The 72089-nt window shown below is 37.9% G+C and overlaps 3 protein-coding genes across 3 annotated transcripts; 1 reads left to right on the forward strand and 2 right to left on the reverse strand.

Moving 5' to 3' along the window:
• Positions 1-3123: 3123 nt before the first annotated feature.
• LOC122662106 (protein CHAPERONE-LIKE PROTEIN OF POR1, chloroplastic-like) lies at positions 3124-6828 on the reverse strand. The gene is made up of 3 exons (XM_043857664.1): positions 6396-6828; positions 4303-4663; positions 3124-3430 (listed from the first exon to the last, which is right to left on the reverse strand). Exons 1-3 carry the CDS (start codon positions 6753-6755, stop codon positions 3255-3257), a joined length of 897 nt encoding a protein of 298 aa, XP_043713599.1. The 5' UTR covers positions 6756-6828; the 3' UTR covers positions 3124-3254.
• Positions 6829-11887: 5059 nt separating this feature from the next.
• LOC122661562 (probable protein phosphatase 2C 60) lies at positions 11888-32274 on the reverse strand. Its single transcript, XM_043856998.1, has 5 exons — positions 31891-32274; positions 30951-31393; positions 30380-30747; positions 13834-14070; positions 11888-12521 (listed from the first exon to the last, which is right to left on the reverse strand). The coding sequence occupies exons 2-5, from the start codon at positions 31267-31269 to the stop codon at positions 12252-12254; spliced, it is 1194 nt and encodes a 397-aa protein (XP_043712933.1). The 5' UTR covers positions 31270-31393; positions 31891-32274; the 3' UTR covers positions 11888-12251.
• Positions 32275-64978: 32704 nt separating this feature from the next.
• On the forward strand, positions 64979-67642 carry LOC122662040 (CSC1-like protein At4g35870). Its single transcript, XM_043857592.1, has one exon. It carries the CDS (start codon positions 65011-65013, stop codon positions 67459-67461), a length of 2451 nt encoding a protein of 816 aa, XP_043713527.1. The 5' UTR covers positions 64979-65010; the 3' UTR covers positions 67462-67642.
• The last annotated feature ends 4447 nt before the right edge of the window (positions 67643-72089 follow it).

A 72089-nucleotide genomic window follows, 5' to 3' on the forward strand; every position in this document is an offset into this window, starting at 1 on the left:
AAGAATGACCAGCTTGGCAAGAGTTTAGAGCACCCATTTTCCCCTGCAACTGATGATTCACCGATATGGAAATTTTTGGGCCCAACATGTACAACACTCTGTCATCTATACCAGGTCCAGTAGCATCTACAGCAGACGAATCACCTCTAGCTACCGGACCAAGCCTCCTTTCTGGCACCGACAGCGGTAGGATTCCAATGCCTTGAGGCCTGCCATTTATCACTGGTAGAAATATTTGTTGGGGTTCCACGCGAGAGCAATAATCCCATACTGGAATTGAATAGCCCGATGTGGAGACTTATAGGTATTTGGGCACTGTCTCTTTAATGGCTAGCTTTTAAGGATGAGTTCTACCCAAGACCTAAACAAGTGGTATCAAAGATGGGGCGTGGTAACTCTGTTGTGCCTCAGAAGATGGAGAAAAATATCTCAGAAAAGATCACGTTTTTTATCGCAAAGGAAGGAGCGTGTATATCTATGGAATATCAAGGGACTCGGATAGTACTAGGACCTAGGATAGCTCCATCTTCTTGAGCTTGAGAGAATGATCCATGGTCTAACAATCAAGGGCTTGCTTAAAAGAGTCCATTCAGTCCATGGCCCATCCACTAGAACATTTAGTTTACCCTCTTCATTGATAAACTGGAAAACAAGGATACCACTATTCACCATCTTGATGTCCACATGCCCAGAAAGCTTCCACAAGCTGGGCAAGAAGGACTTTACGTACTCAAAGGACGGGCTGCATCCGACGAAGAAGCCAATGCTAGTGTAGACGATGGAGGGGCCTCAAACAAGGAAAACCACTCTCGGCTTTGAATCCAGCTCCTCCGGGAACATTTGTTTGAGTTGCAGGCAGGTCCACTCTCTCATCTCCACCCTTGGCAGGGATGGTTGCTGGAGTGTGTAGCATGGCAATCGGAGAATTTGTCTCACTTGTAATATTATTTTGTCTTCCTGGGACCTGGGTTATATTCTACGAGTTCTAATTTGATTGTGGATTTTACAGTAATTTACACTATAATCAATCTTCTTTCTGTTCAATGCCTGAAGAAGTTTCATTTGATTTCTTCTTCTTCTTCTTCTTTTTCTTTTTAATGAAGTTCCTTTGATTTCTTTGTTGGCTGGTGAATGCTTGCAAACATCAATGTTTGTTTATGGGTTCCCTCGAGTCAGTCACTCCAATAGGTTCCAAAGGAAATGCACATAAGAGACAGTTCTTGGTGGTAGAAGATATGGTGTTTTGGATTTCCTAACCCAACCCCACCCTGTCCCCCTCCCCCATAAAACCCTCCATAAACAGAAGTGCCCCAAAGTTCCTTGTAATAAGTATCATCAGCTGTGAATCAAAGAAACCAATGCATTTAAAAAAAAAAATTAACGGTTGTGCAAACATGTATAGAAAGACATCTCTTAGATGCAATTGTGCTTTATCTATCAGCTAAAATCACTGAATTTGGAGCTTCATTAGGTTTGTGTACATAGTATACACTAGATGGTGCTAGAGTAATTGGTATTAGAATTGGTAACCTTCAATGAAGCAGCAATTCCTGGGTTCAGGAGAAATTGATGCTTTGTAGAAACGCTCTATAGGAATTGCACTGGCCACATGTAATGTAATGATAAGTCACAGGGTATATATCTGTTACCTACTGTGAATATGTAATTTTCTCAAGTAATGCAAAGTTTCAGAAACTCTTAATAACAGAATAACAATAAATGAACTAAACATTATCATCTTCCTTTCTCTAATCAGAAACTAAGCATGCAGTGGAACTGGACAGACTTCTCCTCTTTCTTCAGTTCCTAAAGAGTAACTCTGGGTAAAGACAGACCCCATGATGATGACCTTTGAAGGAAGAAAGGATAAATCATGAAAAATACGAAAGGATAAATCATGAAGTTTTCGTCCTCTCATTGCGATGTATCCCTTCTCTCATCATAATCCTTGATGTTTTCCTTCTATTGTTAGTTTTTATCCTGGTTGCCGAATGCATATGCATTCATAAATATAACCTACATATTAATATATACAAATGCACTTAAAAAATAATTAGTTTATAGGGGTACAAATAAGATGGACTGCGGAACACAAGTTGGATTGTCAGAACAATACAACAACAACAAACTCAGCCTTATCCCAACTTAATGGGGTCAGCTACATGGATCCAAACAGACAAAGTAGGGAAAATGCGGTCTAAACAAAAGAGAGAAAAAAAAAAATGGAAAATGAGATGAAAAAAGAAAAAGGAAAACAACAAAAGGAAGATGGAAAATGAAAGAAAAATGAGAGGTGAAAGAATAAAATAAGAGGAAAGAGGCACCGCCCAGTCAGTCAGGAGAATCTCAGCTAGATGGGGTCTACAACATGGATCCTTGCCCTCCAATAGGCTCTATCCGAGGTCATACTTGGTACAAAGCCAAGACTATGCATGTCCTTCCTCACAACTTCTCCTATGGTCATTTTCGACCAGCCCCTAGCTCTTTTATCTCTTTCAATCGGGATCATATCACTCCTCCTTACTGGGGCGTCCTTAGGCCTTCGTTGCACATGACCATACCACCTTAAACGACTCTCTCTGAGCTTGTCATTGATCAGGGCAACTCCAAAGTCCCAAGTCCGCTCTAAAACATTTATTCCTTACTTTATCCTTCCTAGTTTTTCCGCACATCCATCTTAACATCCTCATCTCTGCTACACAAAGCTTCTCAATATGACATTTTTTAACTGCCCAACATTCTGCCCCATACATCATAGCAAGTCGAACAATAGTTCTATAGAACTTTCCTTTAAACTTTACAAGAATACGTCGATCGATTGTCCGAACAATATGAAACATAAAAGATTATGTCCATAAAATATCAACTGAGACATCTACTCTATTTGCTGAGACTTACCAATTAAAAGTTAATATGCATGGCAAACGAGGATCATTAAGAGGGGCAAATCCTCCAAGTCCCATCCAACAAGATTTTACCAAGTAAGCCTTAGCGGTAGTCATCTCAACTTACACTTCCAATCTTTTTCATTGCATTTATTGCAGTTCTTTATTGGTGGAACAACTAAAATGAATGAAATAGCATTACATCCATAGAAATGATTGATAATTTCATAACAAAATCATACAACATGATAATTTACTAATCCTAATGAAGCATGAATCTTGTAGAATTACGTAAAAGAATACATCACTGAGCAGTTACAATAATAATTACAACTATCACAGTAAGTTATAGTACATCATTTCCAAACCCTACCTTAGGTAGAGGGAGACTAAGAACTGAGAGAAGATTATGAATTCGCTTACAATAACAGCTGGAGAATGTATACCCAAAAATGGGACAATGTCAACCTGCAACCAGTTCTCAACTGCTGAGCCCACTGCTGCACCAACGACAAGGCCCCCAATAGTTATTACAGTAGCCTTCCCTGTGAAAGCATGCCAAACTCTCAAATTCCTCAACCAAATTTAAGTCCAGAGAAATGAAATCATGCCATGAGACACTGCTCTCTACTACAAAACACATCTTCTATGTTAGATGGTTATGGATCATAGGCAGCATTCTCCTTAAAGAATAACCTAATATGTCAAGAATATGCCTTGCTAAATAACTTTCCTCAAAGTGAAGCCTAGGTTAAAAAAAAAAGAAGGCGATAACACAACGTAACTAAATAAATGTACTTTTTTCCATAAAAAATAAATGTACTTTTATTTTGCCAGAGAAAGAGAGTAGAAAATGTTTGTCTCCTGCCAAATTCAGTAGACATTATACCAGACGAAAAAGATATCATATTTTTTTTTCAATGATAACCCCCATCTCACCATAAACGGGCAAGTATGACCTCTAAGTTAGCTTTCATCAGATCATTCTGCTAATGCTTAGTGAAGCTAGAAACTGAATCCATTGAAATATGAAATAACAAGAAATCTTCAATTATGCTTATCATCAGATTCTTCTGATAATGATTTGCAAAGATATAAACTGAATCCATTGAGATATGAAACAACAAGAAATCTACATTCCAATGATCCCCCCCATATTTGATCTATTGAAATAGAAAACAGGAGAAACATCTTGGAATTAAGATCATGTAGTGGAAGCATATTGACTTCAGCTGCATGGAGGTTTACACAGGAAGACATTTCAAATTTGCACTGCTATAATTGGAAATGCCAGCCTGAGGATGAGCAATCCATTTCCATTGGCTGGTTCTACTAAGAGTAACCATATCCAGAAAATTCAAGGAGACATTTAATTTCTTCAACCCTAGTGAAAGAGCATTAAACAATGTCTCCTTACCTAGGTTGATGTTCTTCTTGGTCAAGAAGTATAATGAAGCACCAAAACTAGTAGCTAAGATTAGACCAGGAACATTCGCCCCTGCATATATCTCTGCTGAAGATGTAGATGTTCCATTGGCAAATGTTAAGACCATTAGTGCTCCATATACCCCTGCTTGTAGGCCCAAGTTCCCAGTGGATGGTGCTTCAACTGAAACAGGTATATTTTTAACTGTGGCTTGTAGCCACTGAGGCATTGATCCCATTCTCAAGCCATTTAGAGGTTTCGTGTCGGCATAACGAATGCTGCTATTTACAACTTTTCCTGCCCGTCTCTGTGTTAAGCTTTGCATAAGCAACATGTCATATGCAGCCTCTACCTGAAACACAAGCAACCATGCAGCTTCCATGAAACAAGATGATGTGTAAGTCATCACATACCTACCCATCTACCAAAGGTATACTGATACAAGTAGTGGGATAGCATGGCTCAGAACCCCACCATTTGGTTTACCGTGAGAACTATATATAAAATCAACAAATCAAGCTGGTCTAGAAGAGTATCTTCTACTTGATGGATGGGAAGACATATTTGCGTAAATACATTTCTAATATTATTTTTCTAGGATTTTCTGTATAAAGAGTGATAGTGTAGTGGGGCATTTCCTCCCTCCTCTTAATAATACAATTCCTTTTGACTTGTCAAAAAGAATTTGCTTTTGAACGGATCAGGTATAGCTAAGTTCATGGAAATTTACAAGAGATTTTGCACAGTTACATAAAGCTCTGCTTACAACTGATTTGGCATCTAACGTTGTGGAATAGAGGTGAAAAACGGACTGCTACATATGATCATCCAGTAAATTGGAAATTATGTCTAAACTATAAGGTAGTTTGTCGCCCAGTGCAGGACTTGATCCATCAATTACAAGGCATCACATTGAACTCCATCTGCACTCCCACCACCCTTCCAATGACTTGGATAAAACTTTAACCCAACCTTCCCTGCACCCCAAAGGGGCTGATTGGTGGTGACAGATACAGTACCTGTAAGGTGGTAACAATGTCTTCCTACTCTACCATCTATGCTTCACAAGTGGAATGACAGTAAATGAAAATTATTAGGTTCTGGAAGACTACAAAATGAATATGCTCAAAGTTGTTAAGATGTGTTACTGAGTACAAGTGGTCAATATAAATGGAAATGGGAATGGTGGCAATTATACCCATTTACCTGCCTTATCCTACGCTAGTTTGGATGGTAAGCATAAGGATTTAATAACCTCTAATAGAACATGTAAAGGAAAGAGAGCATTACCCTCCCTTATTTTGTGCAAAATCATTAGTTTTTTCGCACACAAAGCAAACTTGTTTATTAGTTTGAGATAAATGGTCAAAACAATCCCTTTGCCAGCTTATCAGGAACAAAAAAAAAGCCCTTTGCCATGGATCGGAATAAAAGTAACACCAATCCCTTTAATTGCCTAACAAATACAACAGAATCGAGATCTTATCTCCTTTGTTCCTCTTCATCTGTAAGCTTTTCATCTGATTCCTCTCTTATGATATCATGCTTGCCACCCCTCTCTCCTCTCCTTCAGAGAAGAACAGCCAGAGCAACTGAGTTGTAATAGTGGCAAGCAGCAGCACAGGTTTGTTGTGGCAACAGATTGTATAGAAGTGATGGTACCAGGGCCCAGGCTACCGGCAGCAGTGCCAAGACAACAGATTAGAGAACCTTGAGAGAGTAAAAGCAGAGATAGACAATAGAACGAAGTGACTGAACTTGACACGGAATTCTTAACCTCGTTCTTTCCCACTGAGCTCAAATGCATTAAAGGTCACCAGTAGATGCAAACTTTAGCAACCCAGCTTAAACTTTTAGTTCAGCTACTGAGCCCAGAGCTCAAACGCCATATTGAGTCTTCCAATAAACAAACCCAGATCACAAAATTCGAAAACCCAATAGCAAACCCAATAACCCATTCATAAGAATTTAAAAATGGAAGTAACAAAAGGGAAACAAGATATTGATTCAGAAAAGGAACTACAAATTTAAAGTAATTCAGACAGAAGAAGGGAATCAAAAGTGGGGGGCAGAAGAAAACGAACCTGAGCGATGGTCTCTTGATCGTCTTTACAGGTTGCGAGGATAGAATTCTTTGCGCGAAGGATGTCGTCAAATGAAGCCCCTTCAGAGACGCCGAGAAGCTTGAGAGCATTCTCTACAGACATCTCAAAAGGAGCGGAGGAATCGTCTGCTCTAGACCCTGCTAGAACGGGTGTAGCTTTCCTGATTATCAATCCATGGCGAGAGAGGAGGAATACACCATATGAGCCGTTTCTCTTGGACATCCATAGCTGCGGAGTTGCCGTCCGGCGACCCAAGGGTCGAGTCCAGAGGATTGACCTGCAGGCGGGATTATGACGAACGATGACTCGATTGGCTCCAACGGAGAGAGCGGCAGCCATTTTTACTTTCTGGGCCAGTGCTTGCTTGCTTGCTTGTGCTCTCTGCAACAGCGTGACTGTGTTAAAAGTAAATGATGATTCTTCTATGCTATTCTTCTTCCACCTGAATTGTTATATCCAGTTTCTTCTCTGTCTGCTCTTCCTTCACTCTTATGTCTATTTCTTTAAAGCGACTGAATGGTTTGGCTTTTCTTAGTTTTATGAATTATTTATCTACGCAATAATATTTTAATGAATCGGAATTCGATACCCGATTCCAAATCAGTTGATTCTTGTGGTGTCCCTACAAAATCATAATTCATCAAAGCTATAACAAATTGAGAGTTACTCATAATTTTTGCGGTGTCCCTACAAAATCATAATTCATCCAGACTTTAAGGAAAATCATCCATTCTTGGAGAGAATTCAAATCTAACTACGGGGGGTATCCATAATTGGAATTGGAATTTGGGCAATGGCAAAGGTCTCGAGGGCTGAGAAGAGATTATTTAAAATGATGAAGTTCCATTCTCTAGATGGATTGTGGATTAGGACAAATACTAAAGAATAGGAAGGAGGGGGGGGGGGGGGACAACTAATAATGTGCCCTCCAGGGAAAGACGTAAGCCAAGCGTCACTAAAGGTATGCGTTGAAACTCCATTCTCAATCCTTCGTCTAAGGCTCCGGTTTAGAACATCTTGCCTGCATAGTAAACTGCACCACCCCAAGAACAACGTTGCCTAGGCTGGGCCTCAAGAAATAAAGTATAAGGAAAATACTTTCCTTTTAATACTTTAATCCAAAAGGCATCAGGGTTGTGAAGGATTCTCCAACCTTATCGAGCAAGAAGAGCACAGTTGAAATTACCCAACCCTCTAAAACCAAGGCCTCCAATTCGTTTACTAGTGCAAACCCGGTCTCATTTACACCGATAAACTCTTTTACCTTTAACATCCTTCCAGCAAAACCATCGAACCAATTTATTAAGAGTGGCAATTATGCTTGCAGGCAAAAGAAACATGGACATTGCATAAGTTGGTAAAGCCTGGACCACTGACTTAATTAAAATTTCCTTCCCTACAGTTGAGAAAAGGGATTCCTTCCAACCTGAAAGTTAGCCTCAAGACGTTCAACAATATATGCAAAAAGATTACGTTTTCAGCGGCCAAACTCAAATGGGAGGCCCAAGTAAGTGCCATGGTTTGTGACAACATAAAACCCAGATAGGCCAGCAATATTGGTTTGAAGGGCAGTGGGGTGGAAGGGCTAAAAAGGATGCTAGACTTACTAATATTGATCTCCTGCCCGGAAACAGAACAATAATCATCAAGTAAAGATTTTATTGTTTCCATCTCACGAGATCCTTCTTTAGAGAAGATCATTGAATCGTCCATAAACAAGAGGTGGGAGACAACAAAGCCTGATCTACTAATCTTATCACCACGAATGATACGGTTATGCTCAGCTTGAATAGAGTAGGATCAAATGAATAATATAGACAGGGTTGGGCCTTCCTTCCTAAATTAAGACTACATTCCTAAGCTTCCAAATGAAATAAAAGGTGATTACAAGAATCAAGTAAGGTTTGCTTATTTGTTTTCCGTATAGAGTGGTTGAAATGAAGGATTCAACCAAACTATAAATTGATGTCAAAGTGAAGCATTCAGTCCTTAAGCCCAACAACAAAAATCCATTTAGCAAAGTCATAGGAAAGGAAAAGATGCCAATCACCCTCGATTTCCTTCTTACACAACCAGCAATAAAGGTCCTAAGATAAGAAAGAATGTAATTTAATCTTGGTGCTTACAACTGCAACAAACACTTTCCAAATAAACACACAAAACTTTGGGTGGATCATTAAATACCAAACAAAATTCCATATCTCTTACTTGCCCATTTGATGTTGCATCAACATTAAATCATCTATTTTACTAAGTAGACAGATCCAACTGAAATTTCATTTTTCTTTATTTTCAATCTTTTATTTTTCATTTCTCATTCTGGCCAGTCTATTCAAAAGGGTCAGAATGAATGGAAAAAGCCATTATGAGGAAAGTATTTCCCTTTAGGATCTTAACCCATTCAAGTTGAGTCAAAATGTGCCAAGCTAATTTAAGAATCAGGGCTTTATTATAAATAGATAGTAACCTAAAACCAAACCCTCATAAAGATTTTGGTTTATATAAAGCATGTCATCCATTAGAGCTTCAATTTCATTTGCTATCTCCCTCCTCTCAAAAACTTGACATTAATAAAGTCTAACTTAGCACATAGTTTTGTAGGAACCATAATACAAGACTGTCACCAATCAGTGGGCATAGAACTAAGCACAAGTTTGATGAGAACAAACCTCCCAACTTGAGACAACTGAGATTTTCCAAACCCCAAGTTTCTTCTCCACCCTTTGAACCAAGTGTTTCCAATCCTAAGATCTATTCCTATAAAAAAAAAAAAAGAAAAAAAAAAAGGGGGTGATGTTCTCTGTGCCGCAGCACAGCCTGTGCCCAGGCACATGGGGGTGGGTGCAATGACCACCCTACCCCCCTACATAGGCTACCCATGTGCCGCAGCGCAGTCTGTGCCTGCAGCACAGAGAACATTCTCCAGAGAACATTCTCCCCAAAAAAAAACATAGGAGTGCCTAGATAGGATGTCATCTAGTATAGTGCTAATTTCAAGACTACAAGCTACAGCATTCTTAATGTTCTCACTCGCATGCTTACTACTATACATGACACCACTTTCTTAAAGTTTATCTATTACCCATAAATACCTTAAAACAAATTTAATATTGCATGCAGTGTTGATATATCAATCTCATTAGCTTGGCAAAAAAAATGAAGGTATCATCCGCAAAGAGTAAATGAGTAATCTCCATAAAACTCTTACCAATCTTGATCCCTCTAAATATATTTAAATCTCTATATTCTTTAAGGATACGTGAAAATCCTTTCATAGCTATAATAAAAAGATACAGACTCAAGGGACATCCCTGACGAATGCCATGAGAGAGTTCAGAAGAATAAAAACTACTATCTTCTAATTTTATAGAGTAAGAAACATAGACAAAATATATAACTTATCATATTACACCAAGTTTGGCTAAACTCTTAATGAGGAAGAGTTCTCTGTGGGGGAGCATGGACCTTGCACATACACGGGGCGCCAATGAGAGCGCATGCGGAAGCATCAACAAAGCAGGCATTTTCGCCTTTCATGGGGACAGGGCAGTCATTTCGCCCCCCTGTGTTTGGGCGTAGGGGCTACGCTCTTCCACAGTTTTTTTTCCCAATCTTGAAAAGTCAAAAATAGCTCTCAGATAGTTCCATTCCACCCTATCATAAGTTTTAAACATATCTACTTTGAAATTAAGCGGCCCAACCTCTTTAACCTTTATAGTGTTTAAGAAAATAAAAGATCTCATGAACCAATATTTCAAAAAATTTGTCTCTTTGATGAAAGCTGCTTGAAAAGGAGATACAAAACGATTTCAGAAAAATACCCAAGTTTATTAGCTAAAATCGTAGCAATAATTTAATAAAAAAATACATAAATTAATAGGCCTAAACTCATCTACTTGTAATCAACACATGGCTAATCCAAAAAGATAGACTAAGGCTATGTTTGGTATGCATTCTTGGAATGCATTTGAGATCAATTTCACATTCTTGAATGATAAACATAGTTGTTTTTATCGTCTGAGAATGCAAAATCGACCTGGAATGCATACCAAATGCAACTTAAGAGTATTAAAAAATGGAACGAGCCCTTGAATCAGATTGGATTGGATGGTCGCTTTGGGCCGATTCACTTCACTCCATGCTGAACACATGGCATCTTCTCATGAATTTTAGAAGCGTAAAAGAAAACAAGAAACTTCAAAAGAACCAAGGGAGAGGAGATAAAGGGGCAGGGAGCCGGAGAGAGGAAGGGGAAGCTAGAGAGGGAGGAGGGAAAGCAGGAGAGAAGGGAAAGTGAGTCTTGTGGAGAGAGAGAGAGAGAAAGAGAGAGGCAGGGTTACAGACCAAAAAAACTCCTGATCAATCTTTGAGTGCCTCACAAAACCAGAATCCCTTCAAATCCAAGGAGCTTGAGGTTGTGGATATCTATTAAGAGAGCATGTTGGAAAAATTCATCCAAACCATACATATCAACATATGTAAATAAGTAGGATAAATTACTTATCTTAATTGTAGACAAACCGAGATTAATGACAACAATCTCAAACACTATATAAAACGTCATGAATCTAAAGAAACTTGAAGAATCGGTGGGATTGAGTCACTAAATAGTCACAATCGCTTTGTTTTAGCTTTTCTCTCTCTATTATTTATATTCAATAGACTGTAGACGTCCTATAGTGCAAACAATATTCTTGTGAATCAACCTCTAAGATAAAACGACTTCCCAAATATGAGATTATATAGTAATGATGCACTTCACTTTTTTTTTTTGGGTTATCAATGATGCACTTCGCTTAAAGGGCCACTAAAGGCACTTCTCTCTCTCTCTCTCCCCCAAGGAAATTCTACTCATTAATGTTGAAAAGCTAAACAATCCATTGTTTTTTAAGGAACACTTCAGAACTCTCAGGCCCAGGGCACCATATTGTGCAATCAGACCCTTTGAATCAAACACAACATGGATGATACAAGGTTTGGTTCATTTGCAAAAACATAAACTGGAGAGGAGAGACTGTTCTAACCAGTATTCTAAGGTCGTATTCCATTGTAGTGCTTTATTGAAAGAAATATGCTTATCATCCAAACTTGGAACGGTAACCATACAATGATCAGTTATGATTTTCAATCACGGAAACCAGTTGCTGAGCAATTTTTGAATATCAAACGGACCTTCCCAGAAGGTAAATTTAATGCAACTGATTTTGAAGTGAGAACAAAAACCAAAAAGTTTGTTTATGACAAAAAAAGGTATTTAAATTTCACCCTCTGCATCAAGTCAATGAATCCCCCCCCCCCTCTCTCTCTCTCTCTCTTCCCCACACACACACACCACAGAAATTTGCTTGATGCAGCTTTCAGTCAGGTCTAATCATCAAAACCTCTGTAGTAATCATCTACAACTGATTTCCATTTGTGTTCATATCCACAACTTTAATTGAGAGAGAGAGAGAGAGAGAGAAAGTGAATAATAAACTATCTCAAAAGAGAAAGATATACTTTGGATGGCCGAGATGTTGTTTCACACAATTTACAAAAGCCTAAGTTCCCAGACAAACGAAGAAAGATGAGTAAGAAGAACTGCACTTCCCGAAATAATTCAATTTTGTCACCTTGAAGTCCTCATTCCTGCCCGCCCTAGTTTCTTTTGGTTTTTCCTGTTATATACCTTTAAGGTACTAAAACTAAATGTACCTGTCCTCAAGCTAAAAGTTACATTGTATATCAAAGAATTGAAGACCTGCTCATCTTTCTTAGATACTAACTGATAATCACAGATTCAAGTAAAGTCCAGTATTAGTACAACAAAGCAAACACAAGAGCCAGCTTCATCCATTAAGTCGGTCCAAGTTCGACAGGTGTGGCACAAGGGGCAAGAGAGTTGGCAGGAAGATTGATCTCACCCCCTCTTAAAGACAATACGGGACCCTTGACACAACTCGCCCTACTCACAAGGTTTGAGTCCAAAAACACAACTACAACTGTAATGTCATCATGGAAATGACGCCGTACACCACGGTCAATCTTCTTCAAGTCTGAGTATCTCATTTCTCTTTTCTTTGCTGCTTCTTGCAATGCCGTTTTCACCAGCCTCCTAGCACTTCCCTGCATCAACAAAAGCAAATAAAAATAATTTTTCCTTTTTTCATTGCAAGTGGTAGGATTTGGCAGCAGCTAAGACGCATAAATGTTTCACTAGAATGACAGGCTGTGACAAAAATTGCTTTTCACATCAGCAGCAATGAAATGAGCACCGGCCAACAGCAAAGTATGTTAAATAGATGCATGGTTACTGCCAACTGCCAAAGCTTGAAAGGGGTTGATGCAATTTCCAGAAGCAGCCCATCTACAGGGTGTAACTGGACTTGCCCTTGCCAATGAGTATATAGAGGTCGTTGAGGTCAGAAAGTAAATTTATAATACAAGTAATAAGAAGTAACAAACTAAAGTAATAGGCAAAATCAACTTCATAAAGACAAATAATCAAAGAATACAAATCATCACCAAGATGTAGCCTTAGGTACAATTTCCTTTGGAAAATTTCAGGCAATAACAGAACTTACAAGTGTCAATGTAAACTGACCTAGGGCTGGTAATGGTATGTGTGAAATGGTTTTGACTTTTCCTCCCCCACCCCCTCTTATATATTGGAGCTCATTAGAACAGATTTGGCTTTGACAATATGGTCCATCAGGTGGCTGTACCCCTTCCTTATTTATCAAAAAGACCATATATTGTACACTGTTTCTGACCTTTTCGACATCTTCACACCCCCACCCCCCAAAAAAAAAAAAAGAATTTTTGATGATAAGGGATAGTTTTCACAGAAAATGATCAAGAATCACCGAATGCCATCAAAACCCTAATGGAGCTTGGCTATTTCTTTTACGACTTTGACAGGATGGTCTTTTAACTCAAATACCATCCTTTGACCCTTGTCAGAATGACATTTTTTTGTGGTTGAAACAATAAGCCTTCTGATGACTCAAAACTGACATCACAGAAGAATTGCCTCCATAGTAAGCATACAAAAACCACCTAAATTAACTACCCCTATGCAGGCATCATTAGCCCCAGATAGAAAGAGGTAATCCATGCTACCCCAATTCAACTCACTTAGAAACATCAACCATCTCTAGGGTGTAAATGGGCTGGTGCCTGACTCAAATTAATACCCTCAGAAAGTTGCAACCGCAACTGCTAATTACAAATTATTATGAAAATTGAAGCCAGTTTTTTTATCCCCCAAAAAGATGGCTTCCAAGTTTTTTTTTTCACTCGAGTTGAAAAGGAAATGTTTCCTCACCAAAAAAAAATCACGGGAAGTTCAAGGGAGGGGAGAGGGCACACAAAAGAAAGAATAGGCATATATAACCGGAAATTTGAAACCAAGTTCTATACTGAGTAAATATCTTACACTGCGAGGATTATTTTGAACTATATCAACCGCTTCCTGGTTGCTTAGGTGCTCCCAAAGTCCATCAGATGCAAATATAAGAAATTGATCATTTTGCTGAAGTTGATGCACGGATATTGATGGTTCCGAGCTCAAAATAGGCCTTCTGAAAGGTTCGCGAAGGCGGAACTTGGCATACAAAGGCTCCCTATTAAATTCAGCCTTCTTTAAGTATACATCACCAATAGATCTAGAAATCTGCAGATCAAAGATTCTGACAATCAGAGAGCACATATTCAAATTTCATAATAAATACTGCCACTCAATAACCAAAAAGCACAAGTCCACATGTGCAGAAACAAATATTTCACGGGTGGATTTCCTTTCACAAGGCTTCAAAATAATTTTGTTAGTTAAGTTCATCTAAATGAAAGAAAGAAGGCCATGCATTCTAGCATCCTAACACCCACTGCCACTGGCCAGCTTACACAGATGTTGACGTTCCATTCTCCATCTCTCAAATCATACATATAGTTGTTAAAACTTAAAATACTTGATCTTTCAAAGTCTACCTGGCAGTGGAAGATCTAAGAACACAATGCAAACAGGATCTAGTGGACAAGTGCAACAAAGGTGGGGAGGGAGCAGGAGCAAGCACCATATATGGACATGGACAAGCATCTCAGTCAAATAAAGATTCCTGATACCAAGCCTTCATCAATTTCTATCCCTTTTTTTTTTTTTTTTTTTTTTTTTTTTGGGGTGGGGGCTTATGTTCTACATATATACAAATATCAAAAAGTGCGGCCCTTTCTACCTATATAATTAACCACCCTATCTACCATCCCCTGGAACGCATCTAAATGGTCCACAAACAAACAAAGGCGGTAAGAGTATGATATATTCACATATAAGGTTGCTACTATTGTCAGTCTAATCAAAAGGTTTTTAAGGTTAGACCTGTCCAATCCAGCCAGCCAAGACTCATGCATTAGCGGAATGACCAAATTAAACCACTCGTATAAGACAAATATGTACAGTGAAAATATATCTAATGATTCCACAGGAGTGCCAATTCACTCAAGACTTTACAACTTCATCTAATAGCTGTACTCCTAAAAATATTTGCACAGCCATCAGGGAACAGTCCCCACTAAATAATAACACCCCCCCCCAAAAAAAAAAAAAAAAAACAACACGGGCCCTTTTAGTCATATTATTGGCCAATCTATACAAAATACCAAAATGCAGAAAGATGATGACTGCGGAGCAGCTGTCAAGTTAATCAAGGTTTAAAGGTTGTCTGACCTAGCAAACACAAAAACTAAGGTAACCATGATATCTGGTACTTAGTCATCCATTTCATGAAGACATGAACTGATGATTCCACCAAGCAATATCAATCCCTCCATAACTCTTTATAACAGTCTGGAACATCTCATCTGAGTCATCTGACAAACTGATGTCCTACTAGTCTACAAAGGTTGAAAATGAATGCACCATGAACAACAATATTCTTATGCACATGCTAACAGACATAACATTTAGAGTTTTGAACCCCAGCAGGAAAGACGACACCAAGGAAATTGAATGAACACACTTAAAGAATTCATGGTTGAATTTAGGTAAACTAAATGTGTAAACGAGACATTTAGAATCTTAGACCACATCAACATGTGCTGTGGGGATCACCCCTGTATAATTAAAACCACACAGTTAATTATTTAAATCTTACAATCATATAAGGATAAATAAAAAAATATCACGACCTGCTCATGATGTTTTATTTTGGCACGATGTCATGTTTCCTTTCCACATGGCATACTTTGATGTGTGTCCATGTGCTAGAGGATGCCAGACCTATCCCAGTGGTCATATTTGAGCCTGAAATAAGAATGTAGTGGTTAAAAAGTGAGTCTAGTCCCATAAAATTACAAAAATGCCATTTCACAATCATGGTATTTTTGTAATTTTTTGTCACATTGGACTTGCTTTTAATGCACCTCCAGTAATTTTTTGTGCGGATCCTCTAATCGCATGGGTCCATCCATCTTTGGTAATGTGGCAAGTAACGACAGATTTCACTTGCCACAAACATAGTAGTTTTTAAAACCAGACCGGTGGCCCAAAAACACAGAACCACCCTCTTTTCCGGTTCGGACCAGGCAAAAAACCGCCTTCATAGAAAACTAGAATCAGAGTGAATTTCTGAAGACCATCCGGTTTCTAAAAAACCGCTGGATTTTTTTATTTTTATTTTTGGGTTCAGGCACACATGCCTGCTCATAAGGGTTAACCAAACTTTCAAAGTTTCAAGCCACGGAGTGCAAATAAACACAAACACACACACCCCACACACCCGATGTGGGACTAAAGCCCCACCGCAGGGGGTAAGCCATATCTTTTCTTGGTCAAGCGCACACACCAGCTCAAAAGGGTTAACCAACCATTCATGCTGCAAAGTGCAAATAAACACAAACACACACACTCCTCCCATCTGATGTGGGACTAAAGCCCCACTGTGGAGGGCAAAACCGCACGATACGGTTTGATGGTTTCGTAATGGAAACATTTGTGATTAAGGCTCACATGAATAGACTTGAATCACCACCTTATTATTAAAGCATTAGAACACCAACCAAAGTTGTTGCCGCCCTATAGCTTTGTTCACACCCATACAACATTCCCTTATGAGTAATTTTCCAAATTTCAATTAATTATCAATTCTTTTTTTGAACCATGGTTTGACTGGTCAAAATAAGAACCAGGCCACTTTCAATTCAATGCCCAGTTCAGTTTTAAAACCTATGACAAGTTTTCTTTTAAGTGTTTAGTGGGGCTCAATTAGAACTCTATTTTGAGTCTATTTTTTTTCCTAGTCAGTCTAAGTTACCTAATAGGTTAAGGAGTGGGTTAGGACTTTCCTTTAGGAGTCTATTTTTGAGACTTTAATATAAGGTTGTAAGGAGGCAAGTATTGAACACGAATTTTGATTAATGAAAAGCTTTTTGCTGTTCTTCTTCTCCATTGAAGAATTTTTTCTTGTGTTTGATCAAGGCTAGTGGGATTGGGGTTTGATCCAATCGACACCTTGCGGTGGGAAGCCTGGGTGGTTCATTGGTGGGAATGGTGTTTGATCCAATCAACACCTTGCGGTGTGAAGCCCGGTGATTCTTTTGAAGCTCTACATTCAAATTTTAATTCAAGATAAGATTTTTATTCAAACAAGCTGCTGCCAAGGAAATTCTGCAACTACAGTAAGTTTGAATCATCCCCAACCCCTACCAATCTTCTTCTAACCTTCCATACACCCAAACCCTAAGATTCCCCCTTTTTGGTTTAACTTTTCCCAATACCTAATTTCTGCCCAGACCAAACCAGCCAACAAAATCCATCCTTTTTTTGATCGAACTCTCCTCTCACCATAAGGTAAACTCGATCCAGGTATCAGCCCTATGTGACCATCCTAAACCCTAGATTCCCTCATTAGTCCCTTTCAAAAACCCAAAAAACCTAAACCTAACCTGCTGCCAATTCAAGTTTACATTCCTAACACCATTAGAACTTAACAGTACCTTCACTGATAGACTTCCCTACCTCAACTTGACATAACCCACACATCAAACCCTAACCCTAATTTCACCAAAAACACCTATTTTGACCTAGCCGAATTACCTGGTTCATAGCAGATCCTGGTTTATTGGCTTCTAGTTGGTCTCCTACCAATCTAGGACTACATTAGGAATCTCTTTAAGGATTTTGAATTAGACAAGGAATTTTGAAGAAGGCAGCCTAGTTTGTGGCTTATAAAATATGCAATGTAGTTCAGACCTGTAATTCAGTCTATGGTACGATTTTGTTTTTTTAAGAGTTAAGACAATAGTTCTCTTCCAATAGTGATTTGGAAAAAGAATTTTTTGAATTAGCTAAACATAATCGCAGTCTGAAACAAATGAAGAGATCATAGAACTAAACACTTAAAACTACAACTCCCCTGACACTAGCATCAATAAATCCAAGTCAAAGCAAACACACAAGTCCAAATGGGACTACCCTTCAACCTCATCCATCAGTACACTAGTAAAGCTCAATGAAATCATGATTAACATTAACCAGTTGATAAGGGAGTGAGTAATTCATAACTAAATGTAAAAGAAAGAAGGCCTAAGAAAAAATTAAAAGAAATGACTACGGAAGATAATAAGAAGGAAAACAATGCAAACAGCAAGAAAGAACACAAGGAAACAAAAATTGAAAATTAACAAGATGAGATAATTTGAAGCTAGAAAAAATTTCTTTAAATAAAATTGAGAAAGACCAAAATGGAGAAAACCTCTCAAATCCTGTAGGTTTTTGGTACATTGAACTTATTGTCCTATATATCCGAAGGAAACTGAAAAAGATTTTCTATGCTAAAAAAGGGATGCCTTACATGGGCTCCAATGCTAAAACTTAAAATCACTAGAATCTTATCGAGTCAAACAACTTGCCATGATATGACAGGAAGTTTGGTCAGTACATGAGCAAGTAAATAAGAACCACCTAAATGGGAAGTAGTATAAAACGGATTGCCGTATTGATATTTAACATTACTATCATAAAAGAAATTTGGCCAAATAGAGAACAATAAACAGTGATAGATTTGAAGAAAGGCGAGAGCCAAATGCAATATAGATAGGTTAGGAGTGGCTTCCCAAGTAAGTCAAAGTAAAGCACAAGAAGTTCAGGTGCTTCTTCACTTCAAGTATTCAACTAAGTCCATACATTAACAAGTATACTCCAACCAACATAGGCAAAAGCATATGAATTTCAGTAACATCAAGAAGAAAAGACAGCACAATTTGAAGAGTGCTGACATGGTATAAAGGAAATAAAGACAAACACCAAGCAGGGACCTCTTAACCTGAAGGGATTTGCCAAAATCTAGGTCATCCAATATCAAAGAATAAAATCAAGTAAATTTATGTCACATTTTAAGTTATTGTGTGATTCAATTGCCCACCAGAGTTTAAGGATTTGGGAAACAATAAGACACAAGAAAAAACTACAAAAAAATAAGTATGACTCAGTTGCTTATTCAGTACACTCAAATCTTCGAAACTCAACCCAGGAGAATACCTATTATAGAAAGAAAAAAAACAAACAAATTTCGCTGGACCAAGAGCCACCTGTTTATGCTTCAATAAAGATTTATGAGTGGAAGAGAGGAATAGGAAATCTTTCTCATACACCACTCTAATTGCCCCTTTCCCTTCTCCAACAAAACAGTTATGAGCTCTGAGTAGACCAATTGATTGGGTTTTCGTAAAAGATAACTCAAGTGGAAGAGTAACACACCAAGGAGAATCCCAGACAGGTGGCCTACTAGTGCTCCCGATTTGCTATATAGATCCCTGTGTTTGCAAATCATTAACTTTCACAGAAATAGCTGGGAAGGTACAACTGTGTACTCCCATGGAACTATTTACCAGATTAAGAAACAACTTTAAATGGACGGAGTTACATCTAACAAAGTTACAAGGCGTACCAGTAACAGATTACCTGGAATATCATAATCTGAATAATTCCCTTAACAATAACATGCATACAGGAGGGCCCAAATTTATCTACATATCTTGTATAAATAGCAGCTTCCATGGGGTATGACCCACCATTCCTGAGTTCCATGTAAATACTTAAGTGGGCTTACTATTCTATGCATATGTATATATCACGGGCAAAATCTCTATACATCGAAATACCGAATCCAGATACATAATTCTACAGGCATAAAATATTTTATTTATCAGTTCTCAGAAACAGGACCACACTGACTATTATCTGAACTCAGAAATACATTCTCACTAAATGAATTAATATTTAACTATTGGGTCTTTCATAAACAAGCTCTCAGATAACAGGCTGATGTAGAGCTCAAGCAGTACCAGCATAGAAGAAGAAAAACCACGCCCAACAGTGGTTTTGGTTCTAGTTCTAGATTGTGGTGGCCTTGGTTTAGCTTCTAGAAGTCATGTGTGGGCCCTGGGTGAAGACAAGTTGCTGGAATATTAGAAGTTACTACTACTTTAGTTTCTATTTTTGTAATGGTCTTTTAGTATTAATTGATATTTAGATAAGTTGCTATTTTGATACTTTCTTTTTTGGTGTAGTAGTTATTAGATCTCCCTTCTAGAAGGGTTAGTAATTTTGATGTTACTTAAAAGTCAAGTACTCTCCCATACATGGGGAGTTACTAAATTATGTAGCAAGCTTTCATATTTTATAAATACAAGGTAGGGATGACCAGTCCCTATGATTTTGGCTAATATACTTTTGAGTCTTCTTCATGGTGAAGTGGAATGCCACTGTGGTGAAGCAGCAGCCCCTTGGTGGATGAAGCTAAGGACTGATTAGTGGTGAATCCAATCACAGGCCAGTGGTGGAGATACCCTGGTCATATCCCTTTTCCTTCCTCCTTCCTCTTCCATTATTCCTTCTATTTTCCTGCATACCCATAGCTTGCGAGGGAAGTTTCTGCTGCACTTGGACTTCTGTTTGAAGATAGGAAGTGGCCTTGAATCCATCCAACACTAATGCTAAAGATCTTCTCAATAGCTGAGCAACTACTGTTGTCGGTTTTAACCAGGTACAGCAACCTGCAGTTCTGTTTTCCTTTCAGTTCTAGCTCATGTTATGGCTTCTGTAACAGCAGATTCAACCCTCTGATTGGGCCTAAATTTTGCAAGTTTCTGCCCTTCTAAACTATCTTCCATCGACCTGAATTTGAAGTCCATCAGGTTACTGATCTGAAGATATTTAAGTTTCTCTTACTCACTATTTTGCTGTTTACCTAAGTTCTTATTTTCTGTCCACCCCTATTGACTATTGCTACTAATCCAACTGTTGGATTTGCTTGGGATTCTTGGGCAGGAATCTAGCTACCTTCGACCAGTTTTTGGATATCATTTTAGCTCTTAATCTTTGTTGGTTTAAGCCTCTTAATTTCAGGTCTCCTATTACTCTGTTAGTCTGTCCTGTGGGTTAGTTCCCTTAAACTGCTTTTCAGATTAGAGAGACGCATCAATTAGCAACAGAGCACATGGATCCCCAACCTTCTGATCCAGCCAGTTTTCAAGAATCCTTAAACCAAGTCACTGATATGATCTGGTAGCTCAACCATCAGGTGGCTGCTATAGAACAGCTCATATTGACCCTATGGTTGACACTCATAAAGTAAAGTTGGAACTGAAAGAATACGACAAGCATGACCCTCAAGTACTCTATGATTGGATGTGTTGTTTAGATGAATACTATGGTTGGGTAGACTTGACAAAACCAAGGAAGCTACAACTAGCTCGAGCCAATCTAATCGGGCCCAAGAATTGTGGAGGAGTAATGAAAGACAGTTGCAACAAAGAGATGCAGCCCCAACCACTTGGAATGAGATGAAAGAGGCACTAAAAGACAAATACCAGCCACAAACCTTCAAAATGTGTCTGCATGACCAACTCAACTTGTACGACAAGGTGCATCATCAGTAGCAGACCACATGGATCAGTTTGATACCCTGGTGTCACGTACAGGTATCAAAGAGGATGACCAGCTGATATCTCAATTCAAACTGGGAGTGAGGCCGGAAATCTGAAAGGAGATAGGTGTGCAGACATTTACAACCTTCAGGATTGTTTCGAGAAGGCCCTGTGAGCAAAGGAGTTACTGAGTACTCCCGTGAGACGATTTTGCACTTAAGCCGCAGCGAGTAGGAGGAGCACCAGTCATCAGGCCCACAGGTCAACCAGCTCCCACTACTACCCCCACACATGCAGACAACAAAGAAAAAACCACATGGCCAGCACCAACAGGACCCAATGTTTTCTCTCATTCACAGTGTTTTGACACATTACCAAGTTCTTTGAGATAGCAACTCAATGTAATAATTTATGGTATAGATCATAGTTCGAGAACTGGCGAGATCTCGCCGAGTTTCTCGGTTTTTAGAAAAGCCGAGACGAGACTGCCTACGAGTCTCAAAAGTGCAAGATCTTGGTTGGATCTCGGTTTCGACCCATTATTTTAACCCACTTACCACTTAAATACCTTACCTAATTGGACAAAACTCGACATATCTCGGCGAGATCTCGGATCTCGGGTCCAGACCTCGGGTTGACCCAAAGTTGAGGCTTCCAGTTGAAAAAAAAAAAAATGCACCAACTCAGCGAGATCTAGCCGAGATCTCAACTCGTCTCAGTTTTTCCAAGAGTCGAGTTGGTACCGAGACCCGAGTTTTAGTACCTTGGTATAGATGATGATGACGAGGGAGAGGTGACTGCACCTTACTAGACAATGTTGACATAGAAGATGAAGTTGATGACATGGAACCTGAGGACATGTACGGAGTACATGTGGTTAGCCGCGTCCTGCTAATGGAAACCAATGAGAGGATTGTCGCCGGCATTGCATCTTCTACACTCGTATGCGTGCTGGAGACACAAACACATAAGTAATTATTGATGGTGGCAGCTGTGTAAACATGATTTCAAAAACCTTTGTTGATAAGGCTAAGCTACGTTCCGGAAAACACCCACAACCACACAAAATCTCCCTACTCAATGACAACACAATGGAGGTAAACCAGCGGTGTCAAGCACCTTTGAAACTTGGTCATTATGATGAGGCAGTATGGTGTGATGTCATCCCAATAAAGTTGACTGATGTACTTTTGGGACAAACCTGGATCTATGACATTGATGTGTTGGTAGGTGGTACAAAGAACCAATGCATCTTCAAATTCAAGGGCAAGCTCATCATTCTGTGCCTCATAAATATCCATGTAGAACAAGCCAGGCATAGAGCTCTGAGGGCTAACCAGAAGGAGGTTGCTACAGAAAAGAAGGTATTGGCACTACCACATAAGGAGTTCGTGAAGAACAGTCAGGAGTCAGGACTGATATTGGCACAGTCACTCAGGAAATGACTCCACAAGAGGCTAAATTTCCTAAGTCGATACAGGACCTACTATCAAACTTCTCAGACTTAGTGTGAATGAACTACCCCTGATGTGCAATCTTCATCACACCATCAATATGGTACCCGGATCAGTGTCACCAAACCTACCAACCTATAGACTGATCCCCACAAAGCACATGGAGTTGAAACAAAAACAAAAAGTGGGTGATTTGCTGAAAAAGGGGCTTCATACAGGAGAGCATGAGTCCATGTGCAGTACCAGCCCTCCTCACACCAAAGAAAGATGGAGCGTGGCATATGTGCATGGACAACCGAACTATAAATAATCACCACCAAGTACTGGTTTCCTATTCCCCGACTTGACGATATGCTGGACATGTTGGCTGGTGCAAAGATCTTTTCCAAAATAGATCTCAAGAGCGGATATCATCAGATACGCATCAGCTTAGGTGACGAGTGGAAAACTGCCATGGTCTCTATGAAGAGAATGTTATGTCTTTTGGTCTCACTAACGCACCCAACACATTCATGCGTGTGATGAATCAGGTATTACACTACGCCCCTTCATTGGTAAATTTTTAGTTGTTTACTTTGACGACATTTTGATATACAACAAAAAGGAGGACCACCTAGACCACTTGAGAAGCATGATGTGAGTACTTCAAGTGGAGACTTTATATTAACTTAAAAAAATTGTTTTATTATGCTTCCCAGAGTCATATTCCTGGGATTCATATATCATCAAACGGAATTGAAGTAGATCTAGAGAAAGTTAAGAGTATCTTAGACTGGCCAGCACTTAAGACTCTTACCGAAGCTAGAAGCTTCAACAGCTTTTTCATTTTACCACAGGTTCATTAGAGATTTCAGCACCATTATGGCTCCTATCACAAAATGTATGAAAACTAGCAAAGGTAAATTTGAATGGATGCCTGCAACCACTAAGGCCCTCGATCGTATCAAGAAGAAGATGACAGAGGCTCTTATTCTACAACTTCCCGACTTTAACAAAGTGTTTGAGGTGGCTACCGATGCATTACACATTGGCATAGGTGGAGTCCTTATGAAAGGAGGACATCCTATTACCATTATAGTGAAAAATTGAACGACGCCAAGACAAGATATCCAGTATGTAGTTGTGCTGCAAGTACTCAAGCATTGGCATCATTAGTCGGCAAGGACTTTGTCTTGTTTATAGGCCATGAAGCCTTGAAGCATCTTCATTCTCAGAAGACAGTCAGTAATCAACATGCCAAATGGGTAGCCTATCTTTAGGAGTTTACCTTACACTAAAGTACAAGGCAAGTAAGGAGAACATAGTAGCGGTTGCCTTGAGTCGAAAGGTGCTCTACACAATTCCTCGGCTCACACTATGAACATTGACCACATCAAGGGGGAATACGCAGCTGATAAAGACTTCTCTTCCATCTACCAGACACTACAGAAAGGTGAAAGACATTCTAAGCATTCTAGACATGATGGATTTCTATTCTATGGCACTTGTCTCTGCATCCTAGATACATCCCTCCAACGTAACCTTAAACAGGAGTTACATGGTGAAGGACTCAGAGGGCAATTCGGGAAAGATAAAACCCTCCTATTGTTGATAAATACTATTACGATGGGCTTCGAGCATGTTATTCAGAGATGTTGAGTTTCCAAGTTAGCAAAGGGGATTAAACAGAATATGGGTCTGAACTCTCCACTACCAATTGCCCATATACCGTGGCAAGATAGTCGTATGGTCTTCATGCTCAGGTTCCTGACTACTTGAGAAAGGCACAATTCAATACTAGTGGTGATGGACCATTTTTCAAGATGGCATACTTCTCTTCCATCTACCAGACACTGCAGCAAGGTGAAAGAGATTCTAAGTATTCTATCCATTATGGGTTTCTATTCTACAGCAGTAATCTCTGCATCCCAAATACATCCCTCCAACATGATCTTATATAAGAGTTACATGGTAGAGGACTCGGAGGACACTTGGGGAAAGATAAAACTCTCCTACAAGTTGTTGATAGATAATATTGGCCATGGTTACAAAATGACGTTGAGCATGTAATTCAGAGATGTCGAGTTTGCCAATTAGCAAAGGGGACTAAACAGAATATGGGTTTATACTCTCCACTAGACATTCCCCATATACCATGGTGAGATATCAGAATGGACTTTGTGCTCGGGTTGCCGACTAATCAAGAAAGAAATGATCCAATACTAGTGGTAGTGGATTGTTTTTCAACAGCATATGGGTTTATACTCTCCACTAGACATTCCCCATATACCGTGGTGAGATATTAGAATGGACTTTGTGCTTGGGTTGCCGACTAGTCAAGAAAGAAATGATCCAATACTAGTGGTAGTGGATTGTTTTTCAAAGGTAGCATACTTCATCCCCTGTCAGAAGACCTTTGATGCGAGTCACATAGCCTCGGTCTTCTTTAAAGAGGTTGATGCAGCACCTAGTGCCCACACCCAAAGGAAGAAGAAGCAGCCCTGAAATTAGGGCTTAGTTTGGGAGCCATAGCTTAGGTTTGCATTTTAGTATGTTCCATAATTAGTTTTTATTTCAGCTTATTTGTAAACTTAAATTGAACCGGTTAAAACCATGGTTCACTTTAAGTGATTTAACTAAGTCTTTTATTTTAAGTTGTTAGGGACAATTAGGTCTTTTTACTTTACATTTTTAAGTTGTTTTATTAAGTCCCCACCCCCCACGATTTAGTGAGGGAGTGTTTTGCTTAGACTAGGATTTGGCCATTGGCCTTTTATTATAAAAAGTAAATTTCGTGGGAGGCTCCCCCTACAGTTGAATAATTTAAAAAAAAAAAAAAACAGAATTGTGCTGCCGCCATTGTTGCTGCTACTGCTGCTCCTTGTGAGGTTGCATCCTTGTGGGTCTATCAAGGTGGAAAGAATAGGTGGATTTCCTACGACTCCTTGCGCCGTGACAGCCGGGAGGATCCCTAAGATTAAAGGTGGTTCTATCCTTCTCCATTGTTCAAGTTTCAGCTGCTGTTATCTCCCCCCCCCCCCTCTTCACAAATTAAAACCTAAAGCCCTAAACCCTGCACAGACCATTCCAGCCATCACCTTCCTCTCAGACTTGGATCGATAATCCCCCTCCCCAATTGGGAAACTCAATCTGAGTTTGGTCCCCAAACTCCCATCCAAACCCTAGAAAATCCTACCCCATTAATTCCCCCAAAAACCCTAAATTCCAGAATCATTACTTCCAGCCATCCATTACTCATCAAACCTTGGCCGAATCCTCTCCTCTACCCTTAGAAAACTTGACCTAAAGCCCTTCCCTAAATTCCAAGTCTAAACCCTAATTTCACCTAATTTTCTAATTTTTCAAAACCCGAAACCCTAACCCTAATTTTCTGAAATTTGAAATTTTATTCAAACCTTGTTCAAACCTTCACTGTTAGCTTCTCCTAGGCCTGCCTAACATTACCATATAAAATTTACCCCCATTCCTCTAACCCTAACCCTAGAAATTGATCTAAATTCCTAATTCTGCCCATTCGAACCAGCAGCCCCTTTTAGATCCTGTTGCTTGGCCTCTAGTAAGATCCTTCTCCTGTCTAGAGCTACATTAGAGGTTCTACATTTACACGGACTTCCCAACTGAATCATAGTAGACAAAGATATCAAATTCATGAGTTAATTTTAGAAGGCACTATGGATGAAGACAAAGGTTCCATTTTTCTACAGCCCACCATCCAGACTGAATAGCCAACCGAAGTTTGGGTAATTTGCAATGGTGTCTTGTTCAGGATTATGAAAAGAATTGGCTGTCTATTTTGGACATCGCAGAAGTAGCTTACAACAATTCTGCGAACCAGGCAACTAGCCGCACTGTTTGAGATTATGAAAAGAATTGGCTGTCTATTTTGGACATCGCATAATTTGCCCACAATTCTGCGAACCAGACAACTAGCTGCACACTGTTTGAGATTGTTTTTGGGATTCAGCCCAAGCGACCTATTGATCTAGTACCACTTACGGCACATGCAGGCATCAGCATTGAGGCAGATGAGTTCTTACGTCATATCAAAGAGATACATACAGATGTCGATAGACAGATATCCCTCAGCAAAGATGCCTACAACTCTACAAGGCTGTAGTTGACCGTCATCGACGATATTTGGAGTTCAAACTGAGTTACATGGTGATGGTGTGTATTACTTCGGAAAGCTTTCCCCTGGGTGCAAACACAAAACTTCACCTGTACCATATGAGTCCCTTTAAGGTCCTTAACAAGTATGGCCCATTGCTTATGTCCTAGAGCTACCTGACGACATGGCCATAAGTAAGGTGTTCAATGTAGCTGACTTAACTATCTATTTGGGACATCACTCTAATGAAGAAGAATATGAGCACATGTTTCAATTGCCGCAAATGACACCAACAGTTGAGGACCAGATTGAAGAAGTGTTGGAGGATAACTACACTATGACAAGACATGGCGGCAGCTACCATTCATTCTTAATCAAGTGGAACGGAAGTCGGGGACTGATGCTACCTTGATTCATGCTAATGATTTTCAACGACTCGAACCTGACTTGTATGAGCGCCATATGTCATTTATCCATTTGTTGGGGAAAAATGATTCCAAGCAGGGGAGAGTTGACGTACAGCTCAAGCAGTACCAATATTAGAGAAAGATCCACCAGGCCCAACAGTGAGCCCACAGTTTGAGAACCAGGCTCAGCAGTAACCCATGGTTTTGGTTTTGGTTCTCGTTCTAGATTGTGTGGTGGCCTTGGTTTAGCTTCTAGATGTCATATGTGGGCCCTGGTGTGAAAACAAGTTGCTGGAATATTCTGTTCGAAGTTACTACTTTAGTTTCTATTTTTGTAATGGTTCTTAGTATTAACTCAATAGATATTTAGTAGTTGCTATTTGATACTTTCTTCCTAGGTATAGTAGTTATTAGATCTCCCTTCTAGAAGGGTTACTAATTTTGATTTTACTTGAAAGTCAAGTACTCTCCCATGCATGAAGAGTCACTAAATTTAGTAGCAAACTTTCATATTTTATAAATACAAGGTAAGGGTGACCAGTCCCCATGATTTTGGCTGGTATACTATTGTGTCTTCTTCATGGTGAAGTGGAATGCTCTGTGGTGAAGCTAAGGACTGATTGACTAATCCACTATCACTACTAATCCAACTGTTGGATTTGCTTGAGATTTTGAGAATACCTTGGGCAGGAATCTAGCTAGCTTCGACAAGTTTCAGGATCTCATCCGAGTTCCTGATCTTCTTTGGTTTAAGACTCTTCATTTGTATCCAATTACACTGCTATTCTGTCTTGTGGATTAGTTCTCTTAAATCGGATTTTCAGGTTAGAAAATCAAATCACAGGCCCATTATTTTACTCACAATAGTATGAATTTAGAAATATATTTCTAACTAAATAGAATTATTATTTAACTATTTCATAATTTATTTGTAAAACATTAAAAAAAATTAATTGAAGCCATGTGAATAATGGCTAAGATACCCAATGGTCTTAGACAACGTTTTGAATGAGAAAAGTGACAACAAAAAACAAATTTGATTTAACTAATAATTGCTAGAATAGGATCACTACAAAAATTATTCTCAAATTCACTAATTGACTTAAATAAGATACCCCATTGTCTTTTTGCATTAATGTTGAATGAATGATTGTTTAGAGGACGGGCCTTGGAAGTCGGAACAATGGTAAGGCTGCTCCATTGCGACCTAGTGGTCACGGGTTCGAGTCGGGACACAGCCTCTCCGCAAAGTGGAGGTAAGGTTACGTACATTATGACCCTCCCCAGACCCTGCAATGGCGGAAGCCTCGTGCACTGGGTACACCCTTTTGTTGAGTGAATGATTGTTTAATTCATTCATTTGAATAAAAATATTAATAGTTAACTACTGAGATTTAAATGTCTTGTTTTTTATTTTCCTTTCACTAGTTTTATCACCAAAAGAGCTTGCTGAATTGCAAAACACACATCCTCCTTTGTGATAGACCTAAACAAAAACTCCATCAGGTCTTAACTTCAGCCATTCTCAAGCTCACTAGCCAAAAAAAAAACTATACGAGGGAATTTCCCTTCTCTGACCCTTAGGTATCAAAAACAACCCGAAAACAGGAAGCTAAAATGCAATGCAAGCTCTAACAATTTGATAAAAAAAAAACATATGAAAGCTTCTACATATATGTCTGAAGTACATAAGGTAAACAGTTCAGTATAACTTAATCCATTTGATGCAGATCTCAGCCAAAAGAAATGAAGAGAAAGATCTCCTGTGGATTTGGTTGGTCTGATTCAACCATGAGCCAGATTTCCGGATTGAACCAACCCTGCGGTTCAGTTTCTAGTTCAAATCTGGTCCTATGGTTACTATTCACGGTTACCGTTCGAGTTTATTTCTTTTATTTTATTAATATTTAGTTGTTTAAAAAAAAAATGTTTAGTTGTTTAGACAGACTGAAATACATCTTATAAATTCCAGATCTGCTTGGGATTTTATTTCAGTTTCCTAGTTAGTTTATGTTATTTTCAGTTCATAAATGGTTTAAGCCTTTCCTTTTTGAGTTTGACTCTCTGTTTAGCGCTACTCTATATAAGTTTGTAAGGGGCTACAGCCCTACCCACGAATTTGCTAATAAGAAGAAAGCTTTTCAGCTCAACAATCAGTGGATTTCAGACCTTTTGCATGGGTGTATTCACAGGTGGCTCATTGGATTATGAGTGTTCTGTTACTGTGGATTCAGCAAGGGATTCTGGTGAATTCCAGTTCCCAATAGATGGAATACTGGTTATCTTTATTCCTTTCTTCCTTCCATCAATCAAGTAAGCTTCTGAACTTTTCTTTTCTATCCTGCGTAAGTCTACTTTCCTAATTTTGTTCTTAGTTAATTATCATTTTGTTAGTCATGTTTCTTGTTCTTTAAATTCAGAATTCAACTCAATACATCATTCCTACTTTCTGTTTCAGAATCAGTTTTCAAAATTCAATCTTTTCTGTCAAATTTTAATTTCCTAGTCCTCAACTAGGATGTCTTAAAACTCTTTACTTGAAATTGATTTCTGAAATCTTACTTCAGTTTACTGTCCTATAGTTCGTTTCAACTCTTGCAATGGTTTAAAATCTGAATCTGCCATTGATTATCAGTTTTGAGTGGTCCTACCTCCAGTAAGATTCTTCAATAGCTAATTATCCAGCCATAGGATTGTCCTTATATTTTGATATCTTGTTCCCCTAACAAAACAGTCCATTCGTCCGGAAAATTAGCACCTGCCTTTTTGATCTGTTGTTATAAAATTTCTCTTGGACGTGGTTTCTTATCTTTCACTGTGATTCTGGTTTTACTGTGAATTCTGATCCCTAATCCTTAGGTGACCTAGAACCCCATCACCATTCCTCTATGGTGGATGCAATTACCATGCTCTAGTAACTGCTGAGACTCTTGATTAGCATTACAACAGTTTGGAAGTTCCTTGGAAAAATACTGATACATGGATAGAGTACAGAAATGTATAGAACTTGGAAACAGCAAAACAATTATGATAGTTGCCACCATAGGGAAAAAGAAAAATTAACTCTTACAAGGTAAATAAGAATTTTACCTGTATGAGCCCCTTCACACGCCATACGTTATGCTTCAAAACCACAATCTGTGAATCATCAGGATGCAGAGAATGCAGCTCCTGTCTTACAGACTCTATACTTGCATTATGCTCCGCCGACAGCTGGACGGATAAGACCTCCCCAGTTGCTTTTACTAGCCTCCCTAAAACAGCACGAGAATCACCAAGATTGGCGATATAGAGGGTGCCACTGCATATCACACCAACCAAGCAGCAAGATCCAACAGCTGCAATTTGTGGTTTCATTGGCCATTGTTTGGTAACAAGAGAGAAAAACCCTTCTTCAGTTGCTTGAAATGCTTTCCTTATTACGTCCACTGACATGGCCTGCTGCTCAGAAGTAAATCCTGCAGAACACCAATATGAAGGACTGAAAAATTATGAACAGTTACTTGATCTCAAACCTCAAGAACCACCATGGAAATAGAGAATGGTAAAAGACTGAACTGGAAAACAATACAAAATCATCAAAATTCAACAGTTGAAAAAAAGGTTAGTTCCATGTTGAAAGAGAGCATCATCCAATCTTAGTGGGGTTCAGCTCACATACTTTTAAGATGGTGGAAAAGGTGATCGTTGATGTAGCGTGCAGTCTCAGGCCCGCCGTGGCCATCATATATCCCAACAAAAGTTCCATAGGGGCCAGACTCCAGTGAGCTCAATGAGCCTGACTCAATCTGACTCTGATCTTCGAGCAAATTGTTGGCCTGAACAACAGCCATGGAGAATTCGCCATTAAGATGCTGCCCACTATCTTTGTACCAGAGAAGCCCGTCTTGTCTCCCCACAGCATCCGAGCCAGCGTGAACATAACGATCCGAAGACGGCCGCCAACAGGCCCTCAAAAAGTTCATCAACCCCGATAACATCCCTCATTTCCCCCAAACCAACCTCCAATTTCTCCACATCCAAACAGGATTTGGATGTACAACACCAATTCAATCGTGTCCAAATGAATAAAAATCCTTCTGCTGCCTCCCTTCTCCTCCTTCGCTGTTCAAGGAAAACCACGCACCCAATAAATCAAAAGTATAACAGAGTTAAAAGTACCACGATAACAGAAAAGAATGAAAATTTTGCAGCAAACCCCGGCAGTTCTTGGTTTGCTTCAGTGAAAAATCACACCAACAGAAACCAATAGGTCGGAAAATCTTAACCCATCCACGTTTCTCCTCGAAACAAATAAAACAGCAATCCAATAGGTATGAAAGGGCAAAAAAGATATAACAACAGAAATAACAAAGCTGGGTGAAACAAATAGGGAAATCAAGTCCACTTCTATTTCCACAGGCTAAGTGTTTGGTCAGACATCCCAACTCCAGAAGGACTCGAGAGTCAATACTCAAATTCAAAAACCCATCTCTACTTTCACACTGCGAGAAAAACCCAGAAACCAAAACCCGAAAATCCATCAATTTTTTCAAAAAAATTGCACATTTTCTCAAATAAAACCAATAATAAACGAAGAATATAAAAAGGGAAAAACCCACCGTCGTCTTCAACTTTTTTTTTTCCTTCCTTGCTTCTGACCAGTTACTCGGCTTTACAAATGAAGGCGATAGAGATCTGAAAAGCGAATCAGTCCATGTGGTTCTGAAAGCGTTAGATCTGTAGATCCATCAAATCAGAAACAAACAGATAAATCTTGGGTTCTCTCTCGTTTTTATATATAAATAAATCCCTTCTTCTCCGCTGCTTTCCTGTAAGGATGGATGAAGGAATGGACAATCTAAAAAAAAGTAACAGATTCAACTAAAGAGTAAAGAAGTTTTCAATCAAAATCTTATGTGTTTGATTGGGAGAACTGACTGAAACTCTCTCGTCCTTCTCAGCGGACAAAGCCCATAAAAACCAACAAACAAGGGCTTAAGGCCAGCAAAGCAGAGGCCAGAGCCATGGGCTCCACAAAACTAGAGAGAAAGAAAAACTGATGAGGTTAGCTTTCACTATTTCATTAAATCTTTTTTTTTTTTAATTATTTTTTTTCAATAAATTAAAATTAAATTAAACTAACCCTGTTTGGTTTCCTAATGAATGAACTCAAAAAAAAAAAACACCCACGGGTCACGCTTTGGACCTTTCTCATGAATTCCTCAAGACTGTCACTCACTAACTTACGCCCATGATGATATATTATCTCTTCACGCAATTCACACCCCTATGAGGTATACATCATCCAACTGCAAAACATGCAATCATCCGTATGGATTGTGTGATCATTTTTAATGTGGTTTGTTTTCAACATACTAATCCATCCATGATGGTTTCAAAATGGGTCGGTATCAGATTGCCCGTATCGGGCAGCGATCTGCATCGGTATCGTTAGTCACCGATCCCTGTCTGATACTATATCAGTGGTACGGTACAGACCAAACGTAAAAAATGTCCAAAAAAAAAAACTATTTTTTATTTTTTAAGAAAATCCAAGGGTATTTCTCTCCAATACAGGTAATCTGATCCGATTCCGTATCAGTATCATATTGGTTTTTGAGATGGTCGATACCCGATCCAATACCATGCATACACTTAATCCATGGCCGGTAAACCTTGACCCGATCCGATATCCTGTCACTTTCACTCTATCTCTTGGGTACTAAATATTTTTTTATGTTTAGTCAATTTTTTAAAGAAATAAAGATTAAGAAAAATAATATTTTTTAATAATATATATAAAAGTTTATAGAAAACATGGACTGGAATGTGCAATATGAGCAAGTCCATATTCATACCCAAAAAAAACAAAAAAACCATCATATTGTATAGTAATGATTCATATATTTTCTATGGATTTGAATGTTGACAATTTTGGTTTTTTTTCATATTTTATTTTTATTTTAGGGTAAGTGATCGTTGTCTGATCATGTAGCTCCTACACTAGCATGGAGTCAAAAAGAACAAGCGCAAGGGCATTAATATGGACAAGATTTTAAATTTTAGACCCAATTTTTAAAATTTTATTTGAAAACTCATAAAGCATGGGCTAACTACTATGTCTAACTTTGGTTTTTCCTAGTCAAAGAGTAGACTAGCACCTTTTTTGGTCGTATCATATTTTATTTGCTTTGCTAGAAATAACTGTGTCAAATATGGTAAGGCTACGTTTGGTAAATGTCTGAACAAAGAACGGCGTTCTTGACTAAGAACGTTCTTTTGCGTTCTTTGTTTAGAATGGCGTTCGAGACCAAAAATGACTGTTTAGTAACGGTCTCAAAGAGCTGTTCGAAACGAAAATGGTGTTTGGTAAAACTGTTCTTCCCTATTTGATGTTAATTACAAAATTGCCATTTCCTTCTAAATTACACCAATAAATACTTGTAAAATTCTTTTCTCTCTTACCTACCTTGGCATAAAATTAAAATATCTCATTAACATAACCAAAGTAATTATAAAAATATACCAAATTTAGAAAATGCCATTAAAATTGGGTTCTTATGTGGATTAGTGTCATAACCGACAATGCTATGAACAGTTGAATAAAAATTGGGCCTTGGTGGATTCGAACCATCCCCTTGGAACATGGTCATGTTCCAAGTGCTCTACCAATTTGAGCTAAAGACCCATCAAGTACTCATTGATTAGGGGACACAGGATAAAGTATTGTTAATTAATTTCATGTGTTCTTCCAAGTAGTACTTCCCAGCTATTTTTTTTGTGGTAAGGTGGTACTTCCCAGCTAGGACCACCAGTCTATACATGCAAAAACATACAATCTGGTCGGCTTGTAAACAGAATGGATCCATCACAACCCTATAATTAGAAATCACTAATGATGGTGGCACTGCTGTCTACAGAATGGATCCATCACGCCCTATAATTCAAAAATCATCTATTAGGCAAGGAAGGAAAGATAATAAGGATTTCATACTAGTATAGTAATGAGATGAGCTTATAGCATTTTATTATACTGAATTTTATGAAGCAGACCAACATAAACCCATGCACAGTAAGTTTACTTTTCATATCCAACAGAGTTCAGTCAAAACAAGCAAGGAAAGATAATACAATGTAATATCCAACTGAAACTCCATGAATTCCACTGAACAACAGAGACCCACAATCTCAACTTACAACATAATCAAGAGATCATCTGCTCAAAAAATTTAAATGTTCTTTTTTTTTTTTTGAAGAAATAAAAAAGCAAATAGAGAAGAACACTGACTCGCATTACCATAGAAGGATAAAATCATAAGGAAGAAAATCGATACAAAATTTATTCAAAATTTATTCAAAATCAAGAATACAAAGCAATTTCTATTCAGTAAATAGAGAAAACAAAAAAAAAAAAACCCAACTAAATCGAGTAATGTACCATTACAAAGAGAGAGCGAGAGCTACGAGATCTGCTACCTTACGAGAGAGAGTGGGAGAGAGAGAGTCACCTTCACACTGCAGTGCGAGCGGGTCGTGGTAGAGAGGATCACGCAGAATCCTTCAAGTTGTTGCTCCAAATCCCGAGACAAAAAACTGAAGTGAGGGAAAGAACGAGACAGAGAGATAATAAAATCATCACAGAGAAGGAAAGAAGAAAAAGGCAAAAGCAGAACTGGAATGACTCAAAGATAATAAAATCCCCAAAATCCATTATACCCATAACATCCATACCTAAAAACAAACCAGAAAATTCACATTATGTATGAATAAAATCCCCAAAATCCCTAACATCCATTCCTAAAAATCCAGACCTAAAAATCAATTTTCTCAACAAATCCATAATCATACCTTTCGGCTGAATCCTTCAAATTTTAGGGAATTCAGACTGGTCGATCATCACAAAATAACGATCGAGAGAGAGAGGGGCAGAGAGAGACAGAGAGATAGCGAGATAGCGAGTGAGAGAGGGAGAGAGAGCGAGACACAGAGAGAGTGAGAGAGAGAGCGAGATAAAGGGTGAGAGAGGAAGCGATAGAGAGAATGGAAGAGAGAGCGTGAGGGAGAGAGCGAGAGAGAGATAGAGGGCATGGTACCGCAGGTTCTCTTATGGGGTGGTCTCCTTCGTTTCCCCTTCTCTTCCCCTCCTCTTCGCAAGTTTCTTTCTCAAGCATCGACGATTCACGGGTTTTGCTCGATATTTGCTCAAGCTGTCTTTGTTCTTTGCCTCTCCAAGACGGTCTAGAAGCGTTCTTTTGGCAAAAATCCACCGGTTCGTTCTACAAAGAACAAAACGAGCAAGCCAAACATAAATGGCGTTTTTTGTTTTGAACAATATACAAACGCACTCTAAGTCTCCCAATCCCCAAAGCATCATGTCAATATAAACAGATGAATTCACGATATAAATCTTCTCAACTCTGTAAAGTCAGATGTGATTTCACCCACTTATGATCACGTGGACTGATTACAAAGGGTTTTGTTCTGTGAATATCTTGCATCATAGTCTGTGATGGGAGTATGGTAGTTATTTTCTTAGATGGATCTTGCATTTGCACATCCTTAAATTCTGGATATACAAGGAGCGCACAAGAATCAGAAGTCAGAGGCATTCTCGAAGGGTTGTAGCATGCAAGGCAAGAAAGGCTCACCGCCTTCACAGTCTAGATAGATTGTGAGGAGTTTATAAAGCTTCTCCAACAGGATCAAGGAAATTGGCCATGGGAAATGTTTTCTTTTTTGTTGGATATTAGGAATATTTCTAGACAAATTGATTATTTTAAAACAAAGCATGGTTTCAATAGCCCATCAATTAGGACTGATTTGGTTTGATTTCTATTTCAATTTCATGGGACGATTTCTATTAGGAGGGCTAGAACTAATAGGAGGGCTAGAACTGATTCTATTTTGAATTCTGTAACCTTATAATCTTCCTCTTTCTTTTCTTGAATGAACTTACTTTTTTTCTAGCTAGGAGAGCTAGAACTGATTCCAGTGGATTTTTAATTCACTTAGAGCGGGGTCTAGGATGTGAATACTCATTCACACAAATAACATTAGGATCATACTTATGCATTCATGAATCACAAACCATAAAGAGGGTAACAACGCATACCGTTCACCGACGTAATAGAAATATCAACATCGGCCATGATGTTTATTAGTGATGGTGCTGATATGAAAGGCACAAGACAGAGGGAGGACCTAGAGTCCTATATATAGAAACAATATACCTTCCCATCAAAGTGTGAAATATAGTTGGCTAGGATTGAATTTCCAATTATAAATTCAAATACCAAATAGAGATATACTTAGCCACTATGTTTAAGGAAAAAAAAATCCTTTCCAATTCCCCAAAAGTGCAATGCAATGCAGTTTAGGGTTTGGATGTTGCCACTTGGCAGACATGACATCCAACGGTCCGAGTTCAAGAAGAAAGAAAGAAAAAAAAAACTGGTTGAATTGAACTCAGACTATTGGATGTCACGCCTGCCAAGTGGCGACATCCCACCCCCGAATTGCACCGCACTACACATCAGGAATTGGAGAGGAATCCCTAAGTTAAATGGCCATATGGGACAAAATTGGAATTTAATAAATAGTTCTAACATAGGGTGAATTTTTTTTATTTCACAAGAGGTGGAGTGGTAATTTCACACGTCCTGTATCTGGGCACAAGGGACACAGGACCAAACAACGCTCTTTTTGTCCTTTATTTTATCCTGCTTATATGCCTGAAAAACCCTTTTACAATTGATGGTTGGCCATTGTTAACCAACTTGCATAGTTCTTTCTTGATGTTGGGTCAATTCTTTCAGGGTTTATAGATTGGGCATTTTTTTTTTTGATGGAAAAGAAAAATGGTCTAATATTCTCTGTGCCGCAACGTAGCTTGCGTCAAGACACATGGGCTACCATTCAGGGTGGCAGGGTGGTCATTTTACCCATGTGTCTGGGAGCAGCCTGTGCCCCCAGCACAGAGAACATTTGGCCAAGAAAAATATATTAAGCTCAAAAAGCATTATATACATAAAGATGACTGTTTTTCCCAACCTGGATGGCCATATTAGAAACCACAGCCAAAATAAAAGGATCTGTACTACAAGAAAACACTACATCATGACAAGATTGTTTATCTTCAAAAGCCGGTCCAAAAGCTCCCATGGCCAGGGAGAATGGATTGGAAATGGAAGAAGATCGGGGATCATGTTGTTGGAGCACCACACTTCTTTCAACTTCAATCCATGAGTGACCGCATATTCTAATCTAGTCAGAAGTCCACAGATATCTGGTTTCAAAAAATGAGATGTCGTAATCCGACCTGCAACAATAGAAATAAACTTTCCTTATAACAAAATAATAAAGAAGACCCATCCAGTTGAACCTATATTTGAGGGTCGAGTTCCTGCACAAATTAGAACATAGAAATTGAAATATGGTAAAGGGTTAACAACAAATAATTGTATCACCTCCTTGATGGGAGAATATTCATCATGGGATGAAATTGGGGGAGGGGGGACAATCGAAGATCGTTAATCCAATGGGTAATGTTGTCCAAAGTTTTAGTAGGATTCAGTTTCCTAAGCCTATAACAAGCTTGTTCCAATGATGAAAGGTGGTCATACAAAAGTGATCCAAAGATGGATGGGACAGAAACTTAGTTCTTAATCCTAGAGGCCCAGCAGCCCAAATATGCTTAACCCAATCACAAGAGATGAAGATGTACCAGTATGATTCAATGTAATTACCACAAAAAGCACAAGTGGGGTCGATCGGAATCCATTTCAACAATGTCGCATTGAGAGAAAGTCCTCTTTCTCACTTCTTCTTGAGTTGTAGCTTCTCCAATATCCCAAGGACTGTCAACAATGTTGCTGATACCTTGGCCCAGAAGGCCTTGTCATTGACGTGTGTGACAACTTGGCCTATTTCCACTCCATGGCTAGCCCAGTTATGTGACTGTCACTCCATGTGTAATTCACGTTTTAATCAATAGATTTTTGTTTGCCAAACAAAAAAAGAGAAAGTCCTATATGCAAGACACACCAAAAAAAATAATTTAAATTTAAAGTGAGGATTAAGTTTCCAAAAAATATCCTATCATGTGGTATGAATCAAATTAGGAAGAGAGGGAGAAGGGAAAAGAGTTCTGTTATTTTATTAAATTGGGCATTCTTGATCCAACCAAAATCCAAACTATGGGTTATGCATATGGGAGTCCTCAAAGTGTCAATTGCAAGACCCACTCGAACCCTAGCCTGGTCTATTATTAACAACATTGTGGATGCTACAAGGAAGAGTAACAATCATATGAGCTTCTTGTAAGTGAAGAAGAAGTTTGATTATCGGAAAATTTTAGACATAGGGGTTGAACCATAAGAACTCATTTCTACTCTTTTCCCAACTAATTCATTGTGTCCTATTTCAATTGTTTTCTAAATTCTAAATTTCATAATCCCATGTATGTTTCACAATTATGTTTAAATGATTTTCAATGGCAAAACCCTCTTGCCTCACCTCATTATAATTCCTGCTCACTATTTGGATACTTTCATTATTATGATTTTATTTAGTTGCAAGAGAAATAAAGGAAGAGAAAGAGAAATCAAATTAGTACTAAGATGATAATTTTTATCGTCACTACCTCATAAGATGGTATAACGAACTTCAAACCATACTAAATTTAGTTAGACTAAGGTTCTTTCCATTCATACAGGACAGTTCACTCAACATCCTAGGGTTCACAAAACCCCTCATAAGGTTTTTTAGTATGTTCCAAAATACCCTCCCAATTCCCTTTCCCACACTCTCCCGCCCCGCGGTGATCCATTCACCATGGGTGGAGGGAAACTCAGTCCATTTAGTTATTAAAATTCACTTTACTTGCAATCAATGTTCCAAAATACCCTCCCAATACCTTTTCTCACACTCTCCTGCCCCGCGGTGATCCATTCACCATGGGCGGAGGGAAACTCAGTCCATTTAGTCATTAAATTTCACTTTACTTGCAATCAAATTTCTTCTATTTGAAAAGTAAATTTTATATTAAAAAGTATATTTGCCAAATATGGTAAGAATGTTTATGTGGCTGGCTGACAAAGCCAAGGTGGAGAAACTGCGTAGGATAGCTTCAAGGGATATGTTGAACAATATATTTTCTTTCTTTCTTTAACATAGAAAAAGGTAAGAGATCGTTGCTTGGTCATGTCACCCTGAACCAGTGCGGGGCCAATGAGCACGTGTAGAGGGCATCAACACGGATGGGATTTTGAGATTTAGGTAGATCACACAAACACAATTACAAAATTTTCTTCTTTCTTTTCAAAAATGATTTCACTTCCTTTTACTTGCAACCAAAAGGAACATATATCTATACATACGCCAAGGAATGAAATTTCACATGATCTATCACATGGAAATGGAAACATCCAAGGTTAGCCATGTTTCATTTGCATAGATCTTTCCAAAGTTATTTGAGGTTTATATTCTTGCAAATGTATGGTCTCTTTTGGTTAGGTACAGATTCATGCCATAAATTATGAACCATGGAATTCATGATCAGTGAACATCAAATTATTGGATTTGGATTTTTTTTCTTCTATAGGACATTTGAATGCTTCAAAATAGTAGTTGTACCATCATGTTAACCACAACAGTTAAAATAATTCTGCATTTTTTACTATACTTTTGCCTTTTTTTTTTTTTTTTTGTGTGAACAATGATTCCCTTATCACTTATGAGTGATACCAATTTTATGAGTAGAAAAAGTATCCAAAGGCATGAAGAGGATTGGGCACACTTCCTGCTCTCCGCAAGTTAGGGGCATGCACCAATGGGTAGGGCGGGATGGGATGGGCTGGGGTGGGCAGGGTGACCATTTCACATGGGGTAGGGAGAGAGACAAACACATGTCTGGTAGCCCAACAGCGTGGCCTGCCTTTTCTCAAACTTTGTTATCTACATATCAAATTTCAAACTTAAGATCAATCAAATACTCACATTTATATGCTCATGCATCCTTGTAATTTTTTTTTAAGCTCCATGGATCCTCTCGTATTTCATTAATTCAAAAGTTTTACTTAGGTAAAAACTTTACATGTAAACGAGAGACCTTAGGATCCATCGATCAAGTCATTCAAAACTCTTTTTTAAACCGGTGAAAGTCTTTACTAGAGAAAATACTCAAAAACAAACAAACCCCCTTTCCCCACCCAAATACAGTCTCCCTTTCTCATTAAATGAGAGTTGGTCCACTTTATCTTAAGTTCCTTCCATTTGGTTCAAGTAAAAAACACTTTATCTTTTATGAGAGAGGGATCGCTACAACGCTAGGGTCCAGTTTTCGAACCATCAATAAAGGGGATTTCATGAGGAGAGAGAATGTGGAGTCCATGACAAAGATGTGATAGGACATATGCATAAGAATCTGTACATTGATGTCGTGGCAATCTTTTTTTCTTCTTTTTTTGTTTCCATTTTCTATATTATTTCTTTGGTTCCTTTAATGGAATGAAATGATAAGATTGATACATCATATAGAGAATAGATACATTTAGAATTGTGATATGAGTCTATCATCCTATTTCTTAGTGTGATCACCTTCCATGCTCTATCTTTGATTGGATTGATTCATTACTTGTTCAAGTAAACAATGTGAGGGTGTTTGGCAGTAGAAGGGCTGGGTCATTTGAGGTGGAGGTGGTGGACCTAACTCTCATACATAAATTTTAAGCTCACATAGTCACATTTGGGTATCTGAAGAACCTAGGTAGGTCTTCCATGTTTGTGGAATGTAAATTTTCTTTTATTTTTAGGGAGTCAAACTTTGTGACAGACTCTCTAGCAAGGAACGCCTTGACGTTGCATAGGAATTGATAGTTTGACCTGTGTCCACTCTCTGATTACATGAACTTTGTTGCCCTTCAACTGAGGTTTCTTTTTCTGCTCATCAATAAATCTCTCTTTACCAAAAAATAAAATAAAAAACCTTGGTAGGTTTTAACATGAAAAATTGTAACCAAAATGGTTTCTGAGTTTACTGTAACCTATCACTATTGAAGATGAAAGGTTCCAATTTCAACAATTTTGACTAAGAAGGACTATGACAGTTGTCAAATTATTTTTTTTAAAGAAGAAGGACAATGACAGTTGTCCTCATCTTGGAAAAGAAACCTTGATATGGATAGAACATGTAGGTAGTGTCAATTGACCCTAAATGAAGACCTAACCAACCAAAGCCAAACCTCACCACACTTGGTCCGGGTTAAGGTTAGCTGGTGTCTCCGGTACATATTGATATGAGTTGGGCCCACATTTTTAGGCTGCGTTTGATATGTATTCTAGGTTGATTTTGTATTCTTGGGCAATAAAAAAAACTATTTTTTATCATCCGAGAATACGAAATCGACTTGAAATGCATTTCAAGAATGTATATCAAACACTGCATTAATATATGGTGGTGCTGGTGTCAATATCGATACCTATATGTATCATCGGTTATGGTTCATATATATCGGTCCAAGATCAAAAGTATTTTTTTAACCTAAAATCTAGGGCTTATAGCTTTTTCACCGATACCACCAATATCGATACTTATCGGCCAATAGAACCAATTTATAGATAGGGTTTAGCTAGTAAAACCCTAATCCAACATTAGTTGGGTAGGCTGGTAAAGTCATGCCAAGGATTGCCTAGACTAACCTCAAAACACATTGAGGCCCTTTGAGGGGAAAACAAATCCTATCCAATTCCTTAAAAGTGCAGTGCGGTGCAGTTCGGGGTTGAGAGTTCGACACTTGGTAGGCGCAGCATCCAAAGGTGCTGAGCTTGAGAAGAAAAAAATTGACTCAATCGACCTCAGACCGTTGGATGTCGCGCCTGCCAGGTGTTGACCTCTCAACCCCAAATTGTACTGAATTCAGTGATCAAGGAATTGGACAGGATTTAAATCCCCTGTGAGGTGCAACTGTTGCATAAAAATCTCAATTGGCCGTCTAAATATTAATAGGGAGAGGGTTCCCTCCAATGCTCGTGTGTAGTTTTGGCCCAGACACTGGTGTCGTGGGAATCTTTTTCCCAAAATAATATTTCATGAATAAGTTGTCTGTTTTATCTAATAATTGTTGAAGAATCAAAATGATATTGTGGTTTATAACAAATGATAGTTCTGTCAACTCTTATTATAAGTTACAATGGGCTTTATTGACATGGTTGCAAAGTTTAACTCCATTTAGGGGAAAAGATTTGCACACTGTTCTTGTGCAGATTCTTTTTCATACTCTCTCACAAAAAAGTGAATGTCTCACACATGTATTATATTTTTATTTTTATTTATCTATTTTAAAATGAAGAACCCACATGGATGATACATTTTTCAGGCAATTAATTGGTGTAATGTGCAAATTCTTTCACATAGGCAGCGTCGGAAATCCTCTCCCCTTCTTTTTTCTTGAGACAAAAAGAGAAAATTTGGCTTGATAGTACGGAAGAGTGTTGGGCACGCTGCTGGCTTTCCTGAAGCTAGCTGTTGTGGCCAATGGAAAGGGTGGGATGGGGAGTGCAAGGAGGCCATTTCCATAAAGGGTAAGAGAGAGACAGACTCAGGTTGGGCACAACTTCGGCGTGCCTAACATTTACCCTTGTAGTATAGACTTTTAAGGTGAGAGTTTTTCTTCGTCACCTGTAAATAAGGAATTCTTGCTTCATTAGTGAAATTAAATGACCTTGTGATTAAACTTTTGGATCATCATTATACTCTCACGTTGGGGTGTCAATTCCAGGCCCGGCCCGACACGTTTAGTAATCGGGCGGTCTCGATGTGGGGTCCTAGCCTATCGGGCGCCAGACCAGACCGATCGATTCCAGGCGGCGCCCGACCTAGACCACCCGGTTACAGCCTGACCCAGCCCGACCCTTTAACTTATAAACGTCCCCTCCCCTTCCCTCCAAATTTCCCTTTTTTATTTGTTTCTTTGTTGGTTTTTGACCTTTATTGGTTAAATACACTTAACGTAGGTGAGATGAGGCTTAGTTTTAGATTTTAGATCTTACTTTGTTAGATGTGCTTCTATTCGGTGTTGTGCTGCTATTTTTTTATTCCCCTCTACTTACTTTGTTAGATGTGTTTCTATTCGGTGTTGTGCGGCTATTTTTTTTCCTCTACTTACTTTGTTAGATGTGCCTCTAGTCGGTGTTGTGCTTCTATTTTAGTTGGGATAAGCTTTGTTAGACTTTGAGTTGAGGTGACTATCCAAAGGTGTGATGGTTTGAACTCAAAATTCTAGTTGCATGTAAATCAGTAAGCCCACACTGTTTAGAGACCATTTAGAGTTAAACGGCTCATTAGCCCATTTTGGACCCTGTTTAGGCCCGTTTAGCCTGAATAAGGCTGCCCGATTAAAGACTGAACACCGACCGACAGAAATGAAACCGTACCATGCCCGCCCAAGGCAAGCCCGAATGCCTAAATGATCGGACACGGTACAACCTATAAAATTGGTGAGGCCCAGCTAGACCTGACCGTGACCAACCCAACCCCCCCGGTTGACACCCCTACTCTCACGATCACACCTCCTATCGACGAAGTCAAAACTATACCTCCCTATTCCTCCTTATTGTAATCCTATCATACCAATGCCTTATTTTAAAGGAATGAAGAAACCAGTCCTACTTTTGTTGATAATAATGACAAAATGTTTGATTACAAAGTTTCTAAACTGAAGAGGATATTAGATATACTACAGCCAAAACTTTTTTGCAGTTAAGTTGATATTTCCTCAACAACTAATTTATAAGAGGACCCTTTAAATTCACCTTTCATGATGTCACAAAGTAGTAGGGGCAAATGCTATAGTCTATTATTTTCATTATCTGTGTCATTGTGTGTTTTATCATGAATGTATTTTTTTGGATTATAAAGAAAAGAGATAAGTTTTCTAGTCTATCAATCTGATAACTGACACCATGGTTTGGATACTAAATCATAGAAATTGAAAAAAATTTCTTATTGGACAGGGATCAAAAATACCTTCCTTTTATTGTTTTCTCCCGCCCATGTCCCAAATCTCCATGGTCACCCGATGAGCGAACCCTATCCCATTGAGAAATTTATATTAACTCTTCATTTTACAAATTAATACAAGAGGTACAATTTGCCTTGGGTTCAAGTGAGGAAACAACCTCTCCCTGAAGCGGGGTTGTTGGATATTTAGACATTTGATGTTCGTCCATCAAACTCAATTTAATTAAATAAAATTAATTAATTATAATTTTATTATGCGCTTATTATAATTGTTCTTTTATGTTAAATTGCTTATCTTTTATCGCTATTTATTCTCAATTATGGAAAGATTTAAATATTGTGTTGAACACTGATCTATAGAAATTACCGAATGATTCACCACTAGTTGTATTTGGCAATAGAATTTCTAATAGTTTCTTTTTCCCATACCTGGGACGCACTTACTGTTGCATTCATGTTTTGAACGTTTGTGTCGCTGTTAGTTTAATGAATGTGTTCATCGAGATCCTTAACTGTACAAATTTTGAGATGGATATTGTATCGAATCACTTTCTCCGCCACCCTATAGAGGTAAGGTTGCATACATTATGACCTTCCCCAAACCTTGCAGTTGCAGGAACCTTGTGCATTGGGATTTATTGGTTATTTAAATAAACAACACTTGCACAGAGAAAAATAATTTCGCGCAAATTTTATAGATACTATTTAGATTTATTTTCTTTAGTTATAGAGAATCTACACTTTGTATCCATTTGCATAAAATTTGTGTTATGGGCAAGTAGGCTAGTGTCACAGTTTCCTGCATCTGCCATTTCATTGTGTCTCAAGGATGGTTGAAAATTTTAAACCCAATAAACACATAATGTCTGTCTTTTTTATGGAAAAAAAAAATGGAAAAACTATGCAAAATTAAAAAAAATAAAATTCTAGTAATTTAAATTTAAACAAATAAAACTTATATAAAGCTGAAAGCATGAACTTATCCATAATTTACATGGAGGAGAAACTATCTATATATACAAGCTTTGGAGAAAGATTATTTTCTCAAAAGTTTGAATACCAAGAGAAAGACATAAACCAGAAACCTTATCAAGAAAGGAAAGGAGAGGGGCTGAAGTAAGAAAACACCGAGAGTAGAGTTAGTTAAATCCTTGACCCTCTGGTTAAAGCCTCCCCTTGAGATGTTACTAAATATGGGTTTCACTATCATAAGGTCTACTCATTACAAGTAGTTCACAGATAAAAACAGAATATATTATGAAGACTAAAGAGTCCATTTTCTCTCTTTCTGAAATCAGATTGACTCCTCATTTGGAATATTATCTGATATTTCCCCTCCCACCCCACACCCCCTACCCTCCCCTCCCCTCCCCATAAAAAATAAAAAAAAATTACTTGAATCTCTCACTTTGATTTGATAATTATGGGCCATAAAAGATCTCTGTGCCGGAGGTGCAGGCTATGCCCACATGAGGGTGGGTAAAATGACTTCCCTGCTCCCCTGAATGGCAGATTCATGTGACTGGGTGTAAGCTGCGTTGTGGCATAGAGAACATCAACCTATAATGTTTTGAGGAAAATCAAAGTGAGAAGATGCCAAAGCACAAGTCATGGCTCTTTAGCATGAGTGACCCACAAGACTGTGGCTTCAACAACTGAAGTTTCACTATTATATAATATTTAGTTATTCCAGTAGTATAATCTCCACTTGTTTGTTGGGAAAGGTTTTTGGGGTCCATTGCTAATTAAGTTGCGTAATTTGAATGTCCAGCATTAAATAAATATATATATATATTTTTTGGTAATTAAGACATTTTTGACGGTAGGGTCATTTACCGTCTTGCTGTGTCTTACCAGTAGGGTCCTGCCGGGCAGCTCGGCAATAGAAGATCAGGGTCCCTAAACTTCGCAATTATGAGTCATGAGTCATGACTCATTCTTTCATTCCTTCTTTCCAAATTAATTGGGATTGTATATGTATCGCCATCTTTTTTGAATTTGATATACAATAAATTTTCTATACCACACACCAATGCTGGCATGGAAAATGAGACTAAGTAATCCACGAGACTCACATGATTAACGTGAAAAATAAAATAATAATAATAATAGTAAAGCCATCATCATCAATTTCACCAAAAACTCCAATAGTAACTTGTTTTTTTTATATATAAAATAGGAACATGGTATTTATTGGGTCATTGCTAAGGTTAACTCACGGCTAAGTAAAACAACCTACTAAACAATTTATAAATATTGTGATGAAAAAAGTTAATCAGTCATGTTGGTAAAATAATTTTTAGTTTTTATCTCCATTTTACATGGTTTTCGATACCTAAGATTCTATCTGATTTGTTTCTATTGTAAAAAATAAAAATAAAAACAATAAAATCAAACTTTTAGTGAGAATGGATTTATCTAAGTCTTCCTCTAGAACTGGTAGGTGAGTGTTTCGTTGAACTTGGTAAATTTTGCAACGGTAATACATGTTCTAAGATGTATGTAAGCTTAGACGTGCCACTTGACACTCTCATAATGAATGTAAGTGCTCTCTATAGTGCAATCGTGTAAATACAAAATAGCCCTCAAGATAAAACAATATGTTGATTTCCGGCAGTAGAATGAGTAGATATGCAATTGAGTATTGCGCCTCATCTAGTTGTCACAGTTGTGTTCAAATCCCAAAATAAAAACGTTGTCAGCAAACCGCAGTGTAAAACTCACAATGATGGATTTTGGAGTAGGGGTGTCAATAAAGCTTGGCTGGCCCGAACCCGCCCTGAGCCCGGCCCGGGCCCGACCCTGATTTTTCAACTCTGAGGGCAGGTTTGGGTTTAGTTATAGTCTGACCCTGGCAGGGTCAGGTCAGGTCAGGGTTTAGATCCTGGGCCTAGCCCGGCCCGACCCGACCCTATATTAATTATAAGTATATAATATTACATATATATATATATATATATATATATTATATACTTAATATAAGTATTTTCTTAACAAAAAAAAAAAAACTGGAAAAAAAAAACAAAAGAGAATTGTAGAGAGATAACTATTAGTTTTGTCATCATCATGAAGTGGGAACCCATAAAAAGAGTAGATCATCTACAATTTTGATCAGGGCCATAAAAAGAGTCACTGACATGATTGTTATTTAGTTGTAGCCCCTATAAGCTTCCAGGCCTATTGAGGGGGCACCGTTACAATTGTAGAGAGAGAGTCTATACACACGCCGTTTTTTTCAACATATTTATTAGTTGCCCCACAGGTTGGGATCCTATGTTACAAAAACATGGTCTAATGAGACATGTGGATGGTGCCATAAATTAGGACCAACCCGATCTGGCCCGACCCTGTCAGAATCAGATCAGGGTTGAGAGTTTCTTGACCCTGGCAGGATCGGATCAGGGTCAAGGTCAAGGTTAAGGCCTCTAGGGTTGGGTCAGGGTTTAGGACAGGCCCGGCCCAACCCGACCCATTGACACCCCTATTTTGGAGGACATAAATACAACGCAACTAGAACCACACATCCTTACTCACGAAATTGGAAGAGAGAGAGAAAGGAGCACGAATTGAGTGAGTTGACTTGCACGACAAGAATTAAATCTTATAGAAGATTCTAAATCGTTGATCATAATCAAACCTCTTAGTATAGTTACCTTTGAGTGTAGGCACAATCTTATGTATGGACATGTCTCTTACACGTATATAGAGATATGTCTTCATACCCTTCCAAGTGTGTAGATATTTCTCTCCACATACGTAGGGCTATGATTCATACATTTTTGTACATATAAGGGTGTGACTAATATATGAGTCATATCTCTTGCCGTACACTAAGGGATGTGTCTATACGAAGACACATTCTTCTCTTCATTAAAAATACTAGACCACCCAAAATGAAAAAAATCACATATCCGTGCCCCGTCTTGCTTCGCCTCACTATGCCATAATACGACACAACATGGTGATAGAAACCAAGTAAAACAAAAACAGGTATTTTAAATCTTTTAAATTCATTTTAGAATAAAAAATTCCCCCACAAGATACAAAATACTGGCAAAACACATTAGAATGATAGAACACATTGTTGTTAGATGTTTTTCGAACTTAAAGCTATACTAGGTCTGATAGGCCATGTTATAGAGTACATGTGAAGTTTCTTAAACCTTCCCTCACCGGTGTAGTCGATTGACCTACTACCCATGTCCTACTATCTGACCCTTCAGTGTACACTTTTATTTGAAGTGGACATTCTGACATTGTCTCCATCTTGGTTCATAAATGTTTAGAGAATTCTCTAATAAAATTCTCATCAGAGGCGGCCTCAATCCCAATATCTACTTAGGTCAGCCCATAATATGCACCACGATTAACATACCCCAACAATTCATGGGTTTTGGTTGAATAAGAGTTCTAAAACTTATCTTATGTTCTTTGTGGTAATTACTATCTTCTCATTTGATCTGAATAAAAAAGATTTGATATATAGTACTAGTCAAGTTATTAATTGAGTTCATTTTTACCCTATGAACTTAAATATAGTGATCTCTTATCATATAGGTATGGTGTTCATCGCCTTAGCTTATGGATTATGGGCCTTAAGTCTATTCCTTGAGATGTTTCATAAATAAACTTGGTGGACCGTAACTTTGTTAACATATTTGCTACATTTTTTCTTCGACTTAAATGAAATCAATTGCAATGGTATCATCATTCACATATTGCTTCATCAGGGGGTTGCAAAATTCAACGTCTACACAATCAAACTTAATGAGAAAATAAACTTATCTGCCTTATGTGTTTTTCTTGAACAGTTAAAAAAGTATTTAGCTAAACTTGACAAATATCGCAACGGGTATACACGTTCAAGGATGTATATGGATTGAGACATGTCACTTGACACTTTCTTAAAAACTGTATTTGCCTCTATGGGATAACTGGGTAAATAAAAAATGACCTTCAAAAACTCTCTGTTGGCTTCCCATAGTAATGTTGTACTAGATTAATATACCCCTTTGAGTATGTGAGAATAGTACTCAAACCCAAAACCTAAAATTAAGAAGAGACAGAGAGAAGGCCAAGTATGTCCCTACTTGGGCACCTAACTGAGGTGATCTGCAACAATATCTACTATTTGAAGTAGGTCTCCATGCTCCATGTATGCGTGTGGGGCTGTAATTCCTACTAAATATTTAGTTTTTTTTTTTTAAATTATAAAAGAAAATAAAATTTGTTAAATTGCAAAAGAGTTTGTACATCATCAATGGTTGAAAACTCTGCCCAAAAAAGAAAAGGGTTGAACCGTTGAAAGGCATATCTCAAGCTGAAATTTTGAGTGCATGATATCTTCTTTTAGTTGGGATTCATGCATTTGAGGATCTTGTCCCTCCAAACATGAGACATGTGATAAATATTTGGGACCCAAATTATTGCATGTTTTTCTTTTTTAAATCTCTAGAGACCCCACAATTCAACATTAATTGTTGTAACTTCCAAATCCAATTTGAAAGAATAGGGAAGAGAAAAGCTAGCAAAGTTATAACAAAAAATTGAAGGAAAAATGGTTATTACATGCCGGTAGTAGGAAACTTTCCTACATATGCACTTAAAATATTGCCATGTGAACAGATGATGTGGTTATTTTAGATTAGTCGATCATCTTTTAAATTTTGAAGCATAATTTAGTCAATTCCCTCTCGTGTATTGGCATGAATCTTTCGATTCAATCTTATGATACTCGACTATTACTGTGCACTCTCCCATAGCCTTCGATTTTCAAAGCATTGTTTTACTAGATGAAAAATTTGATAAGGTGAATTTGACATGTGAGTAAGGGACCAGAGCGGCCTACCTTGAAAGAATAGGATACAGAAAAACTAGAGACTTAAAAAAAAACAAAAGAAAAATAGTTCATACACATCCGTAGTAGAAACCTTTCCTACACTCCACTTTAAGTATTGTCATATGAATAAATGATGGGGCTATTTGGACCATTGGATAGAGAGATCATGGTCTGGATTAGCTACATGTGATCCAATACCCTCTCATCTATTGCCATGCACGCTTGTGATATTTTGATCACTACTATGTACTTTCTGATAGCGTTGGATTGTCAAAGCTTTGTTTTACCGTATGATAAATTTTGATAAGACTAAACTTGACAAGTGAGAAAGAGACTTCGGACCTACCTATCTAAAATTTTAGGCCCCATCTGATCTACCACGTGGTTGTGGTGGCAAGTAAAGTGGGTGTGCAGGAAAGCTTCCTACTACGGTTGAGTAGAAATTGCTTTCCTAAATTTTAATTTTTTAAGAGATTTGTCATTTATGGATTATGGATCATGAACTACAAGAAAGGATTATGAGGATTACATCTAGAGATTTCACAATTGGAAATCCTCTAGTTTCTCCGCATCTTTTTGTATGCACTTTGTAGATATTTGTCATGATCTATAGGAGGCAAAACTTTTGAGTGAGAGAGAGAGAGAGAGAGAAGAAGAAGGAGCGAGGGAAGACAAGTCGCAGGAAAAGGAGAGAGAGAGAGAGAGAGAGAGATGGGGGGGGAATTATCCTCTCCAATTCCCTATAGCTGGGCAGTGCGGCAAGTGCTAGTGTGGATGGTCGACACCTGGCAGTTTGGATATCCTATGGTATGAACTCAACATAGTCAATGAGCTTGGACCATCCGTGTGTGAGTGTTTGTGTGTGCGTATATATTATTCATTGTCTATAATCCTCTTATTGTATTCCAAACTATAAAATCTTAATTGTCATATGATCAGCAGATCAGGTGACCCTTGTATATCCTTTTAGTATAGTTAATAATTCAAACAAACAAAACAAAAAATGGGTTATACTCATTTAGTTGTTTACCTAGGCCTATAGAGTACATGTAAATTTTTTATTAGTAAACCACACGGGTAAGGTTGGTAAAAGCATAATCAATCTCCATGTGTAACTCTTTTGTTTCTATCACTTTTCGCTATATTCCAAGGGATCCGAACTGTGTTGCAAATACCCTGTCTAGGAAAGCCTTCTCTATCATGTGTCCGACAGTCTGACCTTTTTCCACTCATTGGATCCTTTAACTTTGTAGGTCCGAAGTTTTCAGTTATTGACATGAACATTATCAATCAATAACAACAACAACAACCATAATCTTATCCCAACTAAATGTGATCGGCTACATGAATCCAAAAGAGGCTATGACAATAGTACGAAAGAGAAGTAAAAAAGAAAAATAAGTAAAGAAAAAACTAAAACCAGTAGTCGAAGCAACATCCTAGGAACATCCCCCTACAAAGGTATTGCTTAATCAATGGTACTTCAATATATAATTAGCATTCATAAATAAATACCAATCGACTCTACTTAAAAAAGGGTCAATAAATGGTATATCCATTTGGAAGAATCCTTGGGTTCCTAGCTTTCTATCATTCTCTGATATTCCTTAATTTGTCAGTTCCTCACAATACTTTATTTGAAAGTTGGTAATGACAATGGTATATCCATTTGGAAGAATCCTTGGATTCCTAGCCTCCTATCATTCTATCATATTCCTTTGTCAGTTCCTCACATTACAGTTTAGTGAGTAAACTCACGAAAGTGAATGGAATCATGCTCTTCTTTCTCTATTTTCCTTATCTAGTTTCTAAATCTATTAAGTGAGAGTTCTTAAAATGATTTCTAGATTTGTTCTTCAACTAGAAATGAGATTCTAACTACTAGTGTTTCAATAAATATTTTGCTTACCTCTCAAGGAGGAGTTGACAGTGCTTCCAATAGAGAAAATTGGAGAACAATTTGGGGGCTCAATTCATCCGAGATTTAAAATTTTTTTTTAATGAAAAATCTTAGTTGGGGCACTTGCAATTAAAGTTTGATTAGCCAAGTTTTTGAATCTGAATGCATTCTGTATTTTTTGCAATAAATAATTAGAAACTGATTGACACTTACTCCTATCTTGCGACTTATCTAAGAGAATTTAGATAGAGGGACCATTAGTAGGAGTGCGAACTAAATGAATGTGTTAGTATGCACAAATTGACTCATTCTTACATTGAAACATAGCATATTATTATCTTCAACTTGGGTTTATAAATTAAAATTAAAACATACTTATATTAAAAACATATATACTATTATAGAGAAATTGTGCTAATGAAATCAAATTGGTAATAGGGCAACGGACTACCAGGCAAATCTGGCTTGTGAGTTGGCGTCTGATTCGTTGTTTCATAGAGCAACTAGTTTACTTTAGGATCTTCGACGGATTTCTCGCGAGGATGCTAGTGGTCTTCCAGTGTTAAAAGTGTAACTTTGTCTCTGTTTGGGTCTAGCAGTGAGCTTTAATTTTGCTTTGAGTGATCGAGTGCTTTGTCCTATTTTTGTACTCGATTGGGTTTAGGGTTAGGCGGGAATGTCCCCCCCCTTTGTATTCATCCTTATTTTGGATTTATTTTTAATAAAATCTTAGGGGCTGTTCTGGGTCCCAGATAATATTCGGAGAAAAAAATAAATTGAAACTTACTTACATTATCAACAGATGATTGTGAATTCTATAAAACCCTAATTTCAGATGTCTTTCCTTTCCCAAAAGTGTTGCAATTGAACTCTTGTTGCATAGACAAATATTCAAGTTGAGAGAGAGAGAGAGAGAGAGAGAGAGAGACAGAGAGCATACTTTCATTAATAACGTAAGATTGAGAGAGAGATAAAATAGGAAAACATACTTACATTATTAACAGATGATTGTGAATTCTATAAAAACCTAATTTCAGATGTCTTTCCTTTCCCAACAATATTGTGATTGAACTCTTACCTACTATAGAGACAAAAATTCAAGTTGTGCGAGAGAGAGAGAGAGTCCAAGATACTAAGGGACTTAAAGAGGAAAATTTTAGAAGTGATTTGGTGCAAACCTGATAATGGATGGTATAATTTCAACCTGACATCACTTGAATTTGGTTACCATGTGTTGCACTTACTTCTTTCGGCAAGAAGCAATAAATGTCGGGAAACCTTTCCTATAATTTATTTATTTTTTTCTCCACTATACCATATTGTATTTAGAATATACACTCTACTGTGTTTTTGCAATAATATATATGGTAGATTATATGTATATATAGAGGAGAAATAACTTTGATCGAGAGCGTGTGCCCTACGCCAGACATGGGGGGGGGGCGACATGAAAATGGGAAAAGGACACCTTGCTTGATGCCCCCGCCTGTTCTCCCAGTGGCCCCGTGAGTGCGCAGGAGTCACGTTCTCGGACATAGAACACTTCCTCAATGTATATAGGACAAAGTTTTCCTCCACCCATAAAGGATAGTTCACCCACCATCCTAGGGTTCACAAACCCCTTATAAGGTTTTAGTATGTTCCAAAATACCCTCTCAATACCAATTCCCTAAGAAAATGGTGAAAAATTGGTCAAAAGGTTTTAATCCTTACTTCTATTGTGACACTTCTTATAACAATACTTGACAGATCCATTTAAAAGGCCAAGGAGGGGGAGGGAAAAACAAATGAAGGATGAAAGGATGGCAATTCTTTTCCATGCGGTTTTTCCCTTCATAAGCCACTTCTGGTTGCGTTACATACTGTTCACAATATTCTACCCATCACACATAGGCTTTTACCTTTCAAGTTGACCTAAAGAACAAACAAGCTTTTGGTTCAAAAAAAAAAAAAAAAAAAAAAAAAAAAAAAAAAAAAGAAAGACAGAGAGAGAGAGAGAGAAGAGAAGAAAGAAAGAAAGAAAAGAAAAGAAAACCAAGCTAGAACAGATTTGTTTGCTTAATTAACAAAACAAGAAAGGAAAAAAAAAATAAAAATATTAAAGCCTATATCTTAACCTTAACTGGCTTTATAAATTTTGTTGTAGTTAACTTCTTATTTAATTAATCTAATCTTTCGGGTTATTTTTGCATTAAAAAAAATAAGACTTATATCAAATATCTCTTTTCTTCTTTCTAGTTTCTTTAGTTTTCATTTTATTTTGAAGGCATTATGTAAACATTATTTCGCTTAAAAATTGCTCCTTTTTTTTTTGCTAATGATCAGCAAAGTATGTATTAAGAATGAATGAAAATAAAGTTACAAACTACAGCAGGAAGTTTCTGCATTACAAAAGAGACTCAGAAGACCTGATGTCTTTGAGCTTTCAGAAGCCTAACCAAACCTATATAGAGGCCTTCCTAAAGCCTCCCAGTTTATCGCATTGACAGTGAAACCCGGGATTGAATTCCATGTTTGTGTAGACTTTGATTTTGTAGCCAAGTTTGCAAGGGAGTCAGCCGGAGCATTTCCTTCTCTGAAACAATGAGTGATGCGCCATTGGATAGTATCGAGAAACTTTTTTAGCCATCCACCATTCCTGAGTAAACCTCCAAGGAATTTTTCTTGCGAGAATAGAGAACACCACCGCAGCTGAATCGCTCTCCACCCAAAATTGCTCCTCAACTCAAGGGGAAGCTAGTTGTCATCAAAGGATATCGGCCTCCACTCCTCTAGCTTACTATAGGTTAAAGGAGTAGTAATCATTTAACCTCTTAGATAAGGATAGAATTAAATGATTTCAAATCTTTATTGATGGATAATCTCATTATCTCAAAAGATAAGAGTTTAATATTATATCTATTTCATTAAATTCTTCCACTATCTGAAAGTTACTTAACACTAATATAAGATCTCATTTGTCAAAAAGTAAGTAATTAAATAATGTTTAAGAAATTAAAGGTTTAAAGCTTATTGTTGGAGCTTCAAATTTTCATGAACGTGGTCCTGACCATGAGGGTCAGGGCTTAGGCATTGATAGGTGTTAATTTTCTCATCATGAACCATGCAACAAGTAAGAAGGGGCCAACCACTGCCATCTCTAGGCTCTAATTACAGGTAAAAAAGATATTATTAGATTTTTGTTTTGGTAAAGCAGGATATTATTAGATAAGATCACTTATACATGGCTCTTTATCTTAACTAACCTGACCTATAAAACATCATTAGATTCACTTTAACCTAAAAATTATATGAAAAAAGCATTGACAACTTAAATTATAATAGTTATCACTAAAGACATTAACTAAAGCAACCATTAATGTTGCTTGGAGCCCATAAGTGATAGATCCTAAATCCTAATTCTCATAATAACCAACATTGTTTAATTAATAAGTGATGAGATCTCACTAGAAATAGGTATTATGACTTATGAGGCTCTCAGAAGGATCAATTTGCCAACTCATCAGTTACTAACATTTTATCTATCAAAGAGACCTAAACAAGTTGTGTTGAAAAAAATGACAATCAAACTTAATGAGTAAGTGAACTTATATGCCTTAAGTGTTTCTTTTAAACTAATAGGAGAGTGTTTTGTTAAACTTGGTAAATGTTGCAATGGGTATATACGTTTCAGAATGAATATAAGTGAAGCGTGCATCTTGAAATTCTCCTAGAGACTATATTTGCCCCTATGGTGCAATCGAGTAAATAAAAAATGACCCCTAAAATATGTAGTCTATTGGTTTTTGGCAGTAGGTGTGCATTCGATTATTTCCCCTTCAAGTACATCGGATTTGTGTTCAAACTCAAAAAGTAAAAAGTTATCAAAAAACCACGGTATAAATCTCGCAAAGATGAAATTTGGACGACAAAATATTATACTATTAATAGAGCACACATACGCTTACTCACAAAATTGAGAGAGAGAGAGAGAGAGAAATTTGGAATATGAGCGGACAATGAAATACAAAAGGAACTACATGGTGCGCTTTAAACATGACCCAAAAATTGAGTGAGAGTTGGGATGTTGGCCACTCCCTCTGTTTATAGAGGTAAGACACTTTTTCAAACACACTTGTCTAAAATGTTATATCCATCTTTTTTGTACGGTTAAGATTAAATGTCAATAGAAGATTCTGAATGTTTGATCATGATCATATCTCTTAGTAAAGACACAACCTTACATATGGACATGTCTTCATATCCTTCCAAGTATATAGAAATGCCTCTCCACATATGTATCGGTATATGCTTCATACTTCTTTGTACATATAAGGGTGTGCTATCCAAGAGTCTTATTTCTTTCCTGTACACAAGGAATGTATACATAGATTCAACTGGCCTTCTCTTCATTTAAAATACTAGGCCACCCAAAATGAAAAACGCACTGAACTTCGCATCACAACACCATGATACAACAAACAAACAGAAAAATATGTATTTTTGAATATTTTCTTTTAAATTTATTTTAAAATCAACAATTCTCCCACAAGATACAAAATGCCTGCAAAGCACAAAATGATTTAAGCACATTAGAATGATAGAACACAATGTTTATTATATGTCTTTCGAGCTTGAATCTACATCAAGTCTGATAGATCATGCTACAAAGTACGGGTTTTTAAGTTAGATTTCTTATATTTTTCCTCATTGGTGTAGCTGAATGACCTGCCACCCTTGTTATACCATGCAACTGATCAATATATCCTTTCTATTTGAGTGGACATTCTGGCCTTGTTCTCCATCATTGTCATGAGTATTTAAAGTATTCACCTATAAAATTCTCATCAGAGGTGGTCTCACCTCTTAGATCCATTTATGTCAGCCCATAGTATGCACCATAGTTAACATACCCCTGCAATTCAAGGGTTTTCGTTGATTAAGAGTCCAAAAACTCATCCTTCAGTCATTGTGGTGAGTATTGCATCCTCATTGGAATATGCAAATTTTGATGGTACTAGTCAAGTTATCTAATGACTTTGTTTTTATCATTTGAATATAATTTTAGGGATCTTCTATCACATATGTTGGGTATCCATTACCTTGACTCGTGAATCATGGGCTTTAAGCCTATTCCTTTAGATGTTTCATAAATAACCTTGGTGGACTGCAACTTTGTTGGTATATTTGTTACATTTTTATCCGACGTAACAAAGTCAATTTCAATGGTACCATCATCTATATACTGTCTCACGAGGTTATATGTAACGTATATATATATTTTCTTACCATGATATACTTTTCTCATAGCCTTTACTATTGTTGTCTACCTATAATAGTGTAGATAAATAAGAGGCAATGACTTAGGCCATAATGGTATAGCCGCTATTATGTTCCTAAGCCATTTAGCTCTTAATCCAGCTTTTCTCTAAAGTAAAAAATTCAACTTTAATTGTGGAAGCTGTCTAACAATACTATTTAATCGATTTTCATAAAATCACACTAGCACCCAAAATGAATACATATCTACTCGTAACCAATGTTTTATTTGAATTAGACATCGAGTTAGTATCACAATATCCTTCAAGCATAGCTGGGTTACCATTATAATGCAAGCCAAACTACCAGTATCATTTAGGTATCTTAACAACCTAACTAAAGCATCCCAACATTCCGTTCCTGAATTTCTAGTAAATTAATTTTATTTACCTATAACAAGAGTAATATCTGGTCTTATGTAATTCATTAATTAATAAGATGTATGACCAATTATTTGAGAATATTTCTTTCAAAAATTTTGGTTTTCCTTTTACCTTTGTAAGTGACCTCCTACAATCAAAGGTATTGTAAGAACCGTGGTCCTCTCGGGCTCCGACGAGGGTTTCCTCAGCCTCTTCTTGACGATCGTATCTTATTGATACGGATAATAATGTCAATGTATAATGTTGATAAATGGGGATTGGGATCATGCATTAAAATATGCTAACATAATGTGAAGTCGCCACCTAGGGTTAGGGCCTAGGACCCATTAAGTGTAGCCCTATCCATTGTGAACGAAATCGGGCTACGTGACTCCATATGGTCTGACTAGAGGTTTGGGTAAGGGGTTAGGTTATGAGTGTGGTAAGGGGTTAGGTTATGAGTGTGGGAAGGTGTTAGGCACCCACTTCGCCCGGCCGAAGTCGGTCTCTCTGTCTTAAATGCTACATAAGGACGAATGTTCTCTCTCTTTTTTTCCGGGGATGGGAGATATTATGAACTACATTCAAATGTTAAAAATTGAACTAGAACATAATAAACTACATTACATATACGAAAAATATAGACCAAAACGATAAAATATGAAAGGACTACATTGAATCAACAAGAATGCTGTAATTATACCTATACAGTTGTATTCCCTTGGTTAAGGGGAGATAGACGAATGGACTGACGCCAATTCTTTCTAGGCAGAGTAATAGCTCTTTCAGATGGTTTGAAGAGGAGCAAACAAATAAAATAACGTCTTGAATAAAGGGGTTTTGATTGCTATCCATACACTGACGGGATAACAATGCTTAGGAGCAGAAGTGCTCTATGCTCGAAGGGATAATCGAAGGATCTATCCACGACTAAGAAAATTTCAGTCACTCGCACTCTCAGAGGAGAAAGGGGAGAAAGGAAGGTGAAAAATGAAGAAAAGAAGGTGGAAATCACTTGGGGAGGGTCTCTCTACCCGGAATTCATTGTTTTTTTGGGGTAGGGGGACCCCTCCCTATAAATAGGAGGGGTCCCCTCTCTCTCCTGGCCAGTTAAGTCCTCTACGGCGTGAGGGACTTTTTCACGGCGCCGTGGGTGACGTCAGCAAGCTGATGCCATACCCCCTTGTGGAGCCATGAAAATTCGATACACATCTCCACTGTGCCATGGAAGGAGCCCATGGCGCCGTGGGGGCGCAGTGCCATTTTTCCTTGTTTTTTGGCCTAAAATGGGTCATTTTGTGTTCATAATGGTTCTCGGGTTTATGGGTCAGGTATCTTAAGTCCAAAAAGAGGGAAAGTGCGTCATCCATCGTCAATGTCCCGTTGTCATCATCGCCGATCAGGGGGTGACAAAAATCAGTGTCTACAGGTATCTTCAAAGTTTTTTTTGATATATTATTCAAAAATTTGTTGTCAAAATAACCTTATTTTTTAAGTGGAATTTCTACATATAGGAATGAGACAAAACTATTTTATCTTGTCTTCTAATGACCTTGATTCTTAATATTATATCGGCTTCTCCCAAATCCTTTGTATCATACTTGGCCATTAGGAAAACCTTAGTTAATTTCACTAAATCAAGACCAGTGCAACATATCATCTACGTACAAGAGAATGAAAACACATCTATTGTTATTGAACTTGCTGTAAACACACCTATCAGAATTATTCACATGAAAACCATTTGAAATAAAAACACTATCAAAATTTTCATTCCATTATTTAGGTGTTTCTTTTAAGCCATACAAATACCGCACAAGCTTACTTACTTTATGCTCTTAACTAGGAACAATACAGTCTTTTAGTTGTTTGATATAGATATCCATATATGTCTTTCTTTTACTTGAAACCTTTGACTACTACCATGGCCTTAAATTATTAGTAAAGAACCTTACTCCCTGGTGGTTGATGAACTAATTTTCAAGTATGATTAGTAATGATAGAGTCTAATTCACTTTTAATTGCTTATTTCTAAAAATAGAATCCAAAGATGAAATGATATATTGATGTGTAATAAAATCAATGTCAACTAGATATGTAAACATACCATCACCCATACTTTGTTTTACCCAACAAAAAGAAAAAGAAAAAGAATTGATGTAATAATGACAATCAAACGTAATGAGAGAATGGACATTAAATTGGTAGAAAGGTCTTTAGTATTCCTCTTGAATTTGTAGAAAGATGTTTCATTAAATTTGGTAAATACCCATTACACACTTTCCAATATGAATGTAGGCTGAGATATGCCACTTGAAATTCTCCTAAAGATTGTATTTGTCCCTATGGTGCAACTAAGTAAATACAAAACGGCCTCCATGAAATAACAAACTGTTGGCTTTCGACAGTAAGAGTGCACTAGATTACTGTGCCTTTTTGAGTATGTTGGAAGTTTGCTCAAACCCAAAATATAAGAGTTGTTGGCGAATTATAATATAAAATTCACAAGGATGAAAATTTGGAGGACAAATATATAGTGCTACTAGAGCACACACTCTCGAAATTAGAATAGAGAGAACTTGTCTTAGAGAGAGGGAGGAGAATAGCACGAATTGAGTGAGTTGGGATGTTGATAGTCCCTCTATTTATAACGGGAAGACACTCTGGGGTCAAAGGGAGGAGGTTTTAGGGGTGAAACCAGACCTCAGGGTTAGAATGACAAGGAGTTGCCACTTAGATTAGGGTCTAGAACTCATACTGAAAATAAAACAAAAATGACTCCAATCAGATTTGTTCCACTCCAAAGGTTGGGGTCGATGTCAGGTTGTGGCCTGAGATGCACCCCGGTCCACCCAGTAAAAACCAGACTTCTACCCTAGGTTGCATGTTATTTGGGTGAGCCTAAATTAATATAAACATGGATGCTAGGAAATCACACACAAAATCACAAAAGGAGGAATGAATGACATACCTTGATCCAGCTTTACTTTGCATGGTTAGTATACTGGAATTTAAAGCATACATGATATCATGTAATGTAATATAACTTATGCTAATCATATTGGAAATCATACATGCATGCTGAAAATTACAGATTGCTATTCATGAAACCAAAAACATTGAGAAATAAGCATTAATAAGCATAGAACATGGAACTTGATAGCAAACATCATAAACATGAATATAAACATTCTAGACATGACGGACAACATATAAAATATAAGGAAAAATAAAACTTAATGAAGGTAAATTCATGCATGCAAAATTATGAAAATACCCCTAGTGCAATTAAAATAGCGATGAAAACATCTAAAATCAATCCAAAACGAATTGAAAAAGAAAAAATTAGAAGATACGAAAAGTGTTAAAAACGATGAAAACTCCGACAATGAAAATAGTGAAAAACGGTTAAAACTATTCTAGTTCTAATGAGAAATCAAAAGAAGAATAACAAACTGATCCTAATGGAACAAAAAGGGGTGGAAAATATTCCTAGCCTATTGAAAAAGAGAGTGATGGACAGATTTCATGAAGAAAATTAACTGGGAAAACATGTAGCTATGCACAATACCACTGTCCCATGGAGGGCAGTAGTGAGCTATGGTCAGCAGAAAAAATATATAAAATCAATAAAAATATTAAAAATATAAGGTAAAGATTGAAAGAAAAATGACTTACCTACCTACAACTTTCGTGAAGGAAGGAAGATCATTCGAGTGGCCTAGACTCAATTTAGAGAGGCTTCAAGTTGTAATTGATACAATAACACAACAACTTAGGCTCCAAAATACTCCAATACTTGTGTAACTAATCGATCTTCGTATCAGAATTTTTTGGAATCCCCTAAAATGTGTAAGGGGTGACCTATTTATTGTGTGAGGGGTCCAAAAACCGTGCAAGGTATGGGTTTTCAACTTCCATTACAGGGAGATCTTTTTACCATAAGCAGAGGGCTTGATCTTGCTTGGGATGTAAGAAAACTCACTTTGATCCATCCAATGAAGGTTTCTAGAGTCTTGTGAAGGTCTTTTAAGTCTTAAAAGGTGTCTTTGACGGTGCAAAGGTTGTGAGAGGCGAAGCCAAATCGAATCTCGCACTAAGTTTCATCAAATCCTTGAGTTTTTGCCAAAACGACATGAGATGAGATAAAACAGCACAAAGTGGAGTTCAAATGACACCGACTGAACTGCATCGAGTGCTGTTTTGACAGCGTTGGGTGCTGTTTTGGACAAAATGTATCTAGTCCTAATACAACACCAAGGGGGTTATGTAGCCGGTTCTAAGCCCATTCCAACTAGGGTTTGGGTCTAACTAAATGTGACAAAACCTTATACCATTCTTTTTTAAAATCATTTTGGATTCATTTTTAACCACCTAAACTATTATAAGAGTTGAGAACATTGCTTAAGGGCAAGGGGAACAGTTTGAACTATAACGAGGGAACCACTTCCATACTTTAGGTAGATTCCAAGCTCATCATTGTTTAGGACCACTCGGGGTGACAAAAGGGGTGTCTACTAACGCCTTTTCAAACACACCTGTCTAAAAAGTTTTGTCCATCTGATTAGTATGACTAAGATTAAATTTTAATAGAAGATTCTAAATCTTTGATCATGATCATACCTCTTAGTATAGGTACCTTTTAATATAGGTACAAACTTACTTATGGAAATGTCTCTTACATGTAGAGGCATGTCTTCCTCTCCACATACTTAGGGGTATGATATACCTCTTTTACATGTAAGACTGTGACTCATCTTATAGTCCTATCTCTTGCTCGTACATTAAGGAAGATGTCTATACTTAGATACACCCTTCACTTCATTATAAAATACTAGGTCGCCCAAAATGAAAACACTCATGCACCCACACCTTGCCTCGCCTCATAACGGCACCATACAACTTGACAAGAGACAAAAACCAAACAAAACAGAAAAAACAGGTATTTGGATTCTTTGTTCTTAAATTCATATTAATTTAACAAGTTGCTTATATGTGTTATTAATTTTATGCAAAATAGATCCTCTAGAAAAATATATCTAAAGCCTACAAAGTTCTTATCATTTGTGCAAGGTAGAAATTACTTGTGAAATATGCATTTAATTATACTCTTAAGAATCGATGAGCAAAGATTTAAAATTTAAATATTATCATTAATTTTTGACATAAAATATAGGCAAAAGTTTTCCCTACAACAGTGGAGTGGGAAGAATTCTCTCACCATTAGTGATGTGATGACCATGCTATTGGATTCTTGTTCTATCACAAACTCTCACCCCATTGTTTGGGGCGAAAGCACCCCTCTCCTTTGGCATCTGCCGGTACAAATGATTCCTTCATCGTGGGTAAAGGGAAACTCTGTCCTATAATATATATTGATCTTGGTGAGAGTTATTGCAATTTGTTTTTTGGAGAACATGTGTTACCAACCCAGTAAATTCTCTGGTTGGAACATCCAAAATGAGCCACAATCAACCCAATCTCACAAATAATAATGCTGTTGGCTAAGTAGCAACTAGCAATCTAATTATGTTGGTGCGGCATTCAAGAACCTTTTTAAGTACTCACTATTATTATTGTTATGGGGAAGAGTTCTCTGTCCGAGAGTTAGGCCCATGCGCCAGCGTGAGGACTAATGGAAATGTACGTGGAAACATTAAAGTGGGTGGGATTTCCACCTTTCATAGGGGTTGGACAGTCATTTCACCCCATCGTGTGTTTGGGTGCAGGAGCTATGCTCCCGGGCTCAATGTGGGATTTCCACCTTTTCCCCTATTGTTATTTTCCTCAGTATGGACTGAGATCTCAATACAATTGTGGGCATTTTGTACCATGCACAAAAGCAAAAGTAGAATGAGCAATGAAAGTGTCTCCATAAATATTCTTTGGGAAAAAGAATGATGCTTGGTCATGTGGTTCATGTGCTGAGACACATGAAAGTGAAGTGGATTTAAGGTTGTGTAAATACCTTAAATTTACTAAAAATATAATATAGAAATGTGACGTTTTTGGAAATCACAAGACAAGTCTAAATCATCCATGTTTATGATTTGTTTTTAATCTAAACTGTTGTTCCTACTTAGAGTTGGGAGAGTATATGGTATTATTTAGAGTAGTGATACACATGCATGCATCAATATATATAGGATACATGCCAATACAAGGGGGTATTTGATTGAATTAGACTCTGAAATTTAACATGTGAATAATCTAGATCATGTCCTCCCTATCCAATGATTAAAATTGACACTTCATCTGTTGACATGGCAGAATACATGCCTTATGGTAATTAGAAAAATAATAGACCTTTCTAACAATAATAATTCATCATATAATTTCAAATGTAATCTTTATTTTTTTTTTCTTAAAACAAAAGAAATTTGGTTGCAAAATGTAGTGAAAATTAATAAGTATTAAATTTAGAGTTAGTTACACAACCATATTAGATATTGAATATAAAATTCTTTCATTTTGGTTTTGATATGATTTATTCAAATTTCCTTCCTTTTATTAATTGGTCTGGATCAGGCTTTGAATTTGGTCAACGTTAAATGTTGCCCCAAACCAAGCCCAGCTTTAGATACTTATGATATAATTAATATGGACAACATCTTTGTGAAAGCAAGGGTAAGGCTGCATATATTCTGACGTTCGTCAGGCCCCATAGTGGCAGAAGGCTGCATATATTCTGACGTTCCCCAGACCCCATAGTGGCAGGACCCTCGTGAATTGGATACGTCTTTTTACGCCTAATCTAAGTGGGCCCCAATGCCCCGCCCCATACACGCGACTCCAAAAGACATTTTTATTTGGAGGGCTCAACGAGTAATGGGCCTAGTGTGGGCTTGGCCTTTAGATATTGAAAACCCACACATACACGCGTGGAAGGTTAAACCCCAGCGCACGTTAGATTTGCTTCAAGCGCATTTGACTCTACTTGCTTGCTTGTCTAGTTCCAAATTCCAAGAGAAAAATTCGAGTTTTTTATCTTTTTTTTTTGGTGAATTCGAGTTTTTTATCAGTTGAGAAGAAACAGAGGTCGGCCTGAGTCACCTTCGAATTGAATTCCATAAAGTTTGGAGAACACATCGATCTGATTTTCCTGCGAAGCGAAGGTGATTGAGATTCTCTTGGAACAATACAAATTCCTTCTCTGATCTGTTTAGGGTTTTAAGTTTTAACGAGTAGAGATCCTTCTCTTGTCATCTACCTCGATGGAAGACGAAGAATACTGGAAAGAAGGGGTTTATTCTTCTTCGTCTTCTTATTTTTCTCAGTTTTTCTGAAATAGCGAAGTTTGAATTCTCTCCTTCTGCATCCGCCATGGATTACGTTCTTTCTCCTCCTCCTTCTTCGGACGGAGACAGGGATGCGGACTTCGACGAGGCGTGGTACGGTAATATACAATACCTTTTGAACATATCAGCGCTAGGCGCCTTCTGCTGTGTCTTCATCTTTATCTTCGTCAAGCTCCGCAGCGATCACCGTCGAATGCCTGGCCCCGCGGCCCTTGTCACCAAGCTCCTTGCCGTTTGGCACGCTACCTGTCTCGAGATTGCTCGTCACTGCGGTGCTGATGCTGCTCAATTTCTTCTCATCGAGGGTGGAAGCTGCGCACTCCTACTTTCTATCGCTGTCTTCGCCGTCTCCCTCCTTCTTCCTCTCAATCTCTACGCTGGGACTGCTGCGATGGATGATCAGTTTTCCAAGACCACCATCACTCACATTGAGAAAGGTTCGCCTTTGTTGTGGATTCATTTTATTTTTATGGTTATTGTAGTTGGTTTGGTACATCTCGGCATCTCTTCCATCGAAGAACGACTCAAGGTTACTAGATTCAGGGATGTAAATGGTAATCCTAGTGACCCTAATGGGAACTCGATTTCAATTTTCACCATTATGGTGCAGGGGATCCCTAAGACCCTAGCGGCCAATAAAACCCCATTGGAGGAGTATTTTCAGCATAGATATCCCGGGAAGGTTTATAAGATTATTGTACCGATGGATTTGTGTTCTTTGGATGATTTGATTACTGACTTGGTGAAGGTTCGGAGTGATATTTCTTGGTTGGTTGCTCGAATTGACGCTCAGCTCCTATATGGTGAGAGTGATGATGGTGAAAATGAAGGAGAATCTTCTGAGGGAGTATGGGGCTGGCTTCAGAATCTGTGGAGAAAAATGAAGGATCTTTGGGTTCAGGTTGTCTGTCGATTGGGTTTCACAGACGAAGACAAATTGAAGAGACTGCAAGATTTGAGGGCTGACTTGGAGACTCAACTTGCAGCTTACAAAGAAGGCCGAGCACAAGGTGCCGGAATTGCATTTGTGATATTCAAGGATGTCTACACAGCTAATAAGGCTGTACAGGATTTCCGAACTGAGAAGAAGAAGAGGCCGATAGGAAAATTCTTCTCTATCATGGAACTGCAGTTAGAGAGGAACCGATGGAAAGTTGAGCGTGCTCCACCAGCAACTGACATATACTGGAATCACTTGGGATCTACAAAGTTCTCATTGAGATTGCGTAGAGTGTTTGTGAATTCATGCCTTCTGTTGATGCTTTTGTTCTGTAGTTCTCCTCTTGCCGTGATCACTGCTGCTAAGAGTGCGGCACGGATTATCAATGCAGAGGCAATGGACAATGCTCAATTGTGGTGGGCTTGGTTCCAAAGCTCAAGCTGGCTTGCAACCATAATTCTCCAATTTCTGCCCAATGTTCTTATATTTGTGAGCATGTATATAGTGATCCCATCAGTACTGTCCTATCTTTCCAAGTTCGAACGACATCTCACCCTATCTGGAGAGCAGAGGTCTGCACTCTTGAAGATGGTCTGCTTCTTCTTGGTGAATCTCATACTCCTTAGAGCTCTGGTGGAATCTTCCCTGGAGGGTGCAATCCTGCGGATGGGTCGGTGTTATCTGGATGGCGAAGATTGCAAAAGAATTGAGCAGTACATGAGTGCATCATTCTTGTCAAGATCATGCCTCTCTTCACTTGCATTTCTCATCACAAGCACTTTCTTGGGGATATCTTATGATCTGTTGGCTCCAATCCCTTGGATCAAGAAAAAGTTGCAGAAGTTTCGAAAGAATGATATGCTTCAGCTGGTTCCAGAGCAGGGTGAAGATTACACTTTAGGAAGCCAAGAAATAGATAGCCTACGAATGCCTCTGATGACTGAAAGAGAGTTTGACACAAGTATGAACATGAATGGTGTTTCACATGTTTCTCCATTGAATGGAATTGATCTTCAGGAACAAGATCTTACCATTTATCCTATCAACAGAAGCTCTCCTGTTCCGAAACAGACATTTGATTTTGCTCAGTATTATGCATTCAATCTCACTATATTTGCCCTTACCATGATCTATTCTTCATTTGCCCCTCTTGTGGTCCCTGTTGGTGCAGTGTATTTTGGGTATAGATATATGGTTGACAAGTACAACTTTCTATTTGTGTACAGAGTTCGTGGGTTTCCTGCAGGCAATGATGGCAAACTGATGGATAGGGTATTGTGCATCATGCGGTTCTGTGTAGACTTGTTCCTTCTCTCAATGCTATTGTTCTTCTCAGTTCAAGGGGACTCTACTAAGCTACAGGCGATATTCACTCTTGGGTTGTTAGTGGTGTATAAGCTGTTGCCTTCAAAGAGTGATGGGTTTCAGCCATCGCTACTGGAAGGCATACAAACTGTGGATAGTATTGTTGATGGGCCTATAGATTATGAGATTTTCTCACAGCCCAAGTTTGACTGGGATACATATCATGTATGACAAGATTTTAAACACTAAGCAATTTGTTAGTGTGTAATTGTTATTAAGAATTGGTTTTTCCACTCAGGTCATTCTTTTGCTTCCTTAAATCTTTTTAATTTGTTGTAGCATTATCTGTGTATTTTTAGTGGGGTTTCCTCTTGAAAATTTATAGTGCATTCATTACAAGGAACTGAAATCCATGGCTGTGTTTCATTACAGATTTAGAAATTCAATTGTAGTTCCCTCTCTGTTGAAGTGCAACAGTCATTTTGCCACTAGGAGGTGGTGATGTGTTTATACTATTCTGAATATTCTGAATTAAATATTGTTATGCTTTGTTGGATACATCTGGGAATCTACTAATTGGTGTCTTCTGTGCTGTAGAAATGAAAATTGATTTTTTCAAGAATTGTTTGAGGTTTTTGGAGATGACATCGAATATTAGACTTCCATGTTCTCCCCTGTATGCTTGTAACTAGTTGCAGGAGATGGTGAAAGTTTGTACCAAAGCTGCATTTAAAATATAGTTTAACTATTTGTCTTTGTTTCATTTTTCTTTTGACCAATTTTGTATTGTGATCCTCAGGGGCTGGAGAGTAAAGTAGAGGAGAATTATGTAAGCTTACATCCCTAATTTATGCTCTTTTATTGTCTAGTTCCTTGACAGAAATAATTTTAGTGGAAGAATTTTTTTATGCAGTTCATTTGATTTTGATAGTTGGTTTGCATTTGTGCAGAGTTGGAGAGCTTGCACTGCAAGAACAACTTCGATGGCTTTGACGTAAGTGATCTGTGTAGATATTTAACAATTTGATCAATATGATAGTGTGAAAGGTGGTTTAATGGTTTCTCACTTTAGTAAACTGATCAATCTTCTCCATAGAGTTGACCTTTTGTCTTCATAATGGATAGCTATCTGTTGAAGAAACTTGTACAAACGAATGAAAAAAGTGGACAGTATAATTGTTATTTATTAGCAAATTGCTGCTCTCCCATGGTGAACTTTATTTATTCATTTTGTTTTGATGAACAGAGATAATATTAGATTAGGAGAGTAATATCTTTGCCGATGATATTGTTTTGGTGGATGAGACAAAAGCAGGGATTAACTCTAAGTTAGAGTTTTGGAGATCAACCTTAGAAACAGGAGGCTTTAAGATTAGTAGATCAAAGACAGAGTATATGATGTGTAACTTTAGTCAAACTATGATGGATAATGACATGGTAAAAATTGAGGAGAGAGAGATACCGCTGAGTGGCTATTTTAGATATCTAGGGTCTACCATAAGCAAAGAAGGTGACATAGATGATGATGTGTCATAGAGAATTAAAGTGGGATGGATGAAGTGGAGAGGTGCAACTAGAGTATTGTGTGTCTGACGTATTCCTTTAAAGCTTAAAGGTAAGTTCTGCAGGATTGTTGTCCAACCAGCTATGATGTTTGGGGCTGAATGTTGGGCAATTAAGAAGTGGCACATAGTGAAGCTGTGTGTTGTAGAGATGAGGATGTTAAGATGGATGTGCGGCAAAACTAGCAAGGATAAAGTGAGGAACGGAAGTATTAGAGTTGATGTGGGAGATGCCCCGATCTGCAACAAGCCCCAAGGATGTCGTTTGAGGTGGTATGACCAGTTCAATGGAGGCCCGGGGACGCACCGGTAAGGAGGAGTGATCTGATCCCAATTGAAAGAGCTAAAAGAGCCCGGGGCAGGTCTAAAATGACTATAGGAGAGGTTGTGAAGAATGACATGCAGAGTCTGGGCCTTGTGCCAAGTATGATCTCAGATAGAGCCCATTGGAGGGCAAGGATCCACGTTGTTGATACCATGTAGTTGAGATTTTCTGGGCTGTCCTCTTTTCTCTTAGTTACATTTTCCATTTCTCACTACTCATATCTTTTCTTCATTTTTATTCCTCTGTCCTCTTATTTTCATTTCCCTTAATGAGGACCTCAGGTTTCCCTACTTTGTTTTGAAAGGATCCATGTAGCCAACCCCATTTAGTTGGGATAAGGTTTGAGTTGTTATTTGTTGTTTTTAGTAATATCAGGTTGTTTAGGTTATCCATGAAGTTACGTTGGATTGTACGAGATCTGGCTTTATGGGCCCCATTATGAGCAATCCCTTCTGCATGTCTATCCTGTTTTAGCATAGTTATAAACTAAACATGTTAAAGATAACTATCGATATCTAATAATATAGGAAATTCTATCATCCTGCTTGGTGACCTAGTTCTCCATTTCTGCAAATCTGTCCATATCTCTAAAGAACCACATCCCATCTGCATTACTCTGATGACTCCTTGTAGGATTCCTTGGGTTTCAGCTTCCTGAGCGCTCCCTGCATTGCCATAATCCAAAGAGGCTGAAATAATTTGTTTGTTGAATATAATAATTGCTGATCAGCTGCCTGTTTCATACATAGAGGCTGGAAACTCTCGTCGGTGATAAGCAGTGGATGATCACAAATACGGAAATCCAAGTAGGTGGAGATTTGGATATGGGGCATTCAAGGTTTTGAAGATATGGAACAGATTTTTGGAATAGGTTGGCTCCCATTTGGTAACGTTCTTATCGATACGGTCAGGATTGGGTTTATGATTTCAGAAAACCATGTTATTTCTTTTGTACCACAATAGATAGATTGTGATGGAGGTTATACATACGATAGTTCCCCCTCCCCCTCTTTAGTGAGAGAGCTGCTTGTTAGAAGGTTTTGAAATAGATTGAATAAAGTACTCCCTTGAATATTTTTAGGTCTTAAACCTAGAGTGAAGCTTCATGATAGGAATATGTCATTCTGTCTCAGCCTCACATCACAGAAGGGACATTTATCCTCAATGTTAAAAGTGTTTCAATTTTGATCTTGTGGTACCCCCTTTAGCACCTTCCATAAAAACATTTTGAACTTTGGTGGAGTTTTAGTTCCCATAATGTTTTCCATATGAGGTGCCCTCTTGAGCTCTATCTATCATTGTGTTAATGTTTGGCTGAATACCACGCTGCAGACTTGGTAATTAGCTTGCTTGACTTGGATAAGTGATCAGATGAACCATGTGATGAAGTCAGACAAAGAGGAATTTTAGTACTGGCATCTCCAGTATCAGATGGGAAGATGTGGAGGATCAGACTGTGATTCCACCCCCAATTAGGATTAATTCATTGACCATGGTAAAATTGGGATGAGTTGATGGACGGAGGCAGTACCCTTGGATCGTTCCAAATGTTGCTGGAATTCCCCTGGCCTATTCTCCAACAAATCATGTTTTGTAGGTTAGGTAGGCGCTAATTGGTAACTCTTCTGCTCTCAATTCCATGATTATAGGCAGAAATACTTTTTTTGAATTCTATGATTTTTGAGAGCAAAATCACTGAGTGGTAAGCTTTCTTTGGAAATGATCTCGGAGTATATTCAGAGCAAAATCACTGATTGGTATACAATTGATGGAATCATTCTGATTTTTGCGAGTTTTAATTACAGAAAATCATTATCCAAGGTTCATACCTTATGACTTATAAAAATATATAGATATTTAACCATAGCCCAATATTGACATAAATATTCAATTTCTCATAACTTCTACCAAATTGTTATATGCTTCAAACTTTGAGTGATATTAGGAATTACAATTATCACAAGCATGTTGTATAAATAGTGAAACAAGTCACATACGCCCATGAAGATAGTTAGGCCATAGTAATGGTAGAGGATGGTTCGATCAACTGGAACTTCACGTTGCACTTGTCATAGAACTGATGCAGATTTATCACCCAAATGGGCTTATTTTATTAGGAATAAGTTTAGGGTTGGGTTACATACATGTTGGGCCTTTGATCCCTTGGGTTTTCTATGTAATAGGCCACTTTTATGGGCGTAAAGTTGGGGTACATGAGTTGCATACGGGATTAGCCCTATACTTAGTTTATTTTCATGTTTTTAATGTTTTAAATTGAACCGGTCCACAGCTGGTTTGAACCAATGGTTCAATTTAAGTGATTTTATTAGTTTTTCTTTTAATTGTTTAGTTGGGTTGGATGATGACTCTATTTTGAGTCTATTTCAGTTTCTTAGTCAGTTTAAGTTAGCTAGTAAGTTAAGGAATGGGTTAGGCCTTTCCTTTTTAGTGTAGGAGTCTAATTTTGAGTTTTTTATATAAGGTTGGAAGGGGGCCAAGTATTGAACACGAATTTGATGAATAAAAACTCAGCTTTATGCTTGCTGCCTTTGTTGCTGCCTTTGCTCCATCATGAGTGTGCCTTGTGAGTAATAACAACGTGAAGGGATTGGTGGATCTCCAATCGACTCCTTGCATCTTGTAGATCGGGAGGGCTGCTACTTATATCCTTGCATCTTGTAGATCGGGAGATCCCATTGTTCATCTTCAAAGACGCTGCCATTGAAGATCAGTGTTCAAGTAAGTACTTTACAGTTTCAGCAATCATCTTTCTTCTCGTAATCCTCTAAACCCGACCCCATCGATTCCCATTGCCAATACTCAATCATTACTACCTTCCTCATTCACCATGAATACCATAGATCCATTAGAACCCTAAAACCTGCAACTATTCTTCTTCCCTTTTAGAAAGTCACATGCAAGGTGATTTTCGTGGGAATTCTGCCCAGCCAAATCTATCCGTTAGAACCTGC

The sequence above is a fragment of the Telopea speciosissima genome, chromosome 5 (assembly GCF_018873765.1).
Source record: "Telopea speciosissima isolate NSW1024214 ecotype Mountain lineage chromosome 5, Tspe_v1, whole genome shotgun sequence".
NCBI classification, from domain to species: domain Eukaryota; kingdom Viridiplantae; phylum Streptophyta; class Magnoliopsida; order Proteales; family Proteaceae; genus Telopea; species Telopea speciosissima.

Bases quoted from the DNA above. Each gene is read 5' to 3' on its own strand.
- LOC122661562 (XM_043856998.1), bottom strand. From the start codon at position 31,269: ATGTTATCGGGGTTGATGAACTTTTTGAGGGCCTGTTGGCGGCCGTCT. The intron at 30,748-30,950 runs GTATGTGAGCTG...GGTGTTCTGCAG, and splicing joins CCTTTTCCACCATCTTAAAA to GATTTACTTCTGAGCAGCAG. The intron at 14,071-30,379 runs GTAAAATTCTTA...TTTGATCTGCAG, and splicing joins GTGTGAAGGGGCTCATACAG to ATTTCTAGATCTATTGGTGA.
- LOC122662040 (XM_043857592.1), top strand. From the start codon at position 65,011: ATGGATTACGTTCTTTCTCCTCCTCCTTCTTCGGACGGAGACAGGGAT.
- LOC122662106 (XM_043857664.1), bottom strand. From the start codon at position 6,755: ATGGCTGCCGCTCTCTCCGTTGGAGCCAATCGAGTCATCGTTCGTCAT. The intron at 4,664-6,395 runs GTTCGTTTTCTT...CTTGTGTTTCAG, and splicing joins ATCAAGAGACCATCGCTCAG to GTAGAGGCTGCATATGACAT. The intron at 3,431-4,302 runs GTAAGGAGACAT...ATGCTTTCACAG, and splicing joins CAAGAAGAACATCAACCTAG to GGAAGGCTACTGTAATAACT.